The 71,411-nt window shown below is 30.8% G+C and overlaps 7 protein-coding genes across 9 annotated transcripts in view; 6 read left to right on the top strand and 1 right to left on the bottom strand.

Moving 5' to 3' along the window:
* Window positions 1-4,952, top strand: part of LOC114178236 (bZIP transcription factor 16-like) — a 5,807-nt gene extending 855 nt beyond the window's left edge. The window contains exons 2-13 of the mRNA XM_028064033.2: window positions 1-75; window positions 158-214; window positions 301-375; window positions 925-1,014; window positions 1,120-1,179; window positions 1,337-1,515; window positions 2,366-2,420; window positions 3,503-3,545; window positions 3,649-3,932; window positions 4,005-4,082; window positions 4,168-4,293; window positions 4,539-4,952. The exon at window positions 1-75 is cut by the window's left edge and continues 36 nt beyond it. Coding sequence (XP_027919834.1) covers window positions 7-75; window positions 158-214; window positions 301-375; window positions 925-1,014; window positions 1,120-1,179; window positions 1,337-1,515; window positions 2,366-2,420; window positions 3,503-3,545; window positions 3,649-3,932; window positions 4,005-4,082; window positions 4,168-4,293; window positions 4,539-4,670 — 1,248 coding nt within the window. The 5' untranslated portion in view covers window positions 1-6 and the 3' untranslated portion in view covers window positions 4,671-4,952. The remainder of the gene's footprint in view (window positions 76-157; window positions 215-300; window positions 376-924; window positions 1,015-1,119; window positions 1,180-1,336; window positions 1,516-2,365; window positions 2,421-3,502; window positions 3,546-3,648; window positions 3,933-4,004; window positions 4,083-4,167; window positions 4,294-4,538) is intronic.
* A 9,895-nt stretch (window positions 4,953-14,847) lies between these two features.
* LOC114178781 (plastidal glycolate/glycerate translocator 1, chloroplastic-like) lies at window positions 14,848-21,150 on the top strand. The gene is made up of 8 exons (XM_028064872.2): window positions 14,848-15,215; window positions 15,290-15,605; window positions 16,195-16,456; window positions 16,615-16,730; window positions 19,178-19,287; window positions 20,074-20,251; window positions 20,448-20,577; window positions 20,803-21,150. Exons 1-8 carry the CDS (start codon window positions 14,940-14,942, stop codon window positions 20,951-20,953), a joined length of 1,539 nt encoding a protein of 512 aa, XP_027920673.2. The 5' UTR covers window positions 14,848-14,939; the 3' UTR covers window positions 20,954-21,150.
* Window positions 21,151-24,841: 3,691 nt separating this feature from the next.
* LOC114176270 (protein WEAK CHLOROPLAST MOVEMENT UNDER BLUE LIGHT 1-like) lies at window positions 24,842-27,752 on the top strand. The gene is made up of 4 exons (XM_028061252.2): window positions 24,842-25,144; window positions 25,397-25,485; window positions 25,584-25,736; window positions 25,940-27,752. The coding sequence occupies exons 1-4, from the start codon at window positions 24,934-24,936 to the stop codon at window positions 27,611-27,613; spliced, it is 2,127 nt and encodes a 708-aa protein (XP_027917053.2). The 5' UTR covers window positions 24,842-24,933; the 3' UTR covers window positions 27,614-27,752.
* A 4,758-nt stretch (window positions 27,753-32,510) lies between these two features.
* On the top strand, window positions 32,511-35,462 carry LOC114176359 (classical AGP protein). Its single transcript, XM_028061385.2, has 5 exons — window positions 32,511-32,750; window positions 33,093-33,204; window positions 34,658-34,729; window positions 34,824-35,038; window positions 35,173-35,462. The coding sequence occupies exons 1-5, from the start codon at window positions 32,635-32,637 to the stop codon at window positions 35,279-35,281; spliced, it is 624 nt and encodes a 207-aa protein (XP_027917186.1). The 5' UTR covers window positions 32,511-32,634; the 3' UTR covers window positions 35,282-35,462.
* A 2,059-nt stretch (window positions 35,463-37,521) lies between these two features.
* On the top strand, window positions 37,522-45,800 carry LOC114178355 (transcription factor GTE1-like). Of its 3 annotated transcripts, none has more exons than XM_028064199.2 (8): window positions 37,522-37,730; window positions 38,991-39,206; window positions 40,168-40,245; window positions 40,486-40,710; window positions 44,522-44,620; window positions 44,727-44,785; window positions 44,953-45,103; window positions 45,234-45,800. In XM_028064199.2, the coding sequence occupies exons 1-8, from the start codon at window positions 37,635-37,637 to the stop codon at window positions 45,420-45,422; spliced, it is 1,113 nt and encodes a 370-aa protein (XP_027920000.1). In that variant the 5' UTR covers window positions 37,522-37,634; the 3' UTR covers window positions 45,423-45,800. The 3 variants fall into 3 exon arrangements, with proteins under 3 accessions (XP_027920000.1, XP_085527613.1, XP_085527614.1); XM_085671487.1 differs by having other exon boundaries at window positions 38,979-39,206; XM_085671488.1 differs by lacking the exon at window positions 40,486-40,710 and having other exon boundaries at window positions 38,979-39,206.
* Window positions 45,801-48,576: 2,776 nt separating this feature from the next.
* On the top strand, window positions 48,577-50,621 carry LOC114179076 (Serine/Threonine-kinase, putative (DUF1639)). The gene is made up of 4 exons (XM_028065283.2): window positions 48,577-48,973; window positions 49,515-49,962; window positions 50,106-50,183; window positions 50,376-50,621. The coding sequence occupies exons 1-4, from the start codon at window positions 48,693-48,695 to the stop codon at window positions 50,427-50,429; spliced, it is 861 nt and encodes a 286-aa protein (XP_027921084.2). The 5' UTR covers window positions 48,577-48,692; the 3' UTR covers window positions 50,430-50,621.
* Window positions 50,622-55,075: 4,454 nt separating this feature from the next.
* On the bottom strand, window positions 55,076-70,867 carry DIS2 (Arp2/3 complex, 34 kD subunit p34-Arc). The gene is made up of 10 exons (XM_028059622.2): window positions 70,608-70,867; window positions 66,912-66,978; window positions 66,545-66,752; window positions 62,931-63,100; window positions 57,158-57,235; window positions 56,857-56,989; window positions 56,681-56,772; window positions 56,071-56,127; window positions 55,577-55,648; window positions 55,076-55,479 (listed from the first exon to the last, which is right to left on the bottom strand). Exons 1-10 carry the CDS (start codon window positions 70,667-70,669, stop codon window positions 55,453-55,455), a joined length of 966 nt encoding a protein of 321 aa, XP_027915423.1. The 5' UTR covers window positions 70,670-70,867; the 3' UTR covers window positions 55,076-55,452.
* Between the last annotated feature and the right edge of the window lie 544 nt (window positions 70,868-71,411).

Here is a 71,411-nt window from a genome sequence, read left to right as displayed (position 1 = left end):
AAAAGCATGGGTAGTAGTGACATGGACAAAACCCCTAAGGAGAAGGAGTCTAAGACACCTCCAGCTACGTCACAGGTCTATCAGGGATCTTTTGTTTTGTCTATATTGACAGTTAAGAGTTTAAATGGTGACAGAAATATTTTATTGTCTTTTCCAGGAGCAGTCTCCAACAACTGGCATGGCGACTATTAATCCTGACTGGTCTAACTTTCAGGTTTTCAATGACAAAGCCTTAATTTGCATATTGTGCTTTATTTTTGTCAAGCTTGGATTTTGACCCTCAATTCCTTAATGGTACAGACATATTCTCCCATACCTCCACACAGTTTCTTGGCATCAAGTCCCCAAGCCCACCCATTTATGTGGGGTGTCCAGGTATTCATGACATACATAATGATTGTTCTATCTCATTGCTACAATAATTTAGAATACTGTGTCCTTTGAGTTTGGCTTTAGAAATCTGAAGGGATCGTCAAAACTTAATGTTACCAATCCTTCGATGTTGTAAACGTTATTGTTTGCTTATGCTATTATCAATATTTTAACTGCTCTGCCTCTAGCCCAATTGCAAATATAGATATTGTTGTTGCTTCTCCTTGACAAGATATTATCATCGTTAAACTGAAATGGGTGTAACAAGTTCATTTTTTAATTTGATATATTTGGTTGTTATTATTTACACTTGGTTCTCATAATGGCTTAATCTATGATGAGTTAGTAATGATGCCAATTCCTTGCATGTCTCAGGAATATGATATGTAGTTAGTTTTATTACACCAGGGAACTGTACATGTTTATCCAAAATAATATTCAAATTGAATCTATTGTGCAACATGAAAAATTTATATTTAGTCATATATTGTTGAATGCTTTGAATTTTCCATCATGTTTCCATTGGTTTATTGATGGTCTATTTACTTGCAGCATGTTATGCCTCCCTATGGCACCCCACCACATCCCTATGTAGCAATGTATCCCCATGGTGGCATTTATGCCCATCCATCCATTCCTCCGGTATTATTTGTATATTGTGCTTTCTTGTGGAGATTATATTGTAATTAGTCATCATAATTTAGAATTCATTAACCAATATTCGCATGTTTCTACCAATTTCATTAGGGCTCTTATCCTTTCAGTCCTTTTGCCATGGCTTCTCCAAATGGTATTGCAGATTCTTCGGTGAGTTCTTTTAGTGTTCTGCTTTTGCCATTTTTCTTTTTTGCTGTGCTCTCCCTGTCACTCACTTTGTCTTTCTTTTTTCATTTCCTGTCTTCGCTCCTTCCTGTGCGCTAATTGTCTTTATCCAAGTAAAAGTAACCTACAAATTGACATGCAGGGAAATAACCCAGGCAGCATTGAAGTTGGTGCTAAACCTCCTGAGGTGAAGGAAAAATTACCAGTCAAAAGATCAAAAGGAAGTGCTAGTGGGGGTAGTTTGAATATGTGGATTACAGGAAAAAATAATGAACTTGGTAAAACAAACGGAGAATCTGCTAATGGGATTCATTCCAAGAGGTAAAATTCGGTTATTCATCAGTAGTTGTTAATTAAGGCCTCTGTTATTTGAATCAAAGTAATTTCATAATTTAGAAAACGTGGATTATCTGTAATATATGAAACTAATATAAATTTAACATAAAACACATTAAATCCAGTGAGATACTCTTATGAAGGAGCATGGGTCATTGTAGTCATAATAAAATGTTACAATTTATTTATAGATATCTTTTTTGTATTTACTAGTTTAAATTCTTTTAAAAATAAAGTAAAAATATTTTAATATGTAACCAGGATTATTTGAAGTGTCTGTGAAGTGTTTGACATGAATAAGTGTCTGACACACGTACAACTAAATCCAGCTACTATTTGGAATTGTCCGAGCTTTTTTCTTATTTGTTATCCCTTCCAGTGTTCAGCCGAATTGTTGTTTCTTAATATGTAATTAATCATGAACTGATATTAGTTGTGGATATGCTTTTGCATCATTCTAGGTCATTCAAATAAATCTAGTAATTGGGCTTGACTTTCTTTGGCTGTACCAGTATGCAGGTGTTTAATACTGCTTGAAAGCTTTTGTATGGAATTTCTTTGTGTTTTTTTCTTTTAGAAGACTAGAGGAACATTTGATATTTAACATGCCTATAAACTTCCTGATTTTTTTTTTGGATCAGACACTTCCTGATATTAATATTTTTTAGATTTAATACTGGGGCTTTATCTTTCTTGTCTACTGCAAAAATTATATTGGTAGAGTAGGGTTTCCAATCCAATGTATGGTTTATCACTTTATGTAAGTCTCTTAATTGGTTTTCTATTGCAATTGCATACTGTTTATACTTATACTGATGAAAATTTGGATTTGCAGTGGTGATAGTGCAAGTGACGGAACTAGTGAAGGAAGTGGTGAGAATTCCCAGAATGTAAGTTCTGTGCCACTTGTCAATATTTATCTATCCAAGAAGTGACAGCCTTAGATCTGTGTTGACTCTTGCATGCTTATTTAGAAAAATGACATCTGAAGGATTGATAAACCTCTTTCTAGAGTACCAAAATATAATTCTGTACCATTTTACTTTTCTGGCCTCAGTGGGCATGATATAATTCTATAAATAACTGTCCAAGGAGTGTAAACTCAACTTCTTAAAACTTTGGTGTGCAAGAAAATACCAGTTAAAAGCATTACAATAGCAAGTTTATGATTGAAAAAATAAGAAAGGTTGAATGGTTTTAGTAAAATTTTGTTACAAAACAGCATAAAGAATTAATAAACATTAGTCTCTCGTTTTGCTTTCGTAAATTCCCATCAACTCCTGTAAAAGTTAATTCATTTTTTCTGTAGACCTTCCTGACATTAAGCCAAATTGATTCTCTGCAATACTTATCTTTTCCTGTAATCCATGCTTAATTACATGTTCTCATAATTACATAGTATGACAGATAAGTTTTATATTACTGTATTTAACACAATTATGAATATCTTCTTGTTCTTAAGACTTGTATACAGGAATCAAGTGTTCTTCCTCTGCTTATTTGGTATCTCATACCCAAAACCTTTTGATTCCCCCGAAGACTAAGAAGGGCCACAATTAGTTGTTGTGTGGTGGATTAACTTCATATGCTAACCCAAAAAAAGAAATAGCTTCATATATTAATAGGGTTTTCAAATAAAACGCAATTACCATTGAACTGATCAATAGGATATATGAATTGATGTATGTTCCAAAGCTTTAAATATTAATAATATTATTATTATTATTCCCGGTAAATGTGCGTCAGGATTATTTCTGGTAAACCTTTGTTCCTAAAAAGCTTTGCCCATACTCATACGTAGTGTTAGCATGCTCATGTTTTGAAAAATAAGGATCTTCCTTTTATAGCATCCTAAGAAGGTTTCACTTGATCTTTAGAAACGTAATCTATTGTAGATGCTGCCCTTTTTTGTTGTTTTGTGCTTCCACTGCCTGGTAAGTATCCTTGGTATTTATTTCAATGAGTTTTGTAGGATTCTCAATTGAAATCCGGGGAGAGGCAGGACTCTTTTGAAGGTATGACAAGGTTATGTTTGGAAATTTTTTCGATTTGTGTGCTTTGTGTATATTAATAGCGTATCCATGTTACGGCTGAAACACTTGTTTTGCTATATTACAGATGAACCATCTCAAAATGGAAGTTCGGCTCCTCAAAACGGGGTACATAGTAGACCTCAGACACTTGTTAACCAAACTATGCCTGCCATACCTATATCTACTGCAAGTGCTCCCGGAGCAGTTCCTGGTCCCACAACTAATTTAAATATAGGAATGGATTACTGGGGCACGCCAACTTCATCCGCCATTCCTGCACTGCATGGAAAGGTTTCTTCTACTGCAGTTGCTGGGGGGATGATTACTGCTGGGTCAAGAGATGGTGTTCAGTCACAAATTTGGCTACAGGTTGTTACATTATTGGGTATCACTTCTCTGAACTTTTGTTTTAATCTTTATCTTTTTTGGTTAACTTTTTAGGACGAAAGAGAGCTTAAAAGACAAAGGCGGAAGCAGTCTAATAGAGAATCTGCACGCAGATCCAGGTTACGGAAGCAGGTGACAGAGAATACAACTCTTTTCATATTTCGGGTTGTAGGTCATATTGTCAAATTTCAAACCCTTTTGTGTGTACTGTTCTCAGGCTGAATGCGATGAACTAGCTCAGCGTGCTGACGTTTTGAAAGAAGAAAATGCCACTCTCCAAGCAGAAGTAAGCAGGATCAGGAGTGAGTACGAGCAGCTACTTTCTGAGAATGCTTCCCTCAAGGTGATTTTTAAATCTTAAAATGCTTTGATACCTCTTTTTTTTTTTGTCTATTATTCTGATTGGTAAGCACTGTTGCCCATACCATATACCTATTGATGACACTCATATTTGGACCCAGATTCAAGATGAGGAAAAGGCTTAAATGACTAATATGACTTTCTAATTTTCAATTCCACTCTTGCAACCATCAAAATTTATGCAGACCTAGTCTGCTATCTGATATATATGATATAATGTTGCTGCAGGAGAGACTTGGGGAGATACCTGGTGTTGCTACGCCTGGGAACGAGGATGTTAGGTCTGGCCAGAATGATCAGCATGTTACTAATGACACTCAACAAAGTCGTCAGAAGGAGGCTGTGCAGGGTGTTCATTAGGATCTTGCTCCCTGCTGCATGCCTTTTTTAGGAAGATAACCTAACCAAGTAGCAAGAGCAAGTTCTTGTTTTTGGATAGCTTTCGGCACAAATTGTATTGAAGGTGATCGTATGTAGTATTAGGATCTATTTATGTCATATGATCACTCATTCCTAATTTGTCATGTTTTTTTATGGCCAAAAACGTGTATTGTAGGTAGGGTGTGAATACATGATGGTCATACCTTCTCTGTTACTTCAAAAGTTAGTGTTAGCAGTAAGAAGCATGATTAGTGAAACTAATTATTGTCCATTATATGGATTCGGTGCTTCTGAGCAAATAATTAATCTGGAATATATGTTAAGGAAATGGAATGCAAGTTCAGTCATAAGAAAGCTTCAAGTTTGAGTATAGCTTTGACACCATCATGGATTTTTGTATGAATTATATTGCATTAAAATTATGAATGCATAATCTCCTATTTGATAAGTTATGAGGTTAGTCTGTACAACGGTGATTGTTCATTGTCATAACCATGGTTATCTGAATCCTTTTACATTTATTTTAAATTGTGAACTGAATCTATATTCTAAATAAAAGAAGTGATGACAAAAAATAAATTACAATTTTCTATATAAAAGTGAAATTAAATGGTTAAAGTGTTTAACTTATAAATATAGTACATGATCATAAACCATAATTATTATTTTGTATTTTCAAATCCTGTCTACTGATATATAATTTCATGGATAAGTTTTTAGATTAATATTTTTTTTTTCTGTCTTCAATACGATATTTTTTAATTCATTCTTATCATCGCTTTTTTCTGTCTATCCATCTTTACAATTTCATTTTCATGTCATTGTAGTAATTGTTTTTATAAATCTTAGTGATTTTCTTAGACCGATTAAAGAAATAAAAAAACACTTTATGAGCATGATAACATTTATGATTAACTTAATTATACAAGTTTGAATATTTGAATAAATACTCTTGTCTGTATTTGGATCTACCTCTTTACTAGTAGTAAAAAAATTGTGAGTATTAATCCATTAAACATCACATAGTAGAGAAAGATATTTATTTTGAATTGGGAATTGGGTCTATTTTAAATAAAAGAAGTGATGACAAAAAACAAATTAAAACTTTATATATAAAAATAAAATTAAATGGTTAAAGTGTTTAACTTATAAAAAGAACACATGATCTAAAGCATAAATTATTATTTTCTATTTTCAAATCCTGTATCCTGATTTTATACCTCCATTGATCATTTTTTAGAACAATATTACTTTTATATTCTATCTTCAATATGATATTTTTCTTGTTCATTCTTATCATCTCTTTTTGTCCCTCTATCCATCTTTACAATTTCATTTTCATATATTTTTGTAGTAATTTTTTTTCTTTTTATTAATTTTAGTGGTTAAATTTCTTAGACATATTAAACAAATAAAAAAAAATTTATGAGCATGATAACATTTATGATTAATTTAATTATAAAATTTTGAAAGTTTGAACAAATACTTTTGTTCATTTTCTTGTTTGGATGTACCTCTCTAATAGTAGAAAACAGATACTGATATGCTCTGAAAGTTGCCGAATCAACTTGTAGTGGAGAGGCATTTTATGCTTTTGTTGCTGATAGTATGTTTTGCCTACTTACACTGCTAGAAGGTCCCCCTGGTATATACTTTTTTCTTTCTTCTGTGGTTAAAAAACGTATTATTGCTACTGTATTCATAGACTGGTTGAAGGGGATTTGGTTTTGGATCATGATACTGCTAACAGTAACAGGAATCTAGTAAATTTTTATTGGTTTTTAAGTGAATATTTATCAAAGTTTCACATGAAGTAATTGAAGAAGAAAGTAGTAGAAAAGTATTATAAAAGTAAAAAGTTGGTTTTGGAGTTGTCACCACAATTCAATAGGTCTCTTGGGTGTATGAGAGGTTTGGATAGTTGTGTGTCATCGAAAAGTTTGCAATTTTTGCTAGAAAAAATTACACTATGAAGGATTTACAATTTTTGCCAGAAAATTGTACTATGAAGGGTTTGCAATTTTGGTCCACAAAAAAATTGCACTATGAAGGGTTTGCAGTTTTGGTCCATAAAAAATTGTAAGAAGGTTTGCAATTTTTGCCCAAAAAATTGCACTTGGATGATAATAATTCTTGTTGATTATTTGTGGATGTAGGTCTTGAAATGCCGAATTACATTAAATTTTTTATGTGTTTTTATTTGTATTTTTCTGTTCTTATTTATGAATATACTTCCACTTGAAAAGAAGATTATTTTTTGTGCGTGATTTTCCAACAATTTTTCTTTAAAGGAGGAGATGAAAATTGTTTTTAACCTCAATGCTAATAGTGCCCCTGGGCGGGATGATTTTGGTGGCTATTTCTATCCTGCATCTCAGGATATTATTGGTTTAGATATGTGCAATGCTGTTAAGCAATTATCTTTTTACATAATTAGATTCTTTCGAAGATAAATGCTAATGTTATTTCTCTCATTCCTAAATTTCTTCAAGCTCATTCTCTGAAGGATTTTAGACCTATTGTTGTAGCTCTTAGGTTTAAAATATTTTGAACTCAAGTCTATTTTATAACATTATTAGAAGCAATATCCACATTTGAGATATTGTATGTATTGTGGGTTTTGGAACCTATAATTTCTAACAGAATTTTATTCTTAAAATGTGTTTGGAAGAGAAAGGTATATTTAAATTGTCGTTGGTCTAAGATTTCTAAATGATATGAGACTATTTGATATATTTAGGGTTGGCAATGTGGGCTGGTCCAACCCGTTTAGGCCTGTCCCACACTTAGCTCTCAAAATGTGAGTCAGGCTTAGGGATGGCAACGGGGCGGGGCGGGTACAGGTATCATGATCCCATCCCCATCCCCATAATAAAAATTCATCCCCATCCCCAAACCCAACGGGTATACAACTTTTGACCCATCCCCATCCCCACCGGGTAACGGGTATTTTCTTATACCCATACCCATACCCATTTTTTTATTGTTCCATATATCAATTAAATATTTTTTATAAAAAAAATTTAAAAATCACACCAACGGAATCATGATACTATCAAAATATTCAATATTAAAATAACATACTCTTTTTGATTTTCATGATGTCAAATATTAAGAAAAATATTATAATAGTATAAATCTCAAATTAAAGTATCAAATAACAACTAAATAAAATTCAAATAATTATATAAAAGCTAAAAAATTACACATTACTAAAATTTTATAATAACCAAAATATTTATTAATTTTACAAATGATCAGTGGTTTCATTTGCATTCGATCCACCTACACATAGAAAAAAAATGAAAAATTAGATATGATATAATAATTGAAATTGAAAATTTTAATTACTAGAATATAATGTACCTTCTTCATCAGATTCATTTTCACTCATGAGAACATCTTTTCCTTTTAATTTTTTAACACCTACAAACACCAAATGTAGAATATTAGATGAGAATTCACAAAAAATACTAACAAAAAATATTAATAAATTTGAGTAACTTACCTAGATGGTTTGAGTTCCATATCCAACTTCTTGTACACATCAAAGCCTCTATAGTAATATGATGAAGTCGACTACGGTGAGAAGTTAATATCTGACCACCAGTACTAAAAGCAGATTCAGAAGCTACAGTTGTTATTGGAATAGCTAAAACATCCCTTGCAATTGCTTGAAGGGTTGGAAACTTTAACCCATTTGTTTTCCACCATGATAGGATATCAAATTCTTGTGTAACCGGCAAATTATCTTCTTCCAAGTAATAATCCAACTCTGTTTTCATAACTGTAGTTCTAGATTTTTTCTTTTTTGCCATAAACTCTAAAAATTCATTCGCATCATTATCAACATCCTTTCCCAACTCCAATGATGTAGCTCTATAAGAAGAAGTTTCATTCTTTTTTGATTGATATTCCAAAACCAAATCATAGCACATTTGACGAATCCTACTAAGTTTCAGATCAAAATCATTACCATACAATTTATAAAAATAATATTCTAACATGTCCATCTTGTACCTTGGATCTAAAACTGAAGCAATTGCCAATATGTTATATAACAAAAAACAAAGAGAATGAGAAATATGTTATATATATATATATATATATATATATATATATATATATATATTATATTATATTATATTATATTATATTACTATGTATATATATATTATATGTGTGGATATCTTATGTTTATATATATATATATATATATATATATAATTATTTATATATATTATATTATATTATATATTATATTATTATTACTATGTATATATATTATATGTGTGGATATCTTATGTTTATATATATATATATATATATATATATATATATATATATATATATATATTTTTATAGATATATATTTATTTTAAGTATATATTATATTATATAATAATATAAATATAATAATATATATTATATTATTATGTATATATATTATATGTATATGCGTAGATATTTTATGCTTTTATATATATATATATATATATATATATATATATATATATATATATATATATTTTTTTTTTTTTTAAATTTTTATAAATTTGTAATGTTATAAATTTGTTTATAAAAGATCTCACTAGTTAAATGATTAATTTGTTTTATACGTATATATTATATATATTATATTATATTATTATGTATATATATTATATGTATATTATATTATATTATATTATATTATATTATATTATATTATATTATATTACATGTATATGTGTAAATATATATATATATATATATATATATATAAGTATATTTTATTTATATGTATATATACTATATTATATTATATTATATTATATTATATTATATTTTATGTGTAAATATATTATTTATTTATATATATTTTTTAGATTATTTAATAAATTATAAATAGTTTAGTAATTTAAGCGGGGACGGGTATTTGGGCGGGTATATATATATCCCCATCCCCAGTTGAAAATTTCGGGTATTACCCATACCCATACCCATACCCAGTCAAAGCGGGGATTCCCCGTCAAAACGGGGACGGGTTCGGATGATACCCACGGCACGGGTTTATTTGCCATCTCTCAGGCTAGCCCATCCTGCATTGAAAATGTAGGCTGAAATGTCTGGTCTGTTATGCATAAGCGCAGACCTGCAGGCTAGTCTGTTTTTTTTAAATTATTATAGCACGGTTTTCAATGTTCAACAAATTGGGAAGTTGAATGATAAATTGATAATTCAACATTTTTATCATATTCGTACTTTGACATACACGATGTATTCTTCAAATCTTAACGCATTCAAATATATATAACATTTATTTTTTCCATTTATACAAGAATTTGAAACGTTTATGCAAAAGTCCGGAAGGAAAATCACTAATCTACACAAGTGCAAGTTTTTTTTTTATGTAGGTCATGGCTAGGGGCGACTCAATGGTTTGGGAGGCTTAAAACAAATTTAAAAAATGAGGCATTTTATTTAAAATTTATTTTTTTTGAGTTTTTTTAATGTAAAATTATTTATTAAATTATCATAATTAATTTCATTTAACATTTATTTCAAAATAGATAATAGGACTAATCCGTTTAATCTTTCTTGTGACATTGTTGATCTTAAATAAGTTTTTATTATTTTTAGCTTTGAGAAACTCCTTTTGGCCAAAAAAACTAACACTAAAATTGTTAACATTATTCTATATGTTATATATGCATTTGTAAAAGAATCTAGTCTTTTTATATAATTAAGAATGTGTTTATCATTTTCAAACCTATAATTTTCCTTAAGATATTTAATTCTGAAATTAAATCAAATTCATCAATATCCAAAGAATTATCATATTTTAAAGATTTTTCAAGGTTTAAGAATTTTTCTTTCAAAAATGAAATATCTACACACCGTAATACATAAGACATTTGCTCTTTTTTGTTATTCAATTAAAGTCTCGATTCTTCTTTTCTTTTGAATTTTTCAATAGTCTAATTTAAATTTTTTAGCTGACATATTTATATATTTTTATACGAAATAAAAAATGATAATATATAAAACACTACTAAAGATAAATATATAAAATGAATGAATTAAAACAATAAAATTTGGTATTGGTTGTCAAGAAAATAAACTCAATAATAGACTTGCAATATCTTCAAATCTAAAGTCTCTTTTTCGTTCTTAAGTCTCAACTTTTTAACAAACTTGCAAAGTTGTTTATTTTAAGATTAATTATTAATAAAAGTAATTATAAAAAATATTGTTCTTCTAAATTTGATAGTAAGTCTTTTTTTTTTCCTAAACTTGAATTATATTTCTACATAAAACTCAACTTTGAATTATGATCCAATTAATCTATTATCTACCAATTGACTAAACCATAATCTAATTAATAGTTTTGTAAAAAAATTTAGTTTTTCCTCAAAATATATGCAAAAAAAAAAAAGACTCTCGAAACTCGTAAATCTAAAAGTACCTAAACACAAAACTAGGAAAATGAAACACATTTCTAATTCTAGTACAAATGCAAAACAAAATAAAAATAACAATAACACAAATAGAAAGAAAAAACATACTAATCAGAAATGAGGATGAAACAATTGGTACACACGAACAACATGAGATTTAAGAGAAGTAATAGAAAGATAAAAAAAAAAGATAAAAAAAGAAAATAGAATCCAGATTGATTATAATTTATAAGAGAATAAATTTTACTAACAAAATGTTTTAACTCATTAATTATCATTTTTACTGCCAATAAAAATTAACATACACTAATAATAATTTAATTAAATTTTATTCCCAAACATAAATTTATAATTAATTTAATAGACCATATTAGTAATAAAATATTTTTTAGGCCTTTTTTATCTTAATGTATTAATTAGTACTTAAAAAAAATTGAGGCTTTTTTTTCTTAAACATAATTTTATAATTAATTTAATAAAAAAATATGAGTAGTAAAAAAAGTTGTTTTGAGGCCTTCTTATCTTTGAAGTTGATGTCTAAAGCGAGTGTTTTACTCGCTTTACCCTTAAGCCGACCCTGGTCATGACGTAGCCTTTGCAGGTTGCAAGTTATACTAATCAAACTTTTGCATACTAACAAACTCAATATCTCAGTCCGTCCGACATTTTTTTAAGGTTAAATCATTCCAAAAGTCTCCATTTTTGTAGCGAAATCTCAAGTAGGTCCCCCAAATTTTATTTGACTCAATTGAGTCTCTATTTTTGAAAATTCGTTGCAATTAGTTCTTTTCCGTTAGTTGTCCAGTAACGGTGCTAATTATGTGCCACGTGTCATCACGTGTTTTTTTAAAATAGGGACTCAATTGAGTCAAATAAAAATAGGGGGACCTACTTGAGATTTTGCTACAAAAATGGGAACCTCTGGAATGATTTAACCTTTTTTTAATAGGTCTGCCAGTCAGGAGAGGACTCTAAGACGAGCTACCATTGGCGGAACCAGACAATGACAAGGGGAGCCACGGCTCCCCCATTTTTTTTTTTTGAATTTTTTTTACATATATTTATATATTTTTTAAAATTATATTATATATTATTTATATTAAGATTATATTATGAAAAATTATAATAAAAGATAAATAAAAATTTTTAATGGAGACATTAATTTATAAAAGAGATTAGGTTTTTTTTTTTATTATAAAATCTTTCTATCATGTAAATTATCACGAAAGTGTGTGAAGAGAGATAAATACAAATTCTTGCATGATCTCTCACAGATCAAGGTTAGTATCTTATTATAATTTATGTATCACTACCTATGGTAATTTTATTTTAAGTTTTGAATTTATACAATATTGCTTATTTAATTAAAGTAGTATGAGTTTTGTTATGTTTTGCATTGTGATAATTGTGATTTGTGAATATAAATTTTATTTTTTCTAAATAGGCGAGTGGTGATAAATTTATATTAGAAAGATTTTAATAAAGATGAAAAAAATGCATTTACATTAACTAAACTTGAGAAATTTAATAAGAACCAAGAATTTAAGACAATAAAAAACAAATCTCTAAAGGTCTCAGAAATCAAATTGATGAGATACGAATGACTTATCTAAAATGGTATTCATGGTTTGGTATAATGATATAGTAGCATGATATAATAGCGAATGATAGTAATATTTTTTTGAATTCTACTATTATGTGTGTTTGTTTTAAGGAGAGGAAATGAAGAGAAAAAAATATAGAGTTTTTTTTCTAAAGAAAAATTATATATAACAAATCTAATTTGACCCCCTTACATTTTTAGTCCAAGTTCCGCCACTGCGAGCTACATTGTCATCCCTAGGACTCTGTTCACATGGAGAGATGGATTTGGAAGAGAGTGTGAAGATGAATTTGTGTAGATTTGTATGAATAGATATGTGTGTTTTGTTGTGTGGATTTAGAAGATAAAATGAGTGAATTTGAAGATAAATTTTATGAAAGTTAGTGAATGATGAATAAAGTTATAATAGATAAAATTTTAAAATTACTAAAATGTCCTTGATAGAAAAATATATAAAATAATTTTTAAATTAGTTAAAAATATTAAATTTTAAAAACTATTATTTAACAAATTTTATTAAAAAAATCAATAAAAAGTAAATTACACTAAATTATTATTATTATTTTCATAATAATTACTATTATTTAAAACTATTAATAATAGTAATAATAATAATTATTATTATATATTTTATTTTTATTATATTTAATTACTATATATATATATTATTTATTATTATTATATATTATTATTACAAATATATTATTAATTTTAATAATTATTATATATATATATATATATATATATATATATATATAATTTAGAAGGATATTATTATAAGTAACTATGCATCCCTTCAAATTCTGCACTGTTGTGATGAGATAAAAAAAAGTAATACATCCTTCAAATCTTTGCATTTCATCTCCTATACAAATCTGTGTATACGAACGTAATTGATTCTTCAAATTCATTCTCGACAATCGGTGTGCACTACGATGATCGCTGCATGCGAACTAAGCCTAGATATACTACAATAAACTCTCCGATCGAGGTCTAAGAAGAAGAAAGACTCCTCTTTGAAACTTTTTTTCCCATTCCTCCGAGTTGAGAACAAAGACTCGTCTTTGAGCGTATTGCATTTGAATAATTCAATTTGAAAATATTAATATTTTAATTTATATAAGTTTAGCACATGGCATTTGTATGTATAATTCAAAATATTATTATTATATCGGTAAACAGAGAGAAAAATATTATAATTCCTCTGTTCTTCTACGTTTCCTTGTAGTGGTTTTCTTCACCACTTTATTCGTATTTTCCGCTTCGGTCGCGCAGAGTAACTCTGGGTATGTATTTTTATCGTCGTCGTTACTTTCAGTTCTTTATTTCATCGTAGGGTGCAATCCTTCCAATAGGCAACAATGTCGCTCCAATCAAAGAAGTAGTTGATACTTCATGATTTGCGCGCAAATATTGCAAAATCGTGAATCCTGTGATTCGGTTTTCATTCAGACTACAATTCAAGATTCAAAACGATTCATCACTAGATATGCATAGCAGAGGATTTTTATTTTTATTTTTTTTAACTCAAATCGCACCATTCTTACTATTGTCATAGTCATAACCGCACCAAAATGATCTGCAAGTGAAGATGAATATATCGACATTGTAGTATTCTTGATGTTTCTACCGAACAATGGGATAATTAGCTCAGATTCTCGGAATACATAGAAATCAAAGGTGGAAGAACAACGGTAGGTTTATATGGAATAATTTTACGGAAGAAAAACTTTTTTTTTTATATAAATTAATCTTTGATGGTTTACTGAAATTAAATCAATCCATTTGGTTTTACCTATGTATACATTAATTTTTTCTTGTAGAATTTAAAGAAACTTGTCCAAATATATGTATCTTCTTATGATTCCTCAGCAGGGAAGTTAATCTTAACATCAAGCTTATGTTCATGAAGGAAAATAATTCTGACCTATGCATAAAAAGTTAATTTGGTTTATCTTTTCTCTAGGAGTTGGTTTATTTCATTTGATTTTGTGAACAAGTGTTTAATTGCTCAGGTTGATTTTGATCTAAACAGTGAATTATCACCTTTTCACAGTTTGAAGAGGATGAAACTTTGATGGTTGTACACTCTCATCTCATCCGACCCATTCAACACTTTTTCTTCTTGTCCATACAATTTTTCTGCCTCTCTCACTCAAGTCCCACAAAAATGTGAACTCTTTCTCTCTTCGTTCAAGTCGCAGGATGTCCACCTCTATGCCCGTTTCCATGGCCACCACAGTGTCACACTCTTTACCCTTTTCACTTCCCAAACTCAAACCACCCTCTCTCTCCCCTCCACTCTTCCGCCGCACGTTTTTCCCCAACTCAACTCTCAACACCCTCCTTCGCCCTACCATTTCCTCCATCACTTTCCCACCAAGGCTCACTAACCCAACCCGCAAAACCAGACACGTGCCGGCAAAATTCTCCCAAGCCGACACCGGAAGCACCTCCAACTCCTCCTCGCTCACCGGCACCGTGAGTCCTTGTTCTTTCCACGTGTCACTCTTTCATTCAACGGATACCATTTCAGCTTGTGTTTTACTTGTTAGGTTTTTGGTGTTCTTCATTTGGTGGTGTCCCTGGGCCTTATTCTGGCGGCGGACAAGTTTCTGAAGAAGGCATTCGTGGCCGCCGCGATCAAATTCCCGAGCGCCTTGTTTGGGATGTTCTGCATATTCTCGGTTCTCATTACTCTCGACGCCACCGTGCCCTCTGCGGCAACCGCATTGGTGAGCTTCTTCGAGCCGGCGCTTTTGTTCATTCAGAGATGGCTTCCGCTTTTCTATGTTCCATCTCTCGTTGTTCTGCCCCTTGCCGTCAAAGATGTTCCCGCTGCCTCTGCCCTCAAAATTGGCCTTATTTTAGGTCAAAGCTTCTTTCTTTTGTTTCACGCTGAGTTGCTTTCCAAGTTGCCTTTTTGGTTGATTGATGTCCAATTTGATTTTCAAACGCATTAGACGTTGTCAGTGCTTGAAAATATGAAATATCTATTTCAGGTTCCATAACTTTATTTTGTCATTAAGATTTAACTTGAAAGTCAACTTTCACACAAAAAATCAGGACTGTTTTGTTATCAAGTTATAATATTAGTGATTAACTTAAACTTTTTACACATTCAGGACTAACTCAATTTTTTCATTCTTTACCAAATTAGTCATTGCTTTTATCTCAGCGATTTTCGACTGAACTACTGTTTTGTTTGGTCTTCAGTTTGAAATTATTAGTTCCGCAAATTACCCTTTATAACGTATCTGTTTTTTTCGGTGCCAATTTGATCATTTGAAGTTAATTATTAGATACTCTCAGCATTTTTCACAAACTTCGTATGGCTTTTAAATTATCGAGGGTCAAATTGTCCTCTTCGTCTTTTCTTTTCAAAATCTGTATCTTTTGCATTATGATGAGCCTATGCTGATTGGTGTTGAAAATTACTGATATTTATGTTGTTCTTTAGTTGGAGGATGGCTGGCTACACTTTGTGTTGCTGGTTACACGGCTATAGCAGTAAGAAAAGCTGTGAAAACAGAACTGGTAGATGCTGAGCCTATGGGAAAGCCGTCTCCATTTTCTGCCTTTGAAGTGTGGACATGGACTGCTGTTCTCATTATATCTTTTGTTTCTGCATTGTATTACCCTACAGTACTGGGTACAAGTGCCAGAACATGCCTTCCGTTTTTGCTTGCAGCCACGGTGTTAGGCTACATAGTTGGCACCGGGTAAATATTTTCTTTGACTACTGCATATACACGTAGAACATTCCTTTTTCCCTTGAACAGAGTTTCTCCTGAAAAGGAATTAAAAGAAGAGAGTATTCCTATATGTTTGGATTTTCATCTTTTCTAGAATTTCACTAATTTTTGCTATTTTTTTCCAGGTTGCCATCGAGTGTGAAGAAGGTCTTCCATCCTATAATTTGCTGTGCATTATCAGCAGATCTAGCAGCATTAGCTTTCGGGTATTTTTCCAAGTCAGGGATTGAACCTGTGCTAGGTATGATTGGAAGATAACTATTAGTTACTATATTATGTGAGTTCCTCTGAATTTTGGATCCTGTTTGCTAATTTCAATTAGGAAAGGAAATTTGAGATTTAAATTACTAGTTTGGAACTTAATCTGACTATACAGTACGGTGTACATACTTGTAATATATGATAAACATTTGAAGTCTGCTGGCAAGTTGAGTAATAAGTAGTAAAGTGTTTGCTGTTCAAATCAGGTTTGTAAAATCTTTAGTAGGTTAATGAGGTATCAAATGACTTTCTGCTAATATAAAGGTAACTGCAGCTATACTCGACTGATTTGGTTTGATATAGAGCCTGATAATTATGGTAATGTAAAGTTATGTCACCAGAGGGCTTTCAGTTTAATTTAGCAGAGTGTGATGGAAATTTATCAAAAAATACTATTATGTAATGGCATAAATTTGTGATGAAGTTGTATCTTATTATGTATAAATATCAAGAGTCGATAGTGATTTAAGGTCCGTTTAAGATATCATCTTATAGGAATGCGTGGTTCACTCTAGTTAACGTGATATATGTAATAGATGTAATGAAAATAGATTTAGAGGAAATAGAGTGATTTTTTGTGTGTAGAAATATTCTTCAATATGCTTTTTCTAAAGCAGTACCAAGTTTACTTGGGGTATGCGAGCCACAGATTCCTTTAATATATGTAATAGATAATGAAAATAGCTTAAGAGGAAATAGAATGATTTTTTGTGTGTCGAAATATTGCTCAATTTGCTTTTTCTAAAGCAGCACCAAGTTTACTTGAGGGCAGCGAGCCACAAATTCATTTAAAGGTCATTAGTCCTCTAACTAATGGATTCATGCCCCCATTCTCTCACCCAAAATTTCTTTAACTAATCATAAACATCTGTTAATACTACCATCTTTTGGGTGCTTCCTTTGCTACTATTAGGCAAGTTTTTGCTTGGAGGGAATTATTGTTCTGTAAACCCCTACTACTCTTATGTCATGCTTTAAGCTAGATGAGAAAAAGTTCTCATTTATTTCTTCCCCAAGCTAATTGGTGCATTGGTTATTTACTCTTTTAGTAAAAAATTATGCCCTTATATATCTCTCTTATAGATATATAAGAGATAGCTATTTTCAGTGATTCCTGTTCAAATTTTTGAAAATATAGATTGAATACAAGGTGACATTTTTGTAATTAAAAAATGAAAACAGAAAATGAAAATAAGAAATAAAAGCCCAAGTGCCTTCTCAGGAGTTGTTCAGTTTGAATTTTAAAATTTTTCACTTTTAAATAAAAATTGCCACCTTACTTTTATTTAAATTCTTTCATTTTGAATGTTTTTGTTTAAAAAAATTGCATAGGACTGTAAGAAAATAATAAAAACTTGATTTCCTTTTTAACTTGCAAAATTTTGAAAATAGGAAACAAAATGGTATTTTTGTAATTAAAAAAGATAAAGAAAGCATTTTCTTAAACTTAATGTTTTTATCCATTTGAATGGCTACTTTCCTTCCGTTAAGACTTTGATCAGGGCTTTTACTCTACAGGTATGTCCCAAGCTTCAAAACGATATGCATTGTACTGAATCCTAATCTCTTTAAGACTTGGCTTGTCACTATGAAGCTCCTAAAGCATTATTTAAAAGCTGCATCAACTAGACATTGTGAAAGATTCTTTCAGGAGAACCTACCATTAATTAATTAGATTTTTGATGCCATGTGATTTTCTTCATTTGCAGCAAATTTACTATTTGGGACACGCCTAATCAATGATCATCTTACGGTATTCAGTTGGATTAGTTGACATGATTTTGGAAATAAGTAACACTTTGGAAAATTTGGAAATGATCTCACGCAGTAAAAGAAATTCTAATTTAAAGGCTCTTTTAGTTAGTTAAATTCATAATTTCAAAGGGAACCACTACAAGATTGAAAATACAAAATATGAAGGGTCTCTCTGTATGTGTTTAGCCCAAGGGCTAAGACATAATAGTTTACTTTAAATCCTTGTTTGTGCAAGAACTATCAGCAAGAGCAGTCTCTACTACATCCTTCCATTATATGGATAACCAACAATATGAACCCTTGTGTCCGCACTAAAGAAGCTCCCAGCTTCTGCTTCTGGCACCCTCAACCAATATATTTATATTATGATACAAGTTGTGTTCATGGTGCTTCTTGGATGTAGCTGAACCCATTAGCAGACAAAAAATTCTTTTCAACTCAACAGGGAATGATCCTTCTTCAAGAATAATTAGGAATTATAATGGTTCCGATGTCTAGTTACATATATATAGTAGGCCTGACATTTTATTTCAAATGATTTTTTCCTTTTATCTGTCATACAATATGGTTATTCACTCTGGTCCCATGTTCCTAAGCAATTCTTTTATTTGTGCTATTTCGGCATAATATATCTATACTTTGTTTCTGTTGATTGTTCTTTCTACATCTTAGGATATTACCTTACAAAGGCATCCTCTAATCCTGGAGCTGGTGATGTTTTAATGGGATTTTTGGGATCTGTCATTCTATCATTTTCCTTCTCTATGTTCAAGCAAAGAAAGGTAACCATCTAAGTTTCCCAGTAAATCAATCCTACACTGCTGTAAAAAGATTAAGCAGATGAATACAGTGTGTTTATACTGTCAAATGCTTATGGTATTTTACAATGACAAATTGCAATCAAACTTATACCTGGGCAATGTTTAATATGTTATTTCTGAGTTTATCAGTACTCTATGTCTTTTTTTTGCACATTTAAGCCAGTCTCCTCAAGATTAAAAGTGTGGATTGGTGATTTCATTTTGAATAATTTGACTAGCATTCATTAAACTTGAGTAAAAGTACATAATAAATATTTTATCATCTTATTGCGGAGATGTGAAGCCACCAGGGATGAGCTAATGAAGATGGTTTTGGGTAGTTTGCAAAAGGTAATAAGTACCTATAGTAAATTCTCCCCCAAGATGTCTTGATACTAGCTTTTTTCCGTTTTCTTCTGGATATGTAATTTAACTTGGTTATGCAACTAGAAGTATACCTATTATCATTTTTTCTTTTCAATGTCTTTCTAATGTAGCTAAGACCTTTGAAAGGTGAATTGAATAGTCATTGGCTTATATGGAGTTTGATTTTTCGTGAATATATTATATATGAATTCAAACTTGAGAGAATAGATCTATGAGCTAAGAACATATCATATACCCTTGTACGCATAATATTCCATTTGGCAGTCATTAGCATGATTTATACTCAAATACCGAACTTGCTTTGCAACATTTCTTGGCATCTCAAACACATGACAGCTGAATCATTTGATCATTGGCTACTATTTTTCCCATCATTTTCAGCTTGTGAAACGACACGCAGCTGAGATTTTCACCTCTGTCATCATCTCAACAGTATTCTCACTGTATTCAACTGCCTTAGTTGGACGTCTTGTTCAACTAGAACCATCTTTAACTGTGTCCATTCTACCCAGATGTATCACAGTGGCATTGGCCCTCAGCATTGTATCTTTGTTCGACGGTAAATATTTTGCCCACACTTTAATCATTTATCTCCATAATCTTGTCTACTCTGGAACTCGATCAGAGTTGTGGAGCAAATCCGGAAATCATGCAGTCTTAATTTGATGAAAGAATACATTCATAGTGAAAGCAACACTAAAGAATTATAAGTTGTTTGCTTGTACACAGTTCTATGAAAATTTCCCTGTTTTCAGGTGCCAATACATCTCTCACAGCAGCTGTGGTTGTTTTAACTGGTCTGGTTGGAGCAAATTTTGTGCAAGCAACACTGGATAGACTCAGTTTTCGTGACCCAATTGCTCGGGGAATAGCAACTGCGTCTAGGTATATTCTGTGATCAATAGATAAGTCTGATGAATATGGTGGGGACTTTTTATGATTCCCATACTCGGGTTAAACTTGTTATGAAGAAACAATTGCTAATTTTCCTCACCTTCGTGAGGGAGTTTTTGAATATTTGGCCATTATTTATCAAAAAGTAATCTATATCAAACTTGCAATAATAGTTGGACATGGTTATTTACATGCTCTTGACTAAATATTTTTCAGTGCCCACGGGCTTGGAACAGCAGCATTGTCTGCGAAGGAACCTGAGGCTCTCCCATTTTGTGCCATTGCTTATGCTCTTAATGGTATATTTGGATCTCTACTTTGTTCGATTCCAGCTGTTAGACAAAGCTTGCTTGCAATTGTGGGCTGAAATTGTGATTTATGTCACACCACCTGGTGCTATTCATTCCTTTTCGATGCCGTAATAACCCGCAGTGCTTATCTCATGGCTGCACAAAAATGTATAGGGCAAAATTATGAACCATTTATTCAGTAACGCCATTATGTCAATTGTATAGATAACAATAATCCATTTATTTATGATTTTTTTATATTCTATGTCGGCAATTAGCTGTGTTGGACTTCATATCTTTAATTGGAGAATTCTCAATCTTACAAATATGAGAAATTCTATAATAGGGCATGATGAATGAATATATTCAACTTTTCGAATTAAAAATTCAAATTATAAAATAAGTACTTCGCTAAGCTTGATTATTATTATTATTTTTTAAATAGTCCAAGCCTCCGTGGGTTAGGAAAAAGGTAGACATAAATAAATGAAATTTATCCGGTCAAATAATTTTTATAACAAAGAACAGTAGTAATATGGGATACAAATTATTGACTAATTTAGTTTTTATATTTAGTTATATAATTTATTTTGGTCTTTTTTACATATTTTTTACTCAATTGAGTTCTTCGAATACTTTTCTCTTTTGCTAAATTGGTATTAATATTATTGGTATTAATATTATTTGAAAGGTTATACTTGCCAAAATCTTAGTCATTTATTTTGTCACTCTAGTTTAACACGTGACATATTTTAGATGTTGACATGTACTTTCAAATTATTTGATTTGATATGTGGTAATTTTTAGGGTTTGATACATGATATTTGGGGTGACAAAATGAGTCGGGTTTGATCAGTCAGCCTGTTAATCTGCAAAAAAATAGGATTAGGTGAGAGATTTCACTCTGTCAATTTGAAATAGTTTAACTTGTTTAACTCGCTAACCCAGCGGGCCAGTTGGTAACCCTTTTAAAAAAAAAAAACATGTTGAGTTGTCCTGTGTTAGGTCAATATTGTGTTCTCTAATTCCATCTCACACTAACATATGCAATTGTTTAGTTTGATATCATTTATAAACCACTTTGAAATGAGTTTCCAGCTTCATTAACCATCGGATCGAGCTGAAATTTTAACAGCTAATCATAGAAGTTTGTAGTGAGAGCAGTTTTTATCATAGTCTTAGCAATCTTAGCATTTGTTACTTGTTTGATGCATAATTTTCTCTATCAGTCACATATACTAACGTCATAGGACTTTATCACGACCATAAAATATACATAATTTACAAAACCACAAATTGAACTTTACTATATTATTGTATTGGTTAAAATACACATTTGATTTCTATTTTGGTACAATTTTGTCATTTTAGTCCTACTATCGGTTTTTTGTTTAAATAGTTCCTAATTTTCGTCAATTTTATTCAATTTAGTTTTTTTTGCTAACATCGTTTAAATAATTATCCGTAATGAATCGTGACCATCATGTGTCACTTTGTGATTTTTTTAATTTTTAAAAAATGTTTATTTGTCAATTCATTAGAGTCTATATTTTATATTCAATTTGGTTCTTATGTTCATTATTTTTGTTCAATTTTGTCTTAATTTTTTTTTTAAATTGAACAATTTTTTTTTCTCTTGAAATTCACACCAAATTTAGTTTTTATATAAAATTTATAATGATATTTTTATTAAAATTCACATTTTTATTAAATATTTTTTGTTCAAGGTTACTATTAATTAAAAATTAGAACGAAAAATCTTAATGATGACAACTAACATTATAGATCTAAAATTTTAAAATTAGTTCTCATATTTACCATTTTTGTTTTAATTTTAAACTAGTTATAACCCTAAAACAAAATATTTAATAAAAATATGAAATTTATTAAAAAAATCATTATAAATTTATATAAAAATTAAATTTTTTGTCTGAATTTGAAAAATAAAAAATTGTTCTATTTAAAAAAAATCAGAATTAAATTGAAAAAAATAATGAATATAGGATAAATTCATTGACTTTTGACACCATTGACACGTGAACATTTTTTAAAAATTTGAAAAAGATTTTAAAAGTAAAAAAAAATCACAAAATAACATGTGACAGCGTTAATTACCTAAATGGTGTTAAAAAAATATCAAATTAAATAAAATTGACGAAAATTGAAACTTGATTGAAAAATAATAATATTAAAACTAAAATAGCAAAATTCAATGAAAATAGGAACCAAATATAAACTAATTATTATATTTCTATAGTTTTTCTGTACAAAAATACATTAGAAAATTTCTCAGTTACTTATTCTCTAAATTATTCAACAGCTTAATCACGGATAGCAAAAAGAGAAAGAAAAAAAAAAGTCTTACATCAGTGGTAGTTAAAAATTGAGATTTTTATTGACGAACGAATCATCGATGGAATTTTGCTTCAAACAATCTATATATAAATTGAATGTCTTTTACACTTGCGTGGTCATGATGTGCACAGAATGTAGAAGAGATTTTTTTTTAATGATGTAATTATCTATAAGAAGCATTTTCCAGAAAATTAGATATCATACATATCTGTAATTAACTAATTATACAGTAAACAACTAGGATGACCCATCTTATCTTGTTCGTACAAATACCATTACTATTTGAAGAACAAAAACATGGTGAATATTAAGGATGACACATGGGATCCTTAACACGTGTTCAAATATGATTTTTGATTGGCCTAGGTCCCATGCATGAGTTGGAAGCAAAAACAATAGTTCATATGAACTGTTCCTTCCTTCTTCATCGCTATAACAATATCTGTTCCACTGTATTATACTATTTCTGGATTTCATTCTCTTTTTTTCTACTTCTATATTACATTCTCCTCAAACTCTTTGATTACCATCTTTCTTGCTTTCTTCAACTCTAATCCAGGTTAGTTTCATTCTTTATTCTTTCTTTGTTTCCATGTGATGCTTATTTAGTATTCATTACGAAAATATTATAAATAAGACAATAATATTTTAATTATTAAATTTTGACAACTTTCTCTTACTGAGATGTTATCTTTTAAGTGATTTTAAAATATTAAAAATAAAAAAAAAACCACTTAAAAAATAACATTTAAAATTATAAGAAAAAACTATTAAAATTTAATAATAAAAAAATCATTTTCCATATAAATATGACATTAGTTTCAATTTCGTCATGGTTACCATTTAGGCCATTATAACAATAACCACAACAACACCGTACTATAAAAATACTAGATTATCATATACTTACAAGAGAAAAAAATGCCATATAAAAAATACTCACCCTTTAAGTGACGTGTCAAATAAAAATATCAAAATTAAAAATTATATATAAGATAAAAAAATTCATAAATTTATTGTTTTAAATTTAAAATTAAAAGTGTTATCAATTTATTATATATAAAATAAGACTCTATATGACATATATTTATCAAAATTTCACACGACTTTTACTTCAAAATCTAAAAATAATTAATTTATAAGGTTGTTTTTTTAATATAATGTTTATCATATCTACACGTGTGTTTTCTCTCTGCATGAATGCATGCATGATTTATCTTTAACCTACATCTATATATAATATATTAATTGTCCAATATATATATATATATATATATATATATATATATATATATATATATATATATATATATATATATATATATATATATATATATATATATATATTGAAGGTAGAGGACAGCTTGAATATTCTATCTCCAAATATGGATCTTTGTGGTCAGTAGACATCAACAACTCAGCTTGTAATGAAATACATACATAGAGATATTTTTGTATCAGAAAGAAACGTGAAGAAATTAGAGTGGTAGAACTATATGCACATGGAAGATTAATAAACAATTAAAAAGAAAAAAAAAAGAAAAAAAGAAACCACACATATATAAGAGGCTTAGGAGCGTAGAACGTAGAAAGATTGGTGTGGAGTGATTATTATCCTCAGAGTTGATAGCATGTGTTTGTGTGGAGGAAAAAGAAGAAATGTTGATCCACCACGTGTTGGAACATAAAGGAGTTTTGCGGGATGAGGTGGTTTAATGGGAGCTTGCATGAATTGGAAACGCAAGGAGGAAGCACAATTTTTGTATCTGTTCTTTCCTTCCTCCTTCATTGCCTCTCACAATTTTCCTCCTTTTACCCTATCATAAATTTTCTCTTTTCTTTTCTTTTCCTTCTTTCCACTTCCCCCACACAGTTTTTTCATCTTTCTTTTCTGGGGCCTCTCTCTCGTCCAGGTTTCAATCTCTTTTTTCTTCCTTTTATTCACGTCTGCATGCATGCTTTCCTTTCATTTTCTCTCTCCATTCGTAAATTTTCTGACTTTTCATGTGGGTTTTCTTGGTTTTGCATGATTGAATCGTAACTTTGGTGTTTTAATTAAAACATGAAAGCCATATGTTAACACTCTTAAAAAGGATGATGCAGCTGAGATATTTGAGATTGTGCTTTGTTTGAAATGTTGTTATTTTTTATGACATGAATTTCAGACATTGTTGTGGTAGACCCTGTGAGAAATATTGAAGAGGGGCCTCCTTCAAAATCCTCCTCCATGGAACTACAGCCAGAATCCCCAACGGTAATTACCCAATCCATGAACTCCCCAAATTTATTAATGACACCAATCAATCACAAGATAATAACACTGATGAAACTTCACCAATTGTTTCCTCTCAGGGAAGAAGTGACTCCCCAGGAGCTTCTCCAAGGTTTTCTAAGCAGCATATCATTGACACAGCTGCGCCTTTTGAATCCGTCAAAGATGCTGTGTCCAAGTTTGGAGGAAGAGTTGATTGGAAATCCCGTCGAACCCAAAGTCTGGTGGAAGAGGTATATATATACATATATACACTGTTTGGATTGTATTTATACCTTACATTTTGTTTATGGTTTTGAGTTTCTATGAAGCAGCATTTGCAAAACCTTGTGTAGGGAAAAATGGAAAACAACTTGTTCTCTACCTCACTTGATTTTTCATTGATTTGGTTATGCATAAAGCACCGGTTTAACCTTTAATATTTGTGACTTAACAGAGAAGCAAGCTTGTAGAGGACTTCAGAAGGGAAGAAACTGTTGAGGAATTGGAAAACACTAAGAAGCTCACACAAAAACTCAGAAGGAACTTAGAAAAGGTAGAAAGAGATGAGCTTCTGGCAAAGGAAGAGGCTGAACGTGTGCATCTGAAAATTGAAGAGATGGAGCAGAGCATTGTAAGTGAAGCTAATATTGAAGCCAAGGCTGAAGTTGAGGCTGAAAAGGCCATGCTTAAGGAAGCGCTTTCAGAGTTAGAATTCGTTAAAAAAGAACTGGACTCACTGCGTGAGGAGCATGCTTCTATGGTGAGTGGAAGAGACACCGCAATCAACAATGCAGAAGAAACCGTTGCAGCATCCCAGCAGATTGAAAAGGCAGTGGAAGATTTGACTGCTGAGTTGATTGCAACAAAAGAGGCACTAAACTCCTCACGAGCCGCACACTTGGAAGCCGAAGAACAAACACTAGGAGTTGATGATGAAGAGATTCTCAATCTGAAACAGGAACTTGAACAAGCAGAAGAGGAGCTCCAGACACTGAATGAGAAAGCTTTCTCAGTCAGGCTTCTTAAATCTAAACTGGAATCAGCCTCCTCTTTATTACTTGATTTGAAAGCTGAAATGGCAACATTCATGGAATCAAAGGACAATGAGGAATGTTACAAACAACAGAAAGAGGAACTTGAGGAACTAAAGAAAACCAAAGAGAAAGCAGCTTCTGATGTTAAAAGCTTGAGGGAAGCTTGTATGTCACTGAACTCAAAACTAGAAGAAGAGAAGTCAATTCTGGCTACCCTTAAGCAAAGTGAGGAAATGGCTTCTGCTGCAGTTCTGAATCTCCAAACTGAACTGGAGAAGTCTAAGACTGCTGCAATTTTCCTTGAGATGAACGAGCATGAAGCAAGAAAAATGATGTCTGAGTTGCCCAAGAAACTGCAGAAAGCAGCAGAAGAGGCTGATGAGGCCAAATCACTTGCTCAGTCTGCTCAAGAAGAGCTTCTTGAAGCACAACAAGAGGTTGAAGAAGTCAAATCCAGATCAATTACATTAGAAAACAGTTTAGTGGCAGCACTGAAGGAGATAGAAGCAGCCAAGATTGCTGAGATGTTGGCCAGAGATGCAATCACAGCATTGGAGAAGAGTGAATCAGCTAAAAACAACAATGATAATAGCTCTTCCTCAATGGTTACACTCACGCTAGATGAATACCATGTTCTCAGCTCTGAAGCCTTTAAGGCTGAGGAAGAAGCCAATGCAAGGATAGAAGCTGCTAATGCTCAGATTAAGCTAGCAAGGGAGAGTGAATATACAAGTTTGGCAAGGTTAGAAGAATTGAACGAGGAGTTATCTCTAAGAAAGGAGTCTTTGAACATTGCAACTGAGAATGCTGAAAAAGCTGCTGAAGAAAAGTTAGTTATGGAACATGAACTAAGTGCATTGCTGGTTGCTGAACAAGAGGAGGAACCACAGGAGAAGGCCAATGAACTGAATGAGCATACTGCTGCTGAAATTGAGCCTGTGCATGAGCCATTAAGCCCGAAAGAAGAAGTTCCTTCAAAGAGCACTGAAAATGGATCATCCTCCTATAAGAACAAAAAGAAGAAGAAGAAGTCATTGTTCCCTTCAAAGGTTGTAATGTTCTTTGCAAAGAAGAAAACACATCCAAGCAAGTGAATCTAATCCTTCAACCCAAGGTAGTAAAAGTGTAACTATTCTGATATCTGAACAGGTTGTGTATTGGTTGCACATTTTGAGAAATTAATTGTATCAAGTTCTTTGGCTTAAAGGAGGAAATAAAATCTTTCAATGTATATATATATATGGTATAGCTTCTCTCTCCTATTCACTACTTTAATCTTCACTGCAAAATTAACATTGAACTGATATAAATCAATAAACTAACTACCTCGTACTGTAATAATTACAAAGGAAAAGGTACAGAGATGAAATTAAGACAACTTATTCTTCTTAATGCAATGATAGATACATAAACATTATATGAAAATATTTAACTTCAGTGCACTGTTTTACCTGCAATTTTGTTAAAATCTGGTTGTATTCATCACATCTACTTTTAATTGTAACAAATAATTCACATAAAATATTTTCCAAAACACTTTTTATCAGATGGCATCACTTTTTACTTACTCAATCTAACTAATTTTATTAAAATAGATAACATCCTTCTTGAATTTTAGAATAAGAAATGGAAAAATTGTATAGAAAATACCTTATAACAAACAAAATAAAAGCATGATATTTACACTCATAACCGGTTGATAAAGAATGCAATACTTCCATAATATTTACACTCAGCAAAAAAATTAGTATACGTATTTATTAAATTATTACATATAATATGAGATTTGATTAAAAAAATATTTACCACCATTTGCATACATACTACTAGCTAAATATTAAAAAAAATAACAAGTATACTTATTGTCTAATTGATTAAGCAAAAACACATCGTTTATCATCACGAATGAATAGTGTATGGATACTTTTCTTCAATCTTTATTCTATAGTTTAGTGAAAATATACTTCTTCTCTTTTTTTAATTTTATACAATTACTTTCAATAATCTATCAATATATATAAAAGCTTAATTAAAATATTCTTTTAAAACTTTTCCAACAAAAAGACAAAAAAATATATTCAAGTTCTTTCATATTAATAAGATGATGATAACTAACGGAAATCCAATAAAAAACTTAGGTATAATTACTGATTTGGTACCCCAACTTTTTTGTTAAGTTCAATTTGATACCCAAACTTTTGGTTTGTTCAATTTACTATCCCAATTTTCTAAAGAGATTCAATTTGGTCATCTCCGTTAAGTTAGAGTTAACACCGTGTCTATACAGAACATGTGTCAAGCTATTAAATTTTTAATTTTTGTTCAAATAATTTAAAAACTGTCACGTGTCAGTTTATCATCGTGCCACGTGACAGCTTACAATCATGACACGTGACAGTGTAATAGTTGTTTTAAATTTAGTACCCAATTTAAATTTTTGGTTCAATTTAATATCCCAATTTTTTAAAATAATCCAATTTCGTCCTCTCCCATTTGAGACCAAATTAGTAAATAAGCTTAATTACAACCTATATATACATGTTACAATAACTTTTTCTAATATATATACATCAAATCATTTCACCTAAATACTTCATTTATTTTATTTTTTACATTTTAACCTTTGTAATTTTTTACACATGAAATTTTTTACACTTGTAAAAAATAAAATTTGAATATTTAGGTGTAATAATTTGATGTATAAATTCAAAACAATTATTTTAACATGTATATATAAGTTATAATTAAACTTAGTTACTAATTTGGTCTCAAATTGGAAATGACGAAATTAGATCATTTTAAAAAATTGGGGTACTAAATTAAACCAAAAATTTAAATTGGGGTACTAAATTGAAAACAACTATTATCACTGCCACGTGTCACGATTATAAGCTGTCATGTGGCACGATGATAAACTGACACGTGGCAGTGTTAAATTTAATTTTTTTTTTTTAAAAAAGATTTTTTTTTAAAAAATTAAAAATTTTATGGTTTGACACGTGTCTTGTACGGACATGGTGTTAACTCCAACCTAACGGAGATGAGCAAATTGAATCTCTTTAGAAAATTGGGTACTAAATTGAACAAACCAAAAGTGTGGGTACTAAATTGAATTTAACGAAAAAGTTGGGATACCAAATCAGTAATTATACCAAAAACTTAACTGAAGAATACATAATACATAATATCATACATATAAAAATGTAGTGTATCTTTCCGTTTGATAATTAAAGTATCAGAATAAATAATAAAACAAAATAAGCATGTTCAAAAGAAAAGTGAAGTAACATCTAAAAACATTATTGGTTTTATATGTTCACAACAAAGTAAAACTTCCATCTTATAGAAAGGATTAATTTCATAAATTTATGTTATTATTAAACATGTTAAAGTGAGCTAATCCGGTTTACACGGTTGACTCACCACAAGTCGGATTGAAAATGAGTGAATCCAACCCAATTCATTTTATGGTGAGCCAAAAATTTTGTAACCCGACTCAATTCACCACGGGTTGATGAATTAAGTGGGTTGGTTACTAACCCAAAAAAAATTATTTATTTATTTTTAAGTATTCAAATATTTAAATAATTTTTTTAAACAATTCATGAGATGACAATCACTGTAAAATCAAGAACCAAAGTCTTTATCATGCTCACTACCAATATATATGATGAATTATTTTCAAGGAAGTGTCCATATAGTCCAAGAGAACATGACTAATATTACACATTTTCTGTTACGCTATTCAACAAAATATAAATACAAAAACTACACATTTTTGTCATACTAATTTAGAAAAATTTTGTTTATAAAACGGTTGCTTGAGTAATTTACTATAAAGATTATAGTTAAAGATTAAAGTATCAACGTATACAATCAAATTAATTAAACATTCAAATATTATTGAACAACATTCTAATATTTAAAAATATGAAATTGTAAACTTATATAATTAGAAGTAGTAAATAATTATTAAAAAAAGTAAAATATATATATATAAAAAAAAATATTGGTGGGTTAAGTGAGATAGGTTGAGTTCAACTCACTTTTGAAAAAATTGAATTTTTTTCAACCGAACCCGACTCAAACCCATAGTAAATTAGGTTGGGTTACATGTTGAAACTCATTTTAACATTTCTAATTATTGTAGGACAATTAAGATTATTTTAACATTTCTAATTATTACACATTTTTGTCATACTAATTTAGAAAATTTTGTTTATAAAACGGTTGCTTGAGTAATTTATTATAAAGATTATAGTTAAAGATTAAAGTATCAACGTATACAATCAAATTAATTAAACATTCAAATATTATTGAACAACATTCTAATATTTAAAAATATGAAATTGTAAACTTATATAATTAGGAGTAATAAATAATTATTAAAAAAAGTAAAAAATATATATATAAAAAAAATATTGGTGGGTTAAGTGAGATAGGTTGAGTTCAACTCACTTTTGAAAAAATTGAATTTTTTTCAACCGAACCCGACTCAAACCCATAGTAAATTAGGTTGGGTTACATGTTGAAACTCATTTTAACATTTCTAATTATTGTAGGACAATTAAGATTATTTTTACATTTCTAATTATTACACATTTTTGTCATACTAATTTAGAAAATTTTGTTTATAAAACGGTTGCTTGAGTAATTTATTATAAAGATTATAGTTAAAGATTAAAGTATCAACGTATACAATCAAATTAATTAAACATTCAAATATTATTGAACAACATTCTAACATTTAAAAATATGAAATTGTAAACTTATATAATTAGGAGTAGTAAATAATTATTAAAAAAAGTAAAATATATATATATATAAAAAAAATATTGGTGGGTTAAGTGAGATAGGTTGAGTTCAACTCACTTTTGAAAAAAATGAATTTTTTTCAACCGAACTCAACTCAAACCCATAATAAATTAGGTTGGGTCACATGTTGAAACTCATTTTAACATTTCTAATTATTGTAGGACAATTAAGATTATTATATAAGAATTTGACTAAAACAATCTTAATTATTATTTTTAATGGTTTCATTTCCTTATAATATATTAAAAAAAATCTTCAAACCATATGTTAGCTTTTTACTATCCATGTTGTCATATGTAATTGATCATTTGGTATATTAAAAGCCCAAAATTTTTCTCATGATTGAAATTATGATTTATTGATTGTCATTACATACAAAACATTGATAGAAATTATCATAAACAACCATAAAAATTGAGAAGAAGACATAAATATTTTGATAATACTGATCATCTTAATTACCGGACTTCCTATAATAAGAAATAACAATTGTTTTAATCACATAATTTGTTAGTTTAATGATAACGAATCTAGTATCATGATATTAATCTTTAACCTGATTAAAAGGATAGGATATTACAAGAAAGTTACCTACTACTAATTAATATTTATCAACAAATTTGAATAAGTAGATAAATTTAATGATGAATTATACATAAGTAAAAGTAATTTAGGATGAACTCAGTTAAATTGTTGAAGATAAAAGAAAAGTATACTTATAAAATAGTCTCTAATATTTAATTATGTAAAGTTTAAAATAATAATAATAATATATAAATAAATAAAAATTCAAAAAATCTAACATTAATATGTATTTATAAACGCTTTCTAACTTCCTATAGTAAAACTAATTAAAGAAATATATTTTTTTTATTCTTAGTCCAATACTCTAAGTGTCGTTAAATCATTAAATAACAAATAAGAATACTCAATTTCAAAATTTATGACAATCAAAACTCATATTCGTTCAAATAATTTAGAAATAAAGAATAAAAATAAAAATCTGTATATAACTAATTTTTGCTAAATAAAGTTATTGTTTTCTCTTTTTCTCTTGTCTACCTTATCATTTAAGTTTTGTATTTTATTGTTAAAATATTGCTGAAAATAAAATGGATGAACAATTTACTTAGAGGTTACGGCTGTAGATATAGAATAATATATATATAAAGAACATCCAGGAGGGGACAAGTAAAATCTGGAAAGACCCGCGTGCAGGTTCATCTATCATAGAGAATCAAAGGGAGAACAGAGGGAGAGAGAAGATTGAAGATTGAAACTTGGATCTGTGAGAGAGAATATGGCTTTGAATCCTCAACTCTTTCCCAATGGAATGCCCGTTCCTTTCGTCAACGAGATGTTTGTGCTGGCCAGAGACGGCGTCGAATTCGATATCGATAAGATTCCTGCCTCTGGGTTAGTCACTCACCGTTTCTTCGATTTTCCATTTCTTTATTCATATATTGCTTCGCTTTCCAATTGATTCTTGATTAATTATTTGGGGATTGTCGGTTAATTCCAAGATAGCGGAATGTAGGACTATAGGAGATTGATATTTCTTCTTTTTATGCTAATATGTGTTAGGTCAGGTTAGGACTCTGCTAACAGGCTATTTGGAACATATGAAATTATTTGTTAATTTTTGTTTTGTAGGTGAGAGACCTTCAGGTCCATGTGAAATGTTTATTATTTTATCTGATTTTTGTGGGTTTTGTGTTTGATATAATTGTGTGTGTGTGTGTTTTTTTTTTTTTTCAGAAGTCATGGGGGTCATGTCAAAACCAAAGGAATCGTCTATTTGTCAAATATTCGGATGGTCTTCGTTGCTAAAAGTCCAGTTGGGCAATTTGGAGCTTTTGATATGCCTTTGGTATGTGTCACACCTTATGCTGTTTTAGATTGCTAATTCTGTGCAGCCTGGTTTCATGTTTACTGCTTTTCCTCTTTTACCAAAAGAGTTTTATCCGTTACATCTTGAATGCCCTTGTTGTTATGCTAAGATGATTTAATGGGCCATTTTCTGTGTTGTTTGTGGATGACTTTATAGCAATCTTTTTCTAGCAGTACCACTTCACGGAATAAATGGGTTTATATATTTTTTTGTGGCTTATGACTTCTGTTATAACTTGTGTGAATTCTGTGATGGTTGAGTTTTAGGCCTGTTGGTTCTCGGGGAATATCGAATTATCATTGCTTGGCTGGTGCTAACTCGCTGAAAACTAAGAATGTAGATTTTATTATGTTAGTCTCTCAGATTGGTTGGGACTTGATATATGATGATTATAAGTTTCAAAATAACCTTATGTGCAAATAATTGTTGTTCTTAATTTCTTTTATGGAGTAAATGTAAATTAGTATAGGTGACATGCGAGCATAATTTAGTAGAGAGAGGATCAGAGAGAAACAACTAGAAGAAAACAGGGACTTGTTTATTGGGAAAAAAGAAAATTGTATAGTTGAACCACATGTATTCGAGAGACCTCTACTCTGCCGTTGGTCCCCTAATTTTTATGATTGTGCCCTTTCCCTGTACAATTCCCCTTTTATTCTCTGCCCCTATCTATCTAACTGGTTAACTAATTAACTAACTAATGTTAGCTATCAATGAAAATATCAGGCCCATGCCCAGTTTCGCCTAGAACTATTTTCTTATTCCTTCTTTCCTATACCTTCTTAATAGGAAGGTACTGCCTGTCACTAGGCTATCTTTCCTACTCCTGAATGACAACGTTATTATCAAGTTATTATCTATCTGCTACGTGTTTTAGTTGTGAGCGTGTGTTTATTTATATGTGTGTCTTTCTTTCTCCCATTGTATTTTGGATAAAGGGGACTTTTGGGTGAAGAGCTTAATTAAGTTTTTATTCGGTAAGTTTTTATTATACGAAGAATTTATAATAGAAATTTGACTATGAAACTACATAAGTTCTTTCAAACATCCCTGAAATTCAATGGCATGAAATTTGAGATTACGCTTTTTATGTTATGGCTTAGCTGCTTGAAGTTGGATTTTAAGTCACTATTATGAAATTTGAGTATCTCCATTTGGTTTAATTGAAAAAGTGATGTTTGTCCTTAAAGTCGAACTTCACTGGAGTTAATTTTATTTTAAAGGGAGTTAAGATTAGACAATTGGGATAATACGTGTGTATATATATATATATATATATATATATATATATATATATATATATATATATATACTCATCATCGTATGTTATTATTTGGTTTGTAGATTGTCAAAACATATATATTAATTTGAAACGTGATGTATGCGCGCCATTTATTCTGAGTTGATCCTTAGTTCTTCGTCAATTATGCAGCTTTACGTCCATGGAGAAAAATTTAACCAGCCAATATTTCACTGCAACAATCTTGCGGGACATGTTGAGCCTGTAAGTAAATAGTTATTTTTTGCTGCACATCTGACTATTTTATTACAAATCAAAACTATGGGTCCTAAATCCTGAGCTATTTTAATTGCAACAGGTAGTCCCTAATGACCAACACAGAGCACTTTACTCCACACATTCATTTAAGATCATATTCAAAGAGGGTGGATGTGGAACCTTCATTCCCCTTTTCTTCAATTTGATTGCTTCAGTGAGGCAGTATAATCAACACTATAATATGCAGCAGGCACAATCTTATGTGGATCCTTTGCAGGCAGCTCAGACTCCTGTTGATGAGATGATGAGACATGCGTAAGTGAATGATTATGCTTTAAAATTTTATGCCAAGTTTGTAGAGTTTATAATAGATCATATAATTTGTTGAGTGTGCACTGTATGATTTATAATCTATAAGCTTTAATAATGATGATTGAAATCATATGCAGGTATGTTGATCCTAATGATCCCACGAAAATATTTCTGCAACAACCCAATTCTGATTCTGAGCTTAGGCGTCGAACGTATCAGCCACAGGCAGATGGGGGCCATGTCTAAGTCTGAAGTTACACTGCCATCATCATCACTCTTCATCGTACTATGTTTATATGAACATTGTGTATCAATATCAAAATAAATTAAAATCATATGACAGACTAAGTGTGTGCTTGGATGTAAAGTTTATAGAATTAATCTTAGATCAACGCCATTTTATACAATTTATTATAGTTCGAATTGATTTGAGGTATCATGTTTTTTATTTGGATAATAGATATTAGAAGTTATTTTAGGATAATGTATTGTTAATACTTAAAATTGAAATTAAATGAGCGTGTAATTACTAAGTATTATAATTACTATGGATAATTGCTTATTATTATAATTTTTTATATGATATTTATTTTACTTCAAACAAAAAGCAAGTCTCAACCATTCAAGGTCTTTTAACAACTAACTTTTAGACTCCATTTATCTAAGGATGCAAGAAGAAAATAAACATAAACTTAAAACTAAGAACAATAGACATTCTAGCTTTGAATAAGTTTAGTTTATATTGATTGTAAACAATTTATAACAAGTATTCAATTCTATACATTTTTTGAAATAAGTTAACTTCACTCAAAATCTTTATGCCTTGTTGTAAGATTACACATCTTGAGAAAACTACTCTATAAATAGTACTTCTCATAATACAAAGCCTTGAGGATTTTTTTTTTTCAAAGAATAAAACCTTAAAAGGTTAATGTATAAATAATACTTGATAAGTATAAAACTTAAAAATATTTTTAAAGAATACTTAAAGATTTTAGTAAAAAAGGAAATACATTACTAATAATAATATTTGGATATTGAATAGGAGTGACATTTGAATATTACTGGTAATTTGTTCTGATTAGTGGAAGATTTTGTTAATTGAACATCTTAGAAAGATTCTAATGAACTAATATAAAAATTATGATGTAATCTTTTTATCTAAAATTAGTTTATATAAACGTTTTATGTCTTCTTTAAAAAAATTAAGTGTAAAAACTTCAAAAGATATAATTTAATTCATTTTTGTTTATAAATTTACGCTAATACTTTCATTTAATATCTTAGGACGTTCATCATTTTAAACCGAACCATAATTTGATGTTGTTATAAACTAAGAGATTGTACGAATTTAAGAAAGTATCGAGTGTAAGGACTTTGTAAACTATATTAAAGGATATTATTGTGTAATATTTCAAGGTGAGTTAATATGCTTGAGAAAGTGAATATTTTGTTAAATTAATGTGAACAAAATAATTGTATAAAATCAAATTTTCAATTATATAAAATAAAATTTCATGGATTGCTAATTAATGGACCAATTAATTGTTAGAAATTGCTCAAAAAAAAAAAAAAATATATATATATATATATATATATATATAATTAATTCTAGAAATTAATCATACTATACATGATATATCTTTTAGTGAACATCTTTTAGTGTATTTGATTGGTGTGATATAAAAGAAAGTAAATTAAGTATGTAATATATTCTACTACTAAAATACTATTAGTTGAATTTCAACAAAAATATATATAAAATAAATTAAAATGTGATTCATTATGAACAAATTAGTTTATAAAATAGAATTAGTATCAAGAGTTATTTAATTTTATTTCAAAATTTGTCACATGAATTTGAAAAAAAGAAGAAGGTAAGAGTGTAATAATAAATTTTTCAATTAAAGAAAATGATATTTGAATATTAAGTTTAAGCATATACAGAGTAAAAGAAGTCTTATTAATAATCTTATTTCAAAGAAGTCTTACTACAGTTACAAAATAATACATTATCTTGAATTACATTTTTAAATGAAGTTGTTATACTAATTTAATTTAATTTTGTTAAGAAATTTTAAAACTTAAAATTTTATTATATTTATATATTTTTTAATTCTTAATTTATTTTTCTAAAAATATGACCCTTGTATTTGATTCTTAAACCCTAGTGGATACATCCATAAATCTAACCGTTTATATTTTTATTACTTTATAGTTTATTGTTTTTCAATAAAACTTTATATTTTTTATTTTAATGAAATTACATAATATTTTTTCTTCTTATAAGTTGTACAAAAAACATATATTAACAATATTTATTTAAACATAATAAATTCATCTAAGCTAAAATTATTTATATTCTTTTTTTGAGTACAAAAATTGCTTTTACAATTAATAATGAATAAGTAAAAATTAATTTAGTGAAATGAGAATAATAAATAAGTACAATCAATAAAAAATAATACTCAAAAATAATAGAAGAAAACAGTAGAAGAAGAATGAGAGAACCTACACAAGTTTGTCATGAAGCATAAGCACTCCACAGAAAGAGGCACGCAAATCTAGTTTACCACCAAATTTGTCTCAAAGGTTGTTTATGATGGACGCCGATCCTCTGTCTCAGCCTGAACCTCGTGATTATTTGGAACCTTTCAGAGTTTCTGTCCATCAAATTCTGACCAGAGTCAACCAGGTACTCAATTCCTTCTCTCTTTTTTTTTGGGCATTTTTCTTCTTCTCATTAGGTCTCTGTGAATTAGCTCACCCTAGAAACTTCTCTGGGAATGAAATCTTACAAACCATTTGATTTTTGTCTTATTAATTGTGGCTTATGATCAGGGGTTTAGTTCAAGGGGGTAGGACTGAAGAGCATGTGAACAACAAGCACAGAAAATTTTAATTACCGCATGCCTAATTTATGCAATTTTGTTTTTTCATATAACTAGTTTAGTATGTGTAAAATATTTGTTTCATAGAGTGAAGTTAATAAGTACAGTTTTAGAGTGAGGCCTGTACATGCTGTGGACACTCAGCTATGTGACAGAACAAAATAAAGGAGAGACACGTTTTCATGGAGTTGTGGTAGAGGACAATAATAAGGAAAAGAGAAATAGACGATTCCATTAGTTAATTTTTGTTTTCATAAGCTAAATTAACTTATGCACAGTCTTTCTCATATTAGCTTCTGCAAAAGCAGAATTTAAGTTATGTATAAACTAGTTTTTAACTTAATAAGAAATTTATTTTCTTTTCTTTTCTTTTAACTCTTAGAAGTGTTTATGGAAAGTATACTTAATTAGACCCTAAGCTCACAATGTGCAACCAAAAGCAAAACAACCTGTGAGTTGAGTTTGTTTCTTCTTCATGATTAAGGGGCCGAGGGTTAAATAGATATATGCTCCTTTTGGGGTATCCCCAATATTGCTGTCATGAGGAATTTTCTTTTTTCCCTTTTGTTATGATTTTAATGATTTTTTATTAAATTAAGTTTCAAATGACTATTATGTAGCCCTTTAATGGCTAGTGGCTGTGGCCTTAATTTGATGGGATTTTTCATTTGGGCCTGACTTAGTAATGAGACCACAACGAGTTAACCTAATTTGAATTATGACTTTATTTTTATCTGTTATACAGTTATTTGTAGATCAGAATTGTCTAATAACCTAGACTCTATGCTTTGTTCTTTCTGCCATTTTTACTAATCTTAACCACAAAGTTATAAAGAAGTTGGCGTTCCTGTTTTTTCCCTGCATCGTACTTCCATTACTACCCAGCTGATATGTAAGTGAAGGAATATGTATAATTTTTATATCAATGTTTGATGGTTTAAAGACTCTAAACAGTTTAATTTGAATGGTTGGTGCTAAGTTCAAATTTACTGCCTTGGAGTTGTGGGCTTAATGTTAGTTTTTGTTTTTAGTTAAAAAAAATAATCTTATAGTGCCTTGTACAGCTTGAGAAGCAAGTGACTGAGGTTGAACAGTTCTATGAATCCACCGATAACGTTCAAGGTAATAATTCTAAAGGTGTCTCACTTGTAAAAGAGAAGGGCAGGGAGAAGCATCCTACTGGCACCAAAAAGCCTCTGCAAGATGCATCACATACTGAAGCTGCTGCTGCAAAGAGAATGCAAGAGCTTATGCGCCAATTTTCCACAATATTGCGTCAGGCAAGCACAAAAAATTTGCAGCATTTTTGTAGTAATCTTTATGAATTTAGTTTTTCCCAAGCTCCTTATATTTGGATTTCCTTTTATAGTTAAAACCAAGAATTGAACTTGAGGTTTCTGTAGCCATTGGTTAGAACCTGTTTTATCCATTTGAGTTGATGTTATGACAAAAGGTAAATTTTTAGCTTACCTTTCGAATAAAATGTACTGAACATTTTCAATTTTGCTGAAGTTGAACCTTGTACTTATGTGGGAATTCGATCCTATTTTTAATGTCAACCACCTAGCTCTTTCTATTACTCTTGAACACTAAACCAGGTATTCGATTGAACATTATGTTGCCATTCAATTCATGTATCTGATCCTGTCTAGTAAGTAAAGATATGGTTGTTTTGAGTGAGTGGCTAAGGGGCATTGCCCTTGTTTTTACCATCTTCCATGGACAATTACTTCTTATTGGTTAACTTTTGATTAACTAGTTATAGTTATACTTGTTGATTGGATGGGGCTTGCATGGAACTTTATACTGGTGGCCTATGCACTTGTCATGCCTCTTGCTGATATATCCTGTATAACATCCATAAGTTTGTCTACTCCTGAATATTTGACTGATTAATTGCAATTAGGATTTCCTCTGTTACACTAAGTTCACAATCTTGCCTTCTTTCCTCCCATTTCATGGTCACACTTTCTCTTAGAAAACTATGCCTAATCCATTGCTTAGAAATCTCCAATTTTCAATTTATAGTTAAAAAATAGTGTGTAGTCTGTACTCAATTTTATTTTATTTATTGTGAAGACATTTCTAAAAGGCTTAGTTTGTTTGGATTTAATTTACTATTTCAAGCTTTAGAAATAACATGTTGATTGATGGTCAAAATGAATTCCCCCTTTTCTGTTGAATATATATTAACCCTACCAAGTTCCTTTGAAAACTCAAGTTTCTGTTGTACTTTTGCAGATAACTCAGCATAAATGGGCTTGGCCATTCATGGATCCTGTTGATGTAGAAGGTCTCAGGCTTCATGACTATTATGAGGTAAGACCTTTTCTTTGTTTTAAATTTTTTGTATCTGTTTACCTATAGTTATATTTTATCTTTTGCCCCACCTATAAGCAAATATGCATGAGAAATCTTTTTCTGAAAAAACGTTTAAATGTTGATTTGGTCTCTGTAACTGGTGACGCTGGTTTCACTAATTTATTATAATAATAACATTTTTGCTCCTTGTCTTTGATTATTTTTCTAAAACGAATTAGCTTAATTTTCTTCCCCTAGGTTATTGATAAGCCCATGGATTTCAGTACAATCAAAAGTAAAATGGAAGCTAAGGAAGGCACAGGATATAATAATGTCCGGGAGATATACGCAGATGTAAGGTTGATATTCAAGAATGCAATGAAATACAACAATGAAAAACATGATGTCCATGTTATGGCAAAGACCTTGCTAGAAAAATTTGAGGAAAAATGGTTGCAACTTTTACCTAAAGTTGCTGAAGAGGTAAAATGTTTTCTGATATAGTTTCCTTAATTTTTTTAATGAAGCTTTCTAATCACAAATCTTGGGAGAACCATTGTACAAAAGCTAGTAGTTGTAGTTGGAGAGGTCAGGGCCTTATAAATTCCACATTCCATACTTTGAATGTGAGACTCAAGTCTCATATATATATATTGCAATTGGATCTTGACATCCCAGCTTGCTTTGTAGCCTTGACACTGACATGAGCTGGTTATGCACTAGCCCTTTGAATAGCTCTGGACAAACCCTATAAGCAGTTATGTTTCCCCCAAGAACTTTTGATTAGAACTGACTGCCTTATTGTATACTACAAGAATAAAACATGAGGCAGTAGATGTTGATGCCGACACAATGTTATGGGGTAGGTTGTTAGTGCAATGTTGCTTAGGAAAGTTTATTTCGTCAGCATTCTCTTTGGGTAATTTGTATATTTCTTTTGAATGCACACAACTTCCTTCCTCTTTAAATAAATAAATGTCTACTTCATCTTCCTTTTTTTTTTCTGTGATAATCATGCTCGTACACATCCAGGAAATGTTCAAAACATAAATAACAGTATTAAATGAGCTTATGAAAATTGTTAGTATTAAGTGGACAACTTTGCGAACTAGCAATGTTTTTCATAGGCTTGCTATATCATCCTATGAAGCAGTATCCTTAACGGGGTTTCTCCATATTTCATTGTTGTCCTAAGATAATAAGATTTTTTGCGCTGTATGCATCTTTTTCATAATATTTAGCACTAAATGTGCTTATGTGACCCCACCATTTTCTTCACGCAGGTTTTGGGTTATGTTAACATAACCTTGAGTCAAGTCTTTGGAAGTTATGATTTTTACATAACTTTTCCATTTTTTTCATATGGTCGTAGATCATTATGTTCTTCACATAACCTTTTATCTACTCCTAGAAAGTAGAACATAACGTTCTTCACATGTGTGATCTTCACATAACCATTTGTTAAATCCTTAGAAGTTATGTTCTTCGCATAACTTTGTTACGTCTTCATTTGGTCACTGGAAGTTCTTAACATATCCGTCACACATAGTATTGTATTTGTATTGTATAGTATTATAACTTCATTGGAAGGTCTTTCTGCTAATGTAGGTTGTTTTAAATTTTGGATAAATAAAAGGTATAAGAGAAGTAGCAGAGAAGGCAACTTGACTCAGTTTTTTGCTACTGCAGAAGCATATTTTATTTAATCAAATATGACATTTAAATACATTCAAACAACTGAAAAGAAGGATTATGCTCCATGGTTTTAGGAGTTGTTGACAATGGGAAAATAAAATCAGAAGCTAACTTAAAATCAAAAACTAACTCACTGACAGCAGAATAACTAATTTGATTTATTCAAGCTAATACTTTGACAGAATCTCAGAGGTACATTCTCAACACTCTTCCTTGCTTTGGAGTCTGCAAACTCCCAGCATCTTCCTCAAAAATTCAAAACTTGCAAAGTGAAAAAAACTTTGTAAACATATCAGCAATTTGATCTTCAGTTTTACATCAAGTCAGACTTGCATGTCCAATTTCTTATACTTCTCTTAAGTAAAGCTTGACACGAATGTGGTTTGCCTTCCCATGAAACACAAGATTGTGGGAGATTCAAACAGTTGTTTGATTATTGTCAAAAGCTTGTGTTCTTTGCTCCTGCTTCAGTTCCAAATCTGGTAGAGTATTTCTTAACCATATAGCTTGATTTACCGTTAGAAATTCAGCTTCTGCTGTGGTTTGAGATACAACCTTTTGCTTCTTTGAACAGCAAGAAAAAGATACCTGAACCCGTACTGAAACAGTACTCTGAAGCGCTCTTCATATCATCCAAGCTACCTGCCCAGTCACTGTCAGAAAAGCCAAATAATTTAAATTCTTGTACCATGCTGTATTTGACTCCATAATTGACAGTTTCATTGATTTATCTTTTTATTCTCTTTGCTGCCTTCAAGTGCAGTTCACTAGCACAGTGCATGTGTCTTCATCTCAAGCTATCAGGAAATAAGATGTCAGCCATTTGTAGATGTAAGACACATTAGGCACCCAATCAAGCTTCTAAAATGAGTTTCATCAACTTTATCGGTTCCATCCTCCATGTGAAAGGAACTGAACGATAGAAAATTTTATAACAAACTGAACTGTATTCATTCTTTATTCACTACTCAAATAAGAAGCTTACAAGAGTATTTATAGGTAACTGCTTGAATTAAAAGGGAAGTTGTTGGTAGTAGCTAACAGCTTTAGCAGAGTACATAAAATTTTTTCTTACAAAATATAACTAAATATTCACTCTAACACCCCCACCTCAAACCGAAGGAGAAAATGTTTTAAAAGAAAATCTGTTCACATTGAGTTTGCCTCTAAGAAAAGAAAAACGAGTTGATGACAAGAGCTTGGTCAACACATCTGCTCAATGATCAAGAGAGAGAATATGATAGGTGAAATCTGCATGGTCACAATCTTTGCAATGTGTAAGTCATGGAAATAGAAGATATCACAAAGAAGAAGACATTGCAAAGAAAAGACAACTGAGAAGAGAAACTAGTATGGAGGAAACCTAGAAGCTTACAAGAGTATCTATAGGTAACTTTCCAACAAAAGATATAGTTGTTATTAATTGCTTACAACTCTAAAGAGTACATACAAGACATAACTAGGTATACACTCTAACACTCCTTGGCAAACTTCTGCTTTCGATTCATTGAAGGTGTTGATCTATCCACATTCATGCATATCCTTTTAGAATCTCATTTGCATTTTTTTTTTGACAAAAACAGAGATCTAGGTCTTTTGAGTGGTCTCCATACCCAAAAATAAGTCATAAGACCAAGATCAGTCGTCTTTTATGTCATTTCTTGCTTAAAATCTTCAATTAGTGCTAGGTTGTTTCCTGTCATCCAAGGTAGTCAAAATTAATATCTTACTCAAGATTGGAAAGAGAAGTAAGGATAGTAAATCAGGAAATCGTAACATAGATCATAATATCTTACTCGAGATTGGAAAGAGAAGTATGGATGGTAAATCAGGAGATCGTAACATAGATCATGTGTGGAAGCAGGTATAGAGGAAGGTGATTGCGAAGGGGCTTGAAGTTTGTTTCTCTCCATTTTGTTTCCTGTCATATCTCTTTTGGTTGTGTTAATGTTTTGAATCTCTAAGGATTGGCATAGAAAATGAGTCATCTGAAATCAGTTGTTTTGATCTCACTTACATTAATCTGGTTTGTTGGGAAATAACAATATTGGTACCGGTGCATCTGTTTCTTGTTCTGGTTGCAAATTGAGTAAAAGTAAAACACTTCCTTTCCATCTAGTGCTCATCATGTTCATGTTGTTTTGAAATGATTCATAGTGATGTTTGGGTATGTCTCCTGTGGCTTCTTAGCTGATTATAGATATTTTCTTCGACTCAAATTTGGAAGCCTTGGCTCATTAGTGGGTGGTTGCTCTTTCATCAATCAAGTTACACTTCTCCCAGAGATTTTTACTTTCTCCTCAAAGTTATTGATCATTTAGGATGTTTCTGAGATTTCTATAGGGATGACTGCTTCAACACCTTGGTCATTTGAAAAGGTGACTCTCCTATAGCTGAATGGGGCATTTGTCTTCGTTGTCTGTATATTTATAAGGAAGGTCCTGTATTGTCCTTTGTCTATATGTCTTCTATCTATCTTAATGGAATTCTTTAATGGAAAAGCGAAATTCTTACAATTTTAGAGGTTACAGTTGTTACAGCTGTGATTTTGGTTCTCCACTTCTATGTAATATTACTTTTCTATACTTGCGAATGGTAGGAAAAGAGACAATTGGAGGAAGAAGCACAGGCACAGTTAGACATTCAGCTTGCTCAGGAGACAACATATGCCAATAAAGCTAAGGATTTAAGCACTGAGGTTGGTTATTGTTTGCTAATGTTTTGTTTTTCTGAGCAGATCATAAATTTGATGCCACATAGGAGTACATCACATATTTCATTTTATCAACTACCTATTATTTCAGCTTTATGAGGTCGATATGCAGTTGAAGAGTCTCAAAGAAATGGTGATTCAAAAGTGCAGGTTTGTGTAAATTCATCATATTTGGTTCGAAATATTGCATTTCAGTCTGGATCTTCAAATGCTTGTTTTATTATAATATCTAGTTTTTTTCTCTGGTCATCTTCCCATGATGTTTTTGAAGCTTATTTTGCATTTTGCATTCCTTACCGTTGCTGACGACACTGCAGGAAACTGACTACTCAAGAGAAGAAAATGCTTGGTGTAACTTTAGGCAAATTGTCTTTAGAAAACCTCTATAGGGCATTGGATGTAGTTGCTGAGACCAACCCAATCTTCCAACCTTCTGGTGATGAGGTGGACCTTGACTTAGATGCTCAGGTCAATACTGTTATTCCGTGCTAACAATGTCAATCGTCTCCTAATTTTAAATTTTGTTTATCCTATCCAATTCATTTTAGTTATTCTGTTAGCATTTCTTTTAGCTAAACATGTTTTCATCATTACACAGAGCGACTACACTCTATGGAGGTTAAAAGCTTTTGTAAAAGATGCACTAGAAGAGCAAGAAAAGGTCGATGAGGGTGCAGCTGTTAACCCTAATGATAACCCTGATGACAAGAAGAACAAGAAGAGAAGAGACTCTGGTGATTCTTCAGGCAAGACAAACCCAAAAAGGAAGAAACTATCTGCATTATGATTCATTAGTGATACATAGGAGGCATTCATTTATTGTGGTTGAGCTGAAGTTGCTGAAGCCAGTAAATTGAATGATGCAATAGGAAAATTTTGTAAATCCTTCTTATATATTTACTGCTATGTAGATGAAAATAAAATTTAAAAGTGTGCTTTGTAGGAAAGGTCTGCTTTTGGAAGCAGACAAAACTTTTGCAATTCTGAGAACAGCTTGTAGTGAGTCAAGGATCTGGGTCTGGTTAAGTTATCTTGCTGTTCTGAGGATAATGTCAAGTTTCAGAAAAGAATTAAGGCATCTATGCATGTGAATGGCCTATTTAATTATGTCCAGAAGCATAGAAATGGATGGAGCACCTTTGATAAAATCAAGTTTATTTTTAAACTTTTGACCGCATGTTTATATTTGTTAGTGTTGTTATGGGATGTAAAATAGGTATGTACATGTGACTTTGATGGTTTTGTCAGAATACAAACTTGTCTAATTATAATTACATTAGAATGAACAGCAACATTTCTTCCAGAATTTTTTTCTCAGAGTTTATTCATATGATTTCATCAGTCTTAAAGTATATCAGCATATTGGAGAATTATGTTTTTTTAATCTCGTTAGATCATCCAAAAGTAAAAGCACACACACAAAATAACTTAATATATTTTTTTTCATCTTTTTTATATTTTTCATTTAACAAAATACAATATTTATTATTTATAATATTTACTCTTAACAACAAAGATGTGTACTTTTTTAAAATATCTAAAATATCTCTACAATTTATGAAAAACTTATTGCTTCTAAACCTATTTGAAAAATTCAACCGATATGAAGAGTTTGTGGTTGCTTGTAAACTTTTATTGAATGCTTTTTCTTTGAAAGTCTTCTAGTATTTTAAATTCACATTATTTACTGTTAAATTGCAATCACCCCTTCAATTTTTGTATGATGATTTCAAAATCAGATATTATTCTTGTATTTTCATGTATTTTCAAATAGAGAAAATTTTATTTGAACTAGATGACACAGTTATTCAATTCATAAGGACACAATTTAATTTGAGCACTGTTTCAGCTTCTTTGCAACCTCAAAACACCACCAATCATATATAAAGTAATCTTGACAGAAGAAAAATGGTTATAGAGTTTTGAAGGTGAAAAATGATTAAATTAGGAATGAAGCACAACAAAAGGTGGAATGATTCATAAAATCCAAAATCTCTATTTTCAGATTATCTGTATTATTTTTTATAATTTTTTACCATTAAAAACTAAATAAAACTTATTGTGACATATTTTCAAATATAGAAGCTAAAAAGTAAACATTTTATAAACAAGGAGTAAAAATGTTTTCCTTCGTCACTATCACCATATGAGCATACTCTGTTCTACAATTGATGTTTCCTATTATATTTCAACTTTAATTGGATTTTTTATCCTTTACTAAATAAAAATAATTTTATTATGTAATAAAAATATAAATCAATAATTTTATAAAAATATAAATTATAATCAAGGAACTGCACATTAGAAACATTGATTCATTCAAAAGTGAACATAGGTGTCCTATCAGAACTTTTTACTTTTCCATTCAATTTTCTTAAAAATCATTCTTTCAAAATTACCATTTTTTTAAGTATTTTTAAAATTATATTATTTTGGTGTAATATAAATTTATTATATACTTTATAATTTATAAATTCATTAAAACTTAAATTTTATTATATAAATTAAATAAATTTATATAACTATATAACAATTTTAGCGGTATGAATCTGATCTCCCCAAGACAATACAAAGTTGATAATAATAAAATTAGAAAAAGTAATTATATCTCTTGTATTTCAAACACACAAAAATTATTTGAATACATTACAACAATAATAAAAGTAAAAGTTCAAAAAAAAAAAAATATATATATATATATATATATATATATATATATATATATATATATATATATATATATATATATATATATATATATATAACAAACTTATGGTATTCTACTTGGTCATCAGTCAAAGAGTTTAGGACTAGTATTTATTCCATCTACCTATTAAAAGAAGAATTCAATTAATGTGCTCATTTATTCCTCCGTGTAAATCAACCTACTTAATCAAACAAATAAATATATTAAACATTTAAATTATTTAATAAAAATATCAAAATTTTATATGATTAAAAATAATAATAAATAATTACTATAAAAATAATAATAAATTATTATTATCAGCAGGTAATATAACAGTCTACCTCTAACTTATTTGAACATGATTATTAATTTTAATTTAAAATTTAAGTCAATCATTTCATAATTAAAACAGTTCTATATAGTTTAAACTTAAATTTATAGTGAACCCAATTACCTGATCAAACTTATTCCACACTCCTACTTGTTCTAAAAAAAAAAGAGTCCCTTTTTGGTCTCTTCAAGAATTAAGAATTATAACTTTAAGAACCAAACTAACAAAAAAAAAAAACTTTAGAAGGATTAAAAACTAAGTTATAAATTTAAAAAGATATTTAAACCTCATAAGTTTTTTTGTGACAAATTTTGTGAATTATATTTTAAAAGATAAAATTCTCACCTTATCTCAGATACCCATATTTCAAATATTTATATACGAACATATTTTGTAGGTCATATTTCACTAATTTTTTTTATCAATAATTTAAATAAATATGTTGACAGATAGGTGGGACATTATCTGTTTTGTTAGCATAACTCAAACTATGTTCTGTTTCGTGACATTTCCTTTTAAAGAGGAGAGCATGTTAAGCCATTTTTGAGCTGCACAATACACTTCCTTTTTCAATCATAATCATTATTTTGGTGAAGAAGAAACAGAATGATGAGGTCTACCTCTTCAAATCTTCTAATATTCACATCACATTTAAATGTCAAACGCAGACTCAAACTTCATTGTCAAACCAATAATACCATATTTTAATCAATTTTCATGAAACAAAATTCACTCATTAATTAAGCTATATTGTTAAGTTATATCTGAATGTCTGAAATTCTTTTACTCAATTATTCATATACAGATTTTTACTTTTTATTGTTTGAAATGTTTCCCTCAAAGGGATAGAAACAGAAGAAAAAGAGAACATGGTGGGTAGCACATGCAAGACCAAGAATAATAATACTCCTACTAATAATACAAATCCAAAGTTGAGATAACAATAGCAATAGCATCTTCTTGGTTTTGAAAGCAAAGGTTTCAGATTCATTTCATCATCTCAAGAACAATATATATAACAGAAGAAGAACCCCAACATGTCTCCTTTTGATTGTGTTCAGACAACAACAGAGAGCAGTCACAGCAGGAGCACCAGCACTAGTCCAAGTGCTGGTGATGTGCTTCTCAAATGGGGTCACAGAAAGAGATCAAGACTCTCTAGGGCTGCCATTGAAGACTCTTCATCTTCTGTTCACACCAACAACAGAAGAATCTCTCACTCTCTTCCTCCCAACTTCTCCATGCCGCCGCCACCGCCGCCGCCGCCACTTTTTTCTTCTACTGCCTCCAGCGGCAGAGGTAGAAAGCACAGCCCTAGGTATCATCACTCTCATTCTATAATTACATTCTTAAATAATAAATAGGTTCAACATATATAACTTTGTACATGTGTTTGTGTCTACTTATCTATCACTGTTTTTTTTAGAGGAAAAAAACGTTTTGATCAATGGCATTATTTTGAGTTTGGATCAAACTTGTCTAATTGAAAGTGCCAAAGTGGACTATTTCCCTCTCCCCATTTTGCCATTCCAAAAATGACCTAATTCTTTGCAACTTTTTTGGATCCCTTATTGTCCCTTGGATTGTACTTTGTTTCCCTTTTATCTTACATGATGAGATTAGATACAACATTCATATCCAAGAAAAACTTGTGCTTTTTTTCATGCCACTCCCTTTTCTTAAAACAGAGTTGAACTTGTTTTGGTGTCTGAATCTACATTGTAGTGGATCTACACTTGTTGAAGAACTTGATTACTTCTGCTTCAAATTCAAACTAGATAGTGAAGTTTCTTGGTCCTTGAAATTTTACTTGTAGTCAAGAAACACGTTTGAAAGATCTTTTGTGTGTCTGGGGACAGGAATTTGGAAGATCCCTCTTTGGGTGGAAGTGAATCACCTTCAAGAAACAGTCAGGGGAGTAACCCAGTTGTGTCTAGATCTGCAGCACCAAAAGTTTCTTCTTCTGGCATGGAAAGAAGTAGCAGAAGGGTAGCTTCTTCTGGATCAGCAAAATTTCCAAAACCAAGTGCATTTTCAACAACACAACAAGCCTCTGAGAGAATGAACAATAGCCAAGGAGATTCAGCCTCAGTGCAATCTGAACAAGAAGGTTGTGTTGCCACTGCTCCTGCTTCCTCATCCCTTGCTGCCATTGGAAACAAGGTCACTGTTGAGGTGATTCAGTGGCCAAGGATATACATAGCTCTCTCAAGAAAGGAGAAAGAAGATGATTTTCTTGCTATGAAGGGCACCAAAATCCCTCAAAGACCAAAGAAGAGAGCAAAGAATGTTGACAGGATTCTGCAGGTATACCAAGAAACAATTCTAATTTGCAAAAACTGAAACAAAATTTAAGAAAAATATACACATAGTTTGTTTCTTTTTCCTAATTCATAAACCACAACAAATGAAAAAAATTGATTTGTTGTGATATGATTATTGGTTTACAGTGTTGTTTTCCTGGGATGTGGCTATCAGAACTGACAAAGAGCAGATATGAGGTTAGGGAGAAGAAATCCATAAAGAAGGTATACAACAATTTTGTTTTGGTTTATGAGATTTGAAGCATAAGAATGAAAGTGTTGGTGTTTGATAATTTGAGAGACTAAATTTTAAAAATGTTGTAATGATTTTAAGGATTAAAAATCAGAATATCCCTCTGCTGTTATATATTTATTGAGAATAGTGCAATGTATGATGTTATGATGTTGGATATGCAGCAAAAACGCAGAGGCTTGAAAGGAATGGAAATCTTGGACAGTGACTCGGATTAGCAGATAGTGGAGGATGAGATTGCAGAGTGAAAGCTCATGATTTTTTTTTTTTTTTTAATTTTTTGGAATGACCATTTTTGTTTTTGAATATGTAAATTAGTGACAATTAAGGTAAATTTTGATTTAGTTTATGTGATAAATGCGACAATTACGATATATTCTTAAATTTTGAGACTATTTTTCTTTATCAAATTAACATATTAAGAAATTGTTTGACACCAATTGTATTTTAAGGACAATGATACTTTAACTCACTTTTTTTGATCCATTTTTAACCCACCACTTTAATCACTATTAGATCATCACATCACTAAAAAGAATAAAAAAAATATCTAATGGTAATTAAAGTAATGGGTTAAAAGTAAATAAAAAGAAGTGAGTTAAAATATATTTTTCAATAATTTTTTGAAGGTTTAATATCAATTTTGGTCTCGCATTTATAGTAATTATTTAATATTTTTTAATTTATCTTTGATTCAATTTAATTCTTATTTTATTTTTAAAAAAAGAATTCAACATATTCCTTTTTGTTCTGAAATAGAGATGGAAGTTCATAGACTCTGTTTAAAAAATTTGAAGAAGATCGTGTTGAATAAATTGAGAAAAAAAATACTGGATAATTACAATAAATATAAGAAGAAGAAAATTATATTTAGTCTTTTTTAAATAGAAAAGCAACTCTTTTTTTTTTTTTTTCAAATTTCTATTGATTAAATGTTGGGCTAAAACGACTATTACACGTTTTTTTCTTTAAAAATAGCTATTAGGGTTTTTGGTATGGCATCAGTGGGTCCCACCCTTCATTTCTTTGGTATAAATGTTGTGGCTCTTTCTTCGTCCACTTTCTTAGTTTCTTCTCACAGGTAAGAATATATTATAAATTATATAAGTTCAAATATACTTTCAAATTTTAGATTGTATAATTTATATTTGCATTTTAAATAAACCGTGTAATATAAAATACATTTAAATTTTGAATTTTGAATTTGTAATTTATTTTTTTAAAATTGTACTATTCCAAATAATTTTTAAATTGTGTAAGGTTCTGATATTAAATTAAATTTTCTATTATTCCATAAAATTGTATCAAAGAACTATGAGTTGAAGTATGAAATCGAGGAATGTTCATAGAATAGTTTAATTTTTTTTTTCTCTTGGACACGGTTTTAGTTATTGGATGGAATTCTTACAAGATTTACTAAATAATTTTGTTTATTTTGTTATAGCTCCACAACACTAAGGGGAAAAAGTAATTTAAATTCTCCCTTGAGTTTATTTATATTTTTTTTGTGTCTTCAAAATGTCCTTATTTTTTATATTTTTAAAGATTCAGAATTTAATATTAATGTATTTTAAAGATTCAGAGAAAGGATAATATAAAAACCATTAAAAAAATTCTGGATCTGGAAAATTTGTTGATATTGTTACTTTTTATTATTATATTGATGGACTGAATTGATTATCTATACTTAAATATTTGGGAGACTGTTTTAGTAAAAGACAGAAGATATGACAAAATTTGATGCTAAATATTCCAAAAGATTTTGTTTGAATTCTAATATGATGACTCGTGGCATCTACGAAACGAGTTAAAACTCTATCTGTCGGATTCAATCCAAATTTCAACACATAAATGTAAGTCACACACACAACATTTAATATGTTCACGGGGAGTTGGTAAAATGTTCAAAATAACCATAAAGATTGTTTTTTTTTTTTTCGTTTTAGTTTTAATTTAATATTATATTTTTAACTTTACTAAATTTAATTTATGGAAAAAAATAACATCGTGAAAGGGTTTATTTAATAGAAAAAAAATTAAAGGATATAGTTTTTTTGTATTACTGTTGACAAAGGATTATTTACTACAAGGTCATAGAAGTCTATGGGAAGATCGATTTAAAGTGTAGAGGAATCATATTAGAAAAAAAAAAACTAAAAAGTTGACTATGTAAGGCTAAACTATTAACCTAAATCTCGTAACGCTTAATTATGTTGTTTGATTATATTTTGAGTTTTTATAAATTTGTAAACTTTTGATTTAGTGTTTACAAAAGTCGTTATATAATATTTTATTATAAGATATTTGATGAGATATTTTTTAAATATTAACTACTATTTTAAAATTCAATTAATATTATAAATTTAAAAATAAAATAAAATAATAAATATATTAAATATATAACAATAAAAAAATAAAATTAAAAAAACTCAAAATTAAAAAAGTCATAATTTCATAATTTGATATTTTTATAATTTTATAACTTTATAATTTTATAGTTTTATAATTATATAATTTTATATTTGTATATTTTATAATTTCGTAATCATGAAATTATATATTTTTATAATTTTGAAATTTGTTAATTTTTTTAATTTTATATTTGTTAGTTTTTTAATTTTTTAATTTTGTATTTAATAATTTAATAATTTAATAATTTAATAATTATATATTTATATTCTTTTAATTTTGTATTTTGTTTTATTTTCTTATTTTGAATTTTATAATTATATTATTTTAATTAAATTTAAAAATAATTTTCGTTAAATACAATAATTATTTGAGAAAGATCTCATCGTGATCTCTTGTAACGAAATATTAAATATTGTATGATGACATTTAAACAGATGCCAGTGCAAGATAACAATCACGTCATAAAATTAACAATAACATTTTATTATAAAGACTCAGTTGAAAGATTTTAAAATTTTGAAGACACAATCACACAAATATTAGTAAGGATTCAATAAAAAATTTCTCAAATTTATCGTAGACTTAAATCCTAATTAAGTTATTTTTTAATATTTGAAAACTCCATTAATCTCAATGGGGAGGTAAGATGTTTTTTCCTCCATCCCAAATTCTTTTATGTTCATTTTCCATTCTATAATTTCTGAATGTGAAAAATACATTTCAAAACATGTTTTTCAGAATATATCTTCGGAACAAACTTTCTAAAACGTATATAATATATTTCAAAATAATTTTTCTGAAATACTTCCACATGATATGTGTTTAAAAAAAAAAACTTTTCGAAAGATATGAAATGTTTTCTAGAAGAATAAAAAAAAGGTTAAGTATGTTTTTAGTCTCTGAACTTTGGTCAAAAATTGAAATTCGTCCATGATTGAAATTTTGATAAATTTTGGTCCCTAAACTTTAAAAATGAATAAATATAGTCCTTTTAACCCAATTACGTTGATTTTTTTAACATGTCGAATGTGTTTCATGTTAATATTGGAGTTGTTTACGCCATTTGACACATTCTCGGCTTAATATTTATTGAGAAATGCGTTCAAAACCTAAGAAAAAAGTTAACAAAATTGGGTTAAAAGGACTATATTCATTTATTTTTAAAGTTTAGGGACCAAAATTTATCAAAGTTTCGGCCAGGACGAATTCCAATTTTAGGTTAAAGTTCAGGGACTAAAAAGATACTTAACCCCAAAAAAAATTAAAATGAGGTGTTGTGCTTTAATGACAAAGGGTATTTGAGTATTTTTCTTGTACTATGAGGTGTGGATAAAAAATTGACGTGATAAGAAATTTGATGGGGCGCAGAAAGTAATTGTCAATTTCTGAATGTGAAAAATATATTGTGAAAGTACATTTCAAAATTAATGAAAGGTGGTTCAAGAAATTTATAAAGGCACGGAAGATATTATTTAAGAAACTAACCCAAAAAATTTGAATCCAAACTTCTATAATAAAAACTCACATGCAGAGCAAAAACATTTTGTTTACTCATTTTTATTTATTTGCTACCCTTGTTTTTATCACATTTTCACCTTCTAGCATAAGTATATTCTCTACAAGGATTTTTTTTTTTTTCAAGTTCTTTCTCACCAATTCATCATTCGCATTTGACTCTAGGTCTAATGATGATGTTCCTCCTCTCAAAACATTTTCTCCTCCATTAACACTTTAGCAACTTCTATGCTGGTGTAGCAAAGTGAGCATATTTAAAAAATTTTAGAATTTCAAAATTCACTCTATTTCTCTTTTTTACTTGAAGTTTGTGTTATTTAGAAGTCACATTTGAATTTCATTGAAATCTCCTTGTACACTCGCTTTTTTTACTAGCCTTGTTTTTGTCACCTTCTACCGCATATGTATATTCTGCATAATGGTTTTTCCATTTTCTTCTCTCACCCATTCATCATTCTCACATGATTCTACGTTCAATAACGCTTTTACCTTTTTTATTTTTTAACTTTTGGGATTCTCAATTTCAAAAGAGATGATAAGCATTAGAGGTAGACTTTTTAATTTTCACAAAACTTATAATCCCATCTTGTGGTGGTGAACATTTTATATCTCTATTGTGTTTGTTGCTCTTGTAGGATGTTGCACGATAACTCCTTAACACTGAATAAGGTTTAGTTGCTGATTTCATGGTCTTAATTAAATATTGCTAATTACTTTGAGGTTTGACAAATCTTTTCAGCTCAAGTCAACTACGGTAAATAGTTCTGAAAACAGAGGACAGATTTCTTAGAGATTGAGGAACTAATGGGTGATTTGAATTACAATCCACAGAGCATACATGATTTTATTCAAAACCCTTTATACGTTAAAATAGTTTATCCATGTCACCTCATTCACAACTTTAAACTTGTATCAACAAATCATAGATACTTTACAATGAAAGGAAAATTTGATGAATGCCTCAAAAAGAAAGATATTTTGATGCGTGTCCCCAAATACAGATATATAGTACAGTGCATTCAGATGATAAACAATTATACATTTTAATAACTAATTTGTTTGGTCGTTTCTCTTGTATTTGTATCCTATTCTTTTCCACGAATAAATTACAAGCTCCTGGAGCAATTTGCAGAAATAGACCAGCAAGCCCTTGAATACCGAGCGTGAAGGGTTCAGAAGGAGAATCAATCTTCGAGTATAAGCATCTGGAACATTCTGCAAACATGCAAAATTGATTCCTTGGTTGGCCATTGTATAGTTCAATACAGGGCAGAAGCCAAACATCTTCCTCGCCAAACTTCTCCTTTACGAAAATCAGTTGGTACTTGAATCTTTAAGACCCTATAAGCCAGTAAAAATTTTCATACATAAGTTTAATTATAAAACATAAATAAAATAAAATTTGGTTAAAAACCATCACATGAATGCACATACTAACCAGCCGTTTGAACGATCTGTTGAATGAAGTTTTCTTTGAATTCTCAGCGTCTGGTTTGGCACGATCCAGAGCCTACAGAACAAGTGCAGTGAAACTCCACACATCATTTGAGGGAAAATGACCACCAACACATATGCCAATGCAGCAGAAGTTCACTTCAACTGTACAAATTTTTCAATGGATAAAATATAGCGTGTGGTATTTTAGTTGGGCCCTAGGATGCCAATTAAATCTTCCAAATTAAGTGCGTTCCTTTGCAACAACCAGAAGCTGATGATAGAACAAAATATGAAAAAACAGGGAACATTCCCTGATCAAAAAAAGCTTTTCAATGAAGCACATACCTAACCATTATGTAATATCCAGTATCCACAATATTACATTTTATAATCAAACATATTTTACTGCAATGTCAAACAAAACTGAAGCACTAAAAGATTTTTAGTAATCACAACAAAGTTAACTTCAATAAGTAAATAAAAATGTAAGGGTACCTGAATCAATGACTCCACACGACGCCGCATACGTGTATGCATAAATCCTTCCGAGCACTGTCACAAATATGCATAATGTAGATCAGGATCAAACATCATTTATGCAGCTTTTGTGTAAAATAAAAATTACTGGCCAGACAAGTAGATAATAGTAAGCTTAAGTTTCTCTAACTCTTCCATAACTTTATAATACCCCACTTACAATGGAAGTGATCGAATCTAATATTAAACCATATACTCTCTCCAACAATTTCCACCAATGTCCCTCTCTGTTTCTAAATAAAAGTTACACTTTAAATAAGTTAAATTAAGTGCAAAGTATTTTTATAGAACAACAAAATATTTTTTGGTTTTATTTAAGATCAAATAAAATCCTTCATATCTAAATCTTTCATAGGGTAAAATATTTGCTTATCATTTCAAACTATCATTCCTTAAGTGAAAAAGATGATAGTTTAAATCCCAAAATAAATAATGCATAACAATAATAGTTCATGCAAAAGATGGTAATATCTTCATGATAACAAATTAAGATCAGCATGTACATTGTCATAACAATAATGAATACATATCTATGCAACTGAAATATTTGGTTTGAAGAAATTCACACCTTAACATGATAGCTAACGTAGGCATGAAAAGTTGACAGATTCCACACTGTACGATCCAACTTATGACCTTCAACATGACGGGGATAAATAACTGCAGAGTCGAAGATATTGAAGTGATGTTAGCAATAGAAAAAAAATCACACACATATATATACATTTTGATTCTGACACTAACCAAATGTCACAAATCCTGCATTTGCAGATAATGCATCAGAAGGAACTCCTTTTATTTCCAGCGGAGGAGTAACAGACCACGAACAAGGAGGGGTATTATGAAGTCCTGCTGTACGCCTGGCTTCGACAAATTCCTAAATTACAAACAAATCTTGAAAATTGAAACCATCAAATCATCCGAAAGAGTAGCAAAGCACAACACAAGAATGGTTTGCAAAATGCAACGAAAAGAGACTTTTATCTCTCTCCCTGCTCTCATTAATCCCTATGACCTTTGATGTGCGACAGCAAAGAAACCATACCTGCAGGAATGAAGTTGCAAGAACAATGTCTATTGAATCGTTGAATCTCATAGGATACACCACAGTCACCTTGTCAGCCTGAAAAGAAAAAAAGTTTCATCAACTGATTTTTCCATTTTCAAATTAAAATAATTATTTTTTTATTTTATCATTTTCTTTATTCCCATTGCATATTTGCACAAAACACAAAAAAAAACACTATTGTTGCCTATTTTACCCTTTTAATTGGTCATAATTTGATGGCAATTCAATGAAATTTGTAACGTCTAAACTTTGTTTTACCCCATTTATTAGAAAGCTTTGGTAATTGATTGAGTTTAATTAAGGAATGTAGTTATTAATATTTTGATCCCTTTTAATTTTTAATTCAGATAGAAGCCAAGCCAGGTAGATGTTAATTCAAGAATATGTGCAATCGTAAATTCTTTGAGCAAATCTTAATTCACCAATTGAATTCATAACAGAGAGATCCTGAAACTTGAAGTAACAAAGGCGCTAAGCGAATCCAAATTCAATCAGTAAAATGAAGTGGAGAAGATTGTTTCCTTTGGAGCATAAACCTCTAAGTGAATCCCATTTCACTCAGCAAATGGACTTTTGAAGATTCACTCAGCAATTTACAATCCTCTTAATGAAATTATAAAACTAGTCAACTCCCCCATATTGGAACAGCAACACATAAATAGCATTCATGGGCATGGAAGCCAAGCTCTGAGAGATACAAAGAGACAGAAGAAGACTGTTTAGAGGTTGGGAAGCAACCATTGGAGACTCTTTTATTCTCCCTTCTAAGAATGATTAATCTACTTTTGTTGCGATGAAATTAACTCAAACCAAAACTCTAATGTATTATACACATACACACACGATTTTCTCCACTCATCTATGTTAGTGATTTATTTATACTCTTAATGCTTGTTATGTTTGAAAAACCATAACATGATTCTAGATTTCAAGATCCATAGGAAAAATTATATTTAGTCATGATTTAAATGGGTCACCTACCGAACCAGATTGCTAGGAATAGAGTTTGGGTCATTGGTTGCTTATTTTGCTCTTCTTAAAGTTGGTTCTTTAGGATGATTCCCGAATGTTAAACTCTAGGTGAGAGAAAAACATGGAGTTGACCCTTTCTAAGACGGCATTTTTATTGCGAAAAAGGAATTAATACAATAAATATAGAAAATTTCAATGTTAGAATAAAAAAGATATGATACGGGAATAATAAAAATGTTCCTAATATAACATTTATAATCTAGATATTCTTTGATTATATAGAATCAGCTCCTTATTTTTATAATAATGAGACCTCCCCTCAAACAGAAGCATAGAAGTTGTTTGTGCCTAGCTTACTGCAAATATTATCGATCTCACTGTTGACGAAGCTAGTGGTGATGTCTCCAAACTCCAGTCTTTCTCTTATGAAATGACAATCCAATTCAATATATTTGGTCCTTTCATGAAAAATAAGATTATAGACAACATGTAATGTTGTCTGGTTGTCAAATACAAGGTGCATTTGGGTACTTTCTTCAAATTTAAGCTCTTTAAGGAATTGTTTAACCCATGTGAGCTCACAAGTGACTAATGTTATTGCCCTATATTATGCTTTTGCACTTGATCTTACCACAATACTATGTTTCTTACTTTTCCACAATATTAAATTTACTCCAACAAGAACACCATACCTTGAAGTGGAATGTCTATCACTTGGTGACGCTGCCTAGTATGCGTCAAAATACTCATCAATTGAGTATTTCCCTTATTTCCATAAATGAGGCCTTTTCTAGGAGCCTTCTTAGGATTTGTATGGTTGCATCCTAATAGTCTTGACAAGTAGAACTTAAAAATTGATTTACTACAACCACTACAAATGTGATGTCAGAGCAAGTAATGGTGAGCTAATATAGATTACTAACTAACCCACTATATTGCCAAGGATCAAAATATAGTTGTCCTTGGTTAGGAACAAGTTTGACACTTGAATCATAGGTGTGCCCATAAGCTTATTATTTATCACCATGTTTCTTCTAGAATGTCAAGAGCATACTTTCTTTGAGATATGAAAACCATTCTAGGATTGTGGCACTTTTATGCCAAAGAAATACCTCAAGTGTCCATGATCTTTTGTTTGAAACTTTTGACCATGATATTGCTTTAGTTGTCCAATACCCTTCTTATCACTACCTATGATAACAATATCAACCACATACACAATGAGATAGATACGTCCTTGGGGAAAATGACGATAAAACATACACTACCGAAAACACTTGGAGAAATACGAAAAAGGGGATCTTTTGGAAATGGAATGGAGTAGGGAACTTTATTTTCAAGTGAAGAAGATCTTATTATGTTACTAAGAAAACATGTAGTTAGGATAGCATCACCCCAATAATGAACAAGCACATTTGCACCAAGCAATAAGGTACGAGCAATTTTAACCAAGTGTTTATTTTTTCTTTCAGCTTTACCATTTTGCTGAGGTAAATAAGGACAAGTAGAGTGATGCAAAATTTCATGTGAGCTTAAGAGTTTAGAAAAATTAGAGGAAAAATATTATTTAGCACTATGCCTTTGTAAGATTACCTTCCCAAACTGATTTTTGATTTCATAACGATCTTTCACTAGATAAATCCAAGTACATCAAGAAAACTCGTCAATGAAATTAACAAAATATCTAAAACCAAAAGATGACACAAAGCTTGACCCCCAAATGTTAAACTCGATGATAGAAAAAGCAAAGTCACATCTAGATTCAAAATGTTTAAGAAAAGAAGACCTGACATGTTTTACTAATCGAAATGATTCACATTCCAAAATTTGGAGACTATTAAGTTCAAGAACCATCTTTAATTTTTACAAATGAGGATGGCCTAAGCATTCATCTGGCCTTTTAGGAGTTGAATATGCAACACAAGATATAGATGAACTAGTACCAAGGTAGTATAGCCTTTAGATTCATGCACTTTGCCAATCATCCAACCCATACCACTTTCATGTATAACAAAGGAGTTGGAATCAAATGTTACTAAGCAATTTAATGATTTAGTTAACTGACTTAAAGAGATGAGACTAAAGGGACAAGCACAAAAAAAAAACAGATTTTAAGTTTAAAGAGGGAGAAAGAAAAACTTGACTAATTCCTTGGGAAGCAACTTTAGATTCGTTGGTTAGGATCATGAAATGAGATGTTTTAGGAAAGGAGAGAGAAGAGGACAAGGAGATATCACCAGAAATATGACTAGATGGTTCTAAATCAATTATCTATAGATTTTGATTTTAAATGCAAGTTGTTGACAAACTGAGAGTAGTGGATGACTAGGCTATGTTGTTGGATTTCAACCTTAAATATTCATGGTATTCTTCATTAGAGAATTTTGGTTTAGAACCTCCAGATTTGGAAACATTGGTTGTCTTGTCAAGAAAGCCATGTCAAGAGTAACAATTCTCTTGGAAGTTGGATGTGGCCCATTGGTTACACTATGTGCATTAAGAACATCCTCTATCACCATGCCTCCTCTAGTGCTACGACTTCCTTTTCCACGAGCAGAAATCATGATAGAATACTCAACAAATTCTTGAATATTTATATTCTTAAGAGTTGGAACACGTATGAGTCATATTGTCAAGTTTTCCATAGAAGGAACTTGTTAATAAGTTAAAATTTTATTTGTAAACTTTTTTATCCCATCTAATGAGTCAACTTCCAAGAACATCTTCAATTCCTCAACCATCAATTGAGCTTCACCAAAAGACATCATGTCATTCATTATTAGAGTACTTAAGAGAGGCCAATTAATAAGCCAAATCGTAGAAGCTTTGGATATCATTTGCAAAAATATTACGGGTCTTTTTCCAAAAGGAATACATGTTTTGAATGCACCAGTGCTCAATATGTTGGGCTCTAGTAATTGTTAAAGTAGAGCACAAAGCTAAAAATAAGTTTTCTTCCATGGTTGAATTTGATTTGGAGGTATCAAACTCCCATCTTCTAAATGAACATGGAAACCTTGGCCAACTCAACTGAAGAATACTAAGATTGATAGTTTTTTCCATTAATTTTTCAGAAGTCATGCAAGGAGTTTTGCAAAAAGATGAGATAGTCCTTGAAAACATGTTGAACAACGTAAAAGGCAAGGACACAATCAATAATGCAACAAAGAAAAACAAAAGGCAACCTAGGGTTTCAAGAGAGAGAAACCTAGGGTTTCAAGTGAGAGAAATTGTGATCAAAACTAGAATCCTCACCAAATGGTCCTGGAACTAAGAACAAAGGGCGAAAAAAGGGCTCACAGTGCTCGACAAGTCAAACAGTGTGGATCTGAAAAGATTCTAACCACTAGAAGGAAGCGCATGAGACACATGTGCCTAGGGCAGCAGCAATAGTGGACGACAAGTGACGCCACATTGAACGGAATTCAAAGGCTCAACCCTTGGGGCTTCCTTACGCATCGGACCCAAGCATCGGAGAATGAAACTTTGGCGACAAACGATGATTTATGCCAGCAGAAGCCACATACAGTGACCAGATGACGATTCCTTTGACAGAGACAAGCAAAGCAGGGTCGACTCACTCTAATACCAACTTGAGAAAAATATAAAGGAATTAGAATGAATTTGAGAGTGAATTTCCCTCTCTTATCATTTATAATAACTTTGGATACATCTTATACAATGTATAAGAGGGAAGATTAGAGAATTTGAAAAGATATATCTAGGAATTAGGTACAGCACAAAGCACACAACACCTTTACCATAATTATATCTAAGACTATTTATTTTAACAGTTTTTACCATCTTAAAAATTAGATTTAAGTTTAACTTAATTCCATAAATCTGGCTTGTGAGGTGAATGTTATCCCTCACTTATATACACTATTTTGACTTTGTCTCTAGTCAATGTGAGGCTTGGGTTTTTCCAAATAAGATTTTATCCTTTTTAGGATATGATCTGATTTTTCTTTCCTTTATTAGGATCATAATTGGTGTAAATATTTCAATATTTAACATGCCGTTTACCAAATGTAATTCAACGAATGAAATCACTTGTTTCCCTAGTATTTCAAGTCAAATGTGAATTGCCTTCAAAGTTCAAGTTTATTAAATGTGTTTTTTAATTTTTATAGGGAAGCATATTAAGTTTGATTATAGGTCCTGAGAGTTGGTTCACCACATGTTGCCTTCATAAGATGATATTTAGTTCTTTGCTCCAAAACCAAAGGAAATTCTCACAATTAGAGAAAATCCATCACTCAAATTCAACTTGATTTTAGATTTAGAAGATGATGATTAAGATTCGTATCTACGAACCTATATTTGCCTTTTATTGATGTTAACTTGTATCTTTGTTGAAGACACAGATGACATTTTATTGTTATTTATGAATGTCATAAATTGAGTATTGTTTATCATTTTTGGACAATTTATATGTATATATTAAATAACATTCAAAATAAAAATTCCATAACAGTAGTTCTCCCACAATGGCACTTTTGAAGTCAATCAGTATACACTGCTATCTGGTATTGATAGCACTGCTTTCAGTAACAGCCTCATTTTTTCCTTAGTATGTATTTTTTTCCTTCTAAGCACACGTAGCATGCATTTAGCCTGGCAAGAATGTTGAGGAAACAACATTTATGCCTAAAAGTTAATCCTAAATATAGCATGGTTATGGAACTAATTCTTAATGTAGGAAGAAAAGTGAAAATGAAATATTTCAAGAACCAACAAGAGCTTTAGTAACACAAAGTTGCTACTATTATCACACCTGAGGAAAAAGAAAGAAACACTCATTAGGCCGATGAACAAGGGCAACCGGTGGATCCAGGTCCGGCGCAACAGTCCTTGCAGCAAGATGTTGTAAAATTACTCTCAGTGGTGCACCAAGGACGACCTCTCTTATTGATGCAACTTTTACCATAAAAGCATGTTTTTGATCTGCACAAGTTCAACGGCAACATTGTAAGACAACATCAACAACCAAATAATTTAATCAAAATTCCTTTTTCTCTTCTTCAATAAACCAGAATTATCTTTCTTAATATAACAGGAAAATTTGCATAAGCTGACCAATTTCATTAAGTGATGATTAACTAATTCTGAACAATCACCATACATTTGGGGAGAAAAACACTTATGTAGCCTTGGAAACTACAACATTAGCATTATTATAATTACTTCTACTAAGTACCAAAGCCCAAACTGTTAAAAATATGAATTCATTACATTAAATAAGGAAACATGATGTGATTTGATTACATCAATAAGGAGATATCTTAGAAAATATTTCTCAGAAGTAATTATTGATTTATTCCTTATTACTATACCTCTTCTTTGTCATAAATAAGAATACTCAAGAGTGTACATTACACGCCAAATTCATCCTTCCTATCCTATACTCTTGTTTCTATCTCTCTTAATTAATGTTATCGATACCAAATAATGGAAAATATCGGCAGCCCCAAAAATCCTCTACGAAAGAATATCAGAAAGAATATCAGAAGCCACGATGGGTTATAGTGAAAGCATAGTGGACAAAAGAAGTACCATACATATATATATATAACTAAAGAATGTAGAAATATAATTGCAATGCTAAACAATGAAAAACAACCATATAATTAATAATAATATCATGGTTAGAAATTTAAATAACAATAAAATCAAATCAAAATACCATCAAATTTAAGTTCCAGACTAGGGTTGCGGGAAAAAATGATCAAATGTTTAAGATATTCAGAGAATATTCTTGAGTGGGAAAAGAAAAAAAGAAGTTAGAGAGGGAGATAGCACTAAATGAAGAGGAAATTGAAAGAAAATATAAATAAAAAGAGAAAATAATAGAGGACTAGAGGTGGTTGCAGTAGAAAGACAACGTGGCAACATCAACAGTGCTGTAGTAGGATGGTCATGGCGGTACACTGAAAGTGCTGAAGTGGGTCGGCAGTGCTGGAATGAGAGGAAGCAGCAGTAGCATGGAGTGCATGAACCAGAGGAGGTTGTGGGTTGGGTGAGGTTTACAATTTCCACTTCCACCATGATAGCTCCGAACTGCCAATCTGCAACGCTCAACATGGCTGCTACGAACCACCATGCGAATCCCGATTCGGCACTGCCACGTTGTAACACAGGCAGAAGTCCAACACTAAAGTCCTCCATGTCAATTTTTCAATAATATTGCACTGAAAAAAGGTATCAAGAACCTAATGAGAAGGGAACCTTAATTTGTATTTTCCCTACGGGTACACCACTCATCATAGGTGTTGTTCGAGATCTTATATCAACTAGAGACATGGTGAAATTATAGTGTATAGGTGGATGCAAGTCACCTTCCAAACTAATTTTGAGGTTAAGTTAGATTAAAAGTATACTTAGTCTTATGGTGTTGATTATGAGGAAACGTTTGCTTCCATTGACAAAGATGAATACTGTTAGAATCATTCTCTCATTAGCAACTTATTTTGATTGGGAATCACAACATTTTGATATGAAAAATGCTTTCTTGTATGGACATTTAGAGGAAGAAGTATACAGGAAACTTCCTCTAGGTTTAAGGTCTATTCAAGAAGGAAATAAAGTATGTAGATTGAAGAAAGGCTTGTACGGACTCAGGCAGTCACCCGATGACTTGGTTTGGTAGAATCACTCAAGTTATGGTTTCCATGGGGTATCAATAGAGTCAAAGTGAGCATACCCTATTCATCAAGCATTTCCCAGAAGGTAAACTTACACTACTTTTGGTCTATGTTGAGGAGATTATTGTTACAGGAGATGATGAACATGAGAAACAAATCTTAAACAAGAAAGCTTGCTGCTCAGCTTGAAATGAAGAATCTAGAAAAATTGAAGTACTTCCTTGGGATAGAAGTAGCTTACTCAAAGATAAGCAGGCAGACATCTTTATCTCCCAAAAAATGTATTTTCTTGATCTTCTCAAAGAAACAAGTAAGATTGATTGCAAGACCACTGGAGCTCCTATAGAACAAAACTATAGAATTGGGAGTGATGTAGGCAGTTCTAATGTGAACAAAAGCCCATATCAAAGACTTGTTGGGAAGCTCATTTATTTGCTCACACCAGACCTGATATAGCCTATGTTGTGGATGTAGTTAGTCAATTCATGCATGATCTAAGGGAGAGGCATTTACAAGTTGTGAATAGAATCCTTCAATATCTGAAGACATGTCCACAAAAGGGATTATTATTCAAGAGGAATAAAAAAATAAAAATGGAAATGTATACTCGTTGGAAGTCCCACATTGACTAGAGATAAGGGTCAATTTATAGAATATATGTAGGTGCAAACCTCACCTTCCAAGTTGGTTTTGTTGGGTTGAGTAAGGCTTAAAGTCTACTTTTTAACATGGTATCATAACCATGAGTTAGAATCTATCCAAGCAAAATTTGTTGTTTGTTGGGCATATTGTCCCACCCACAATTGGACCGCTATGAGACTACCCATTAATATATAGTCCCACGCACGAGATGTACATATCTTGACATGAGGGAGTTGCGTTGAAAGTCCCACGAGATAAGGGTCAATTTACACTATATATGTGGGTGCAAACCTCACCTTAAAAGTTGGTTTTGTGGGGTTGATTTAAACCTAAAATCCACTTCTTAACAATACTAATTACAAAAGGTCTTCCCACCGAGTGATTTCATGATCTCACATGCAAGCTAGGAATTATTGATATCCTTCACCAACTTGAGGGAGAGTGTAGTTAGTAGAATATTAAGTGTACTACTAGAAGTTGTTAGATACTTAGATACCGTTAGAAGATTATAGAGATCTCTTTGTCATTATTACTTTAGGGTTAGAGATCTCTATATATAGAGGTTGATATATTGTTTCAAATCAATCAATTGAATAAGAATATGTTTTCCTTTAGATTAATCCTTTCAAGTAATTCATTTTCCTCAATATAAACAAAGTATCTATGCTATCTCGGAAACACATAGCTTCAGCTCAATGTCTCTCTCTTTGTTGTAGTTAACAAGATGAACCAAAAGGAGAAACACAAATATTTAGAATATAGATAACCCAAAGCATATATGATACATGAAAATTCCCATATGAACTAAGTAACCCTATTCATTCATACAACTGCCCACATCCAACTTTTAAATTAAAACAACTAAGTGGTTCAATTATACACTAATTAATATATATAAATACACACATATAATTAAGACAGATAAATTTCTAAAGCTAAAAAAGAGTCAAAATAACGTACTAGTCTAATGAAAATTTGACACTCGTCAATTGTTCTAATGCATAGAACAACAGTAGCTTTACAAATTCAGCTTATGAGGAAAGACTCCTCCTAGAAAGGAGGATCGAAAGTTGAGATGACATTTTTATACAGAAACTCTTCGCACCTGGATTTGCTGGAAGCTTTGCCAGATTAAATTTTAATGTGAGGTTATAGCCATCCCTTGGAGGATCAAGAATTTGCACAAGATTACCATATGCAGCTTTTATTGCTTCAATGGCTCCAAAAGGAAGCCCACGGACAAAAATAGTTTCTGAAGAAGGAGTAGGCAGTGAAACCGATAGCAGCAAAAGATGAGGATTCTTCATTGACACCTACAATCACAGTTGCTTGGTTAATGTGCAATCTAAAGCTGTCAAAACTACTTAAATTTAATAAAAACTGTATAGGGCTAAATTTAACCATACGTGTTAAAGAATCAAAGGTAATAATCGATACATTTTCCTGACAATTATCTCCATAAAAAATGTTACCTGAATATGATATCGAACATCATCAAACTCGACCCAGTGGTGATCCAGTTCAACTCCTTTTTCAAGACTGAAAAAAGTGATCAACATTAAAACTGTGTAGATCGTTAAAGTTGAAGTTAACATTTCACAACAATTTGTTGATTGCGAATTAGCATGAGGAAGGGAAACAATAGACCTAGCTGCGAGAACTGCAGTTCAATTGTGGTTTGTTTAGCTGAAAGTGTATATTACCACAAATTGTATAATTAGATGAAATCGAAGTCAACAATTACACACTTCACATAAATGTAACAATAGAAAATGTTAAAAAGCTTTGCCAATTACCATCTAGTTTTTTTACATTGAAGTAGGGAAGTAGCTACACTTCATTACATGGAATTTTTGGAACCAGAGTCCCTACTGGATCTCCTTGACTCCAAACCTATATGCTAGAAGGAGGAACCAAATTTGCACCAAGAAAGTGCCCAGACCACAGTAATCAAGTGTGTTTTGACTAAGTCAATTTTTGCAGTGAAAAAGAATCAAGTTTTCGTTTAGTGGAATTAATTATTTTGAGAAAAGTGACATTATTTCATTGTTCGAAGAGTAAAATTGATTCTAGGCATAAAAAGTGATTCCACTTACCATACAGACAAAATCAATTCTTACTAGACCCATTTTTTAACATATCATTCCCAAATTCAATTTTTTTTAAACTAAATTTTCAATCTTTCCTACCTTTTGTGCTGAAATTCCAACAGAATTTAAATCTGTTATTTCATGTTTTACAAAGAAATAACAATAAAGGATTCCATTCTCCACTTTCTTGTCTTAGCAAGGTAGTCTCACTAGTCTTTATGTCTTTGTATCCATAAACAATATGAGATTGCTAAAAGGAAAAACAATGGATAGGGTGTGAGTGCAGCATGCCTCCCACCAAGAGAAAACATTTTATACTCATAAGCTTATCTCATTTAGAAATCAATGGTTGTGATTTCTTCTTTTATTTTCCTATACTCCTTTTTCTCCCCTATTTCCTCTTACCCCCCCCCCCCCCCTTTTTAAATCTTCTCTTTCTTCCCTACTTCTTCTCCTCTTCCCCCACATCTCTTTTCTCTCTTCTTCTCAACCAAAACAGCATGCCAATGGCACCCACAACCTCTACAATGTCACATTCCACCACCGTCACAGCCTCATGGAGAATGTGGACAATGAGTGGCATTTGAACACTCACAACAACTTACAAAACCCACTGTTCCCTTGTGTTTGCTCTATTTCACAGGTTTCACTTGATGGCAAACCTTCCAAAACGTGTCAATCTCAATGCATCTATTGATGGTTTTGATTGTTAGAGTTGGAGATACAACAAGCTCACATCCACAAAGCTTGCACTTTAATTGTGCAAGTTGGTTTCCGTCAGGACCTTTTTATCAAGACAAATGTGCAAAATAATGGTACAGTAATGGAAGCTTATGCTGCTAATGAAGCTTATTGTGGCATGAAAGGTTAAGCATCAGATGGGATTTTAGAAGGAATGAAGAATAGGGGAAGCAAGAGAAAAAAGAAAGAGATATAATGGGAATGACAGGAACAAAAAGAAAAAAGTAAAATAAATAAATAAATGACAGGGACAAAAAGAAAAAAGTAAAATAAATAAATAAATGAAAATATCACAACCACACCTTTAAATGAGATAACAGGTTGGGTATTAAACGCTTATGGTGGGAGACATGTTATACTCTCCCATCGTAGCCTTCATCAAAAGAAAAATAGATACAACATAAAAACACCAAAGCACTTTTGTGCCATATGAAATTTCCAAAGAAATTTTTTGGGTGGTTGCCATTGCTGTGATGCGTCATCTAATTAATCATGAGTACTATATTTATTGAAAAGGGAAAAAAAAAATCTCACTAAGCTTCGTTTCCCTCTCATCCACTCAAATTTCCCTTACTTGTTAAGTATTCAACTGCACAATTACAACTGTTTTGTTGAGGGTTTGCACCCTCAAACTTCTAAAGTAGGTCCTATATTAGCCATTCTTATTCTCAAAAGTGGGTAACATTGTTTCTCTCCAAATCTCGGATCATACTTGGTATTTGCTGCAATTACATTCTGAGTTTTTTGGTGTTCCTTCAAATCTTCATCCCAAGATTGATGCCTTGGACCTGATCAGTAAGGTGTACGCTACGAGAAATAAGAGAGTAGTAGGGGGTTAAAACTCAAAGGGAACTGGCTAACATAATACAGTTGCAACAGTTAGATTAGAGGGAGGAAATAAAAGGCAGGGGTAGGAACTGTATATTGTTGTTATTGGGAGAATTCAGATTCTGCCAAATAATCTGAGAATGCTTAATTCATTCATTCAATTCAGATTTTTCTTTATAGCCTATTTCTTTTTTTCTCACTCTGAACCAATTCTATAAAGTACGTAAGGGGCCTTCCTTGTATGTCTCCATAAAGTCCAAGTTATCCTGACCAATTTCATGTCAATTTCACCTATCATTTCCAGTGTGGAAACAGACCCAACTTAACATTCCCATTTCTAGGAAGAGAACATAAATTTATAGAAGGCATTGCTTCTAGGTAGAAAAGTTCATAGATGTTAGTGATACTCAAGAAATTAAACTTAGATTTCACTTCTCGCACAACTCTCCAGGTATCTAACCCCAACTCATTGATGAAACTTGGTGTTCTTCTTCCAATGGCAAACCTATAAAAGAAACCAGGATTTCAATCACCCTTCTAACCCTCCTTATTCAATAATTTGTTCTTTAATTAATCTCTTTCACAGATAGAATCTCTTCAAAAACATTAGAAAAATAGCTCACTTGGTCAGCTTCTCATTTACTACATCATCCTCCCTCACTAGACAATCCAAAGCCACTAAAATTCCAATCCATCACCCAGAAATCACCCGGTTAATATATCTGGTTAGCTAAAGAGTGAAATTGCTACCACATATTTTCAAGTCAAAGAGGAACACGACCCGGCAGAATCTTTCCAGCCTTAAAAAAATAGCAAACTAAATAGAAATTAGACAAAGGAAAAGAACGTTATAAGTAGCACAGAATAAAACTCCATCAACACAAAACACATTCCATTCCATACTCCAACATTTCAACAAAATAGATTAGGATACCTTCAATCTTACGCTTAACAGTTGTATGGCAAAACCATTATTATAGGATAATACGAATAGTATTTACTAATACAACAGAAAACTGATAAGATAAAGTAACTCATGCACACTCGTTATGAAGCTAAAACGCCCAACTAAAAACCTTAACCTATATAAACCAAATTTCCAGAAGAAAATGGTGCATTTACAGTAATAGGCATCATCAATCCAAAGATATCGATTTTCAACTCTCCCGAAAGCATTACCCATTGGGTGAAGGGTCACCATTCATGAATATATCAGTCATATGTCCAACATGCCTTGAACCACTCTGACAAGCACCCTTTTTGCACAAAACTTAAACACTGATGAATGCTTACACATCTAACAAAAAATAAAACCCGCAATCACTTATTACTGAGACTCCGCGAACATTAAGTGCTTTCCAATAAGGAGGTCGTGTATGTTTATATAAATATTCACCCTCTGCGTCCTTAACCTCTATGTATCAGACTCTAATGATTTGCGGCTATAGAAAAGAAAAGGAGCATGTTTAACCCAGCAAGTGTAAGCGAAGAGAAGAAGAAAGAACGTACTTTTGGGTCCGATTCAACAAGGTCTGGAGCAGGAATCTTGAATGAGACTGCAGGAGTATCATGGATCCCTCTTGCGGTGTTGCAAGATCCAAGCGAGGGATTATTTTCTTCGAGATGGGGATTCAGTTTTGGAGCAGAACAGAACCAAAATCATGCGTCGTGATGTGATTGATGACGACGATGATTGATTCGGTGATTCAATTGTGCTCTCATGCTGCAATGCCCTATATTAGTTACTATCTTTTCTCTTTTGCTAAGTAAATATTTTTAAATTCTAACTTCAACTTTTAGACTATCACCAGCTTATATTATTATTCATATAAAATAGGAATATTATTATTCATACATTGAAAATTACTTCAAATCATAGTAAAGAAAAATGTTAAATCAACCATTACCATTCTTGAAACCAAAATACATCAAAATATGTTTTAAAAGAAATTAATTTTGTATGCACTCCATTTACTATTAATCTAAACTTTATTATAGTGTGAAAACACATGTCACATATGTTCATTTTATGATAATAAAAATAATAAAATTTATTATTATTATATAATATGATGATTGTAAAATTAAATATAAATCATTTTTATAAAATTATTGTAAATGATTTTTATTTATTTTGTAGATAACTTTTTAATTAAATAATGATAATTATGTTTAAAAACCTGTTAAATTAAAAAAATAAATAAACGGTTACTTAAATAATAAAATAAAATATTTAAAAATAATAAGTTTTTTTAAATATTCAAAGGATAAAAATGAAAAACAGATATAAATACAAAAAAGGTAAGTTTTCTT

Source organism: Vigna unguiculata, chromosome 3 (genome assembly GCF_037176805.1).
Source record: "Vigna unguiculata cultivar grain cowpea cultivar isolate G323 ecotype 2 chromosome 3, ASM3717680v1, whole genome shotgun sequence".
Taxonomy (NCBI): Eukaryota; Viridiplantae; Streptophyta; class Magnoliopsida; order Fabales; family Fabaceae; genus Vigna; species Vigna unguiculata.
The sequence above is the reverse complement of the archived record's forward strand: the minus strand, read 5'-3'. Positions and strand labels throughout refer to the sequence as shown.

Coding starts and splice junctions, on each gene's coding strand:
- LOC114178781 (XM_028064872.2), top strand. CDS start 14,940: ATGTCCACCTCTATGCCCGTTTCCATGGCCACCACAGTGTCACACTCT. Junction 20,252..20,447: donor CATTGTATCTTTGTTCGACG/GTAAATATTTTG, acceptor CCCTGTTTTCAG/GTGCCAATACATCTCTCACA. Junction 20,578..20,802: donor GGAATAGCAACTGCGTCTAG/GTATATTCTGTG, acceptor AATATTTTTCAG/TGCCCACGGGCTTGGAACAG.
- LOC114176270 (XM_028061252.2), top strand. CDS start 24,934: ATGAGGTGGTTTAATGGGAGCTTGCATGAATTGGAAACGCAAGGAGGA. Junction 25,145..25,396: donor GGGGCCTCTCTCTCGTCCAG/GTTTCAATCTCT, acceptor CATGAATTTCAG/ACATTGTTGTGGTAGACCCT. Junction 25,486..25,583: donor TACAGCCAGAATCCCCAACG/GTAATTACCCAA, acceptor GTTTCCTCTCAG/GGAAGAAGTGACTCCCCAGG.
- LOC114176359 (XM_028061385.2), top strand. CDS start 32,635: ATGGCTTTGAATCCTCAACTCTTTCCCAATGGAATGCCCGTTCCTTTC. Junction 33,205..34,657: donor GAGCTTTTGATATGCCTTTG/GTATGTGTCACA, acceptor TCAATTATGCAG/CTTTACGTCCATGGAGAAAA. Junction 34,730..34,823: donor TTGCGGGACATGTTGAGCCT/GTAAGTAAATAG, acceptor TAATTGCAACAG/GTAGTCCCTAATGACCAACA.
- LOC114178355 (XM_085671487.1), top strand. CDS start 37,635: ATGATGGACGCCGATCCTCTGTCTCAGCCTGAACCTCGTGATTATTTG. Junction 39,207..40,167: donor TTTCCACAATATTGCGTCAG/GCAAGCACAAAA, acceptor GTACTTTTGCAG/ATAACTCAGCATAAATGGGC. Junction 44,621..44,726: donor CTAAGGATTTAAGCACTGAG/GTTGGTTATTGT, acceptor CTATTATTTCAG/CTTTATGAGGTCGATATGCA.
- LOC114179076 (XM_028065283.2), top strand. CDS start 48,693: ATGTCTCCTTTTGATTGTGTTCAGACAACAACAGAGAGCAGTCACAGC. Junction 48,974..49,514: donor GGTAGAAAGCACAGCCCTAG/GTATCATCACTC, acceptor GTCTGGGGACAG/GAATTTGGAAGATCCCTCTT. Junction 49,963..50,105: donor ATGTTGACAGGATTCTGCAG/GTATACCAAGAA, acceptor ATTGGTTTACAG/TGTTGTTTTCCTGGGATGTG.
- DIS2 (XM_028059622.2), bottom strand. CDS start 70,669: ATGATACTCCTGCAGTCTCATTCAAGATTCCTGCTCCAGACCTTGTTG. Junction 66,753..66,911: donor ATGTTCGATATCATATTCAG/GTAACATTTTTT, acceptor CTGTGATTGTAG/GTGTCAATGAAGAATCCTCA. Junction 56,128..56,680: donor ACGTTAGCTATCATGTTAAG/GTGTGAATTTCT, acceptor TATTTGTGACAG/TGCTCGGAAGGATTTATGCA.